This window comes from Desmodus rotundus, chromosome X (genome assembly GCF_022682495.2).
Source record: "Desmodus rotundus isolate HL8 chromosome X, HLdesRot8A.1, whole genome shotgun sequence".
Taxonomy (NCBI): Eukaryota; Metazoa; Chordata; class Mammalia; order Chiroptera; family Phyllostomidae; genus Desmodus; species Desmodus rotundus.
In genome coordinates this window covers 55,051,339-55,123,427 of record NC_071400.1, presented here as the reverse complement: position 1 = coordinate 55,123,427, position 72,089 = coordinate 55,051,339, and positions in this window count along the sequence as shown.

The window sequence follows — 72,089 nt, the reverse complement described above, 5'->3', positions numbered from 1 at the left end:
TCTTTTCGAAGAAATTCAACCAATTCTGTGAATGTCTTGAGAACCAGTGTTTTGAACTGTGCATCCGTTAGGTTGGCTATCTCTTCCTCGCTTAGTTGTATTATTTCTGGATCTTTGAAGTGTTCTGTCATTTGGGCCATTTTTTTTTTTTTGTCTTGGCGCATCTGTTACTGTAAGGGGTGGGCCTTAGTTGTTCCCTGGGTACAGTAATGCTGGTCGCTGTGCTGTGAGGCTGTACCTGGGGGAGGGGCCGAGAGGGCACAATGGTGCCCACTCCACTCCACCGGCTTTCAATCATTCACTCCGCTACCCACAATCAAACTGTGCCCCTGTGGTACTGGTTCCTGAGTGGGTGGGCTTGTGCATACCCTAGGCCCCTGTGGGTGTGTCCAAGGACCTCTCCTGTGAGGCTGGGAGTCTCTCCTACTGCTGCGCCAACCTCGAAGGGCGTTTTCAATCAGAGGTTTGCCTGGGTTGTGTGGTCTGCTTCACTTCCTGCTGTTTGTCTGGTTTATCTGTGCGCAAATGTGGGGCTGTGGCGTGCTACCTGCTGCTCTGCCTGCCCCATTCTCCGCCACTCTGAGTCTGGCCCTCTAGGTTTATCTGTGCGCGAATGTGGGGCCGCAGTGTCTTCTAGTGGTCAGACTGCCTGCCCCCTTGGTCCCACACTCTGCCAGTCTGGGTCCCGCCACGGTAACGGGAGTCCTCTCAGCCCGGGCTGCCTGTCTCCGCCCCTCCTACAGGTCTGGGTGAATGTTTTTTTATTTCCTTCGTGTCAGTCTTCCTTGCCATTCGCTTTTCTGTCACTTCTGTTTGTGCGAGGAGGCGCATTGTGTCTAACTACGCTGCCATCTTGGATCTTCTATTTCCTTTTTCATGTTGATATAGTTTGCAGTGAGTTCATTGTCGTTTCCCTGTAGTTTCTGGTAGTTCTCTGTGAGCTCAGAGAGCTCAGTGAGCTTCCTGATAACCATTGCTTTGATCTCAGTATCTGATAGTTGACTTGCCTCTTTTTCAGTTAGCATTCTTTCTGAGGCTTCCTCTTTTCCTTTCATTTGGGGATTGTTTCTTTGTCTTCCCATTGTTTGTGAGACTCTTCTTGTTAGCCTCTGCTTCTTAAATTGATCTATTCTGACTCCCTGGGTTTATGGTATGAACTTCTATGGTAGAATGCCAGTGGCATTCAGTGGTGCTGTCTCCTTAATATCCTGTGCTCACTGCTCTTGAGCTGACATTTATGGGTGTAACATGGTCTAACTCTGGTCTTTTCAGCACTCCAGGTTTTATTGTCTTACCTGTGGGAAAAAGTGAATGTGGGGAAAAAAGAAAAAAAAAGAACAGAAGGAGGGAAAAAGGGAACAGAAATGAAAGGAAGGAAGAAGGAATAAAGAAAGATCGGAAGAAAGATAAGGAGGAATTTTAACAAAAATTAAAACAACAGAATAAATCAAAGAAGGCAGGAAGAAGGAATAAAAAAGGTAAAGGATGGAAAGAAGAAGGAATAAAAAAAAAGAAAGAAGGACAGAAAGGAAGAAGGAATTCAGGGGGAAAGGAGGAAAGAAGAATAGAAAAGAAAAAAAAAATAGTCTTCTGCTGGCTTTAAACTGGTCAGGTTAGTTCTGCTGGTCGTCCTGTCTGTGGAACAGGAGGGGGTGGTTGGAAGGATTGGTTTCACTTTTCTCCCTTCCAGAGCCACACTCTTTGCTGTTGTTCAGCCTCCAGTCCAGTTCCTCAGGGTCCTTCTGCTCCCCACTAGGCCTGTAGTTCACCAATTGTGCTGTCCTTGATTTACACCAATTAGGGGCAACTTACACTCCCCCTTCTTGCTCTTTGCTGTCTTAGATGCTAGGGGATCTCGGTGCTGCTATGGGGTGGTTCAAGCCCCTACTGGGTGGAGTCTTTCCAGGGAATGCAGTCTCCCCTAGCCTGCAGCTCCCCTCTGCTGGGTGTTCTGCCTTCCTCCTAGTGAGCCAGTAGGCCCTGCAGGGCTCTGTGTGCAGGGGCTAGGTAGGAATTGTAGGTGTGGTCCCTGGCAGGCAGTCAGGCCGTTGTTCATTGATCAGCCGATCTGCTGCTTTGGGCCTGGGTTGCTCGATGTGGCTGGTCTGCAGCTCTGGGCCTGAGTTGCACTGGGCCAGCCAGTCTAGCTGACTTGGGACCGAGTCTCTTGTGGCCAGTCAATCCAGCAGCTTTGGGCGTGAGTCCTGTGGCCCTTGGGTCTGCTGCTTTGGGCCTGTGGGTGGGGCAGCTAGCCTCTGCTCCGGTGTGCACCCACAGGAGGTTTCAGATGTGGGCCCCCAGACCGCTAATCTGTGTGTGCACAACCGGGCTTCAGGTGAGCGCCGGGGCTGCTTATCCGGTGTTCATCGTCCAGAGGCTGAGTGGGGAGGGGCGCCAGAGGCCGTGGCTGCTGTGGAGAGTTCTCTAACTTGCCCCTGAGTGCCTCTATTTTCTTTTTCTTTTTTGAGAAATTCTTCCTATTCAAGCCCCCCCCTGGTCCAAACAAGTACCTGGCTGCTCTCACAGCTAAGCCTGGCTCTCTCCCAAGAATCCTGCAGCAGACCCTGTGCCCGGGCTGGGGCTTCAGCTGCCCTGGTCCCTGCGCAGGTCCTGGGGACCTTATTGTCCTTAAGCACTCTTCTTACCGTCAGATCTGTCAATGTCCTCTATCTTTAGTCTCCGATCTTCATATATGCTGGAATACTGTTGGCTGTTCATTTTGCTCCTCAGATCAGCTAGGTATTTCACTGGTTTTGAGGGGAAGTGGACTCTGCTCCCACCTATCTCGCCTCCATCTTCTCGCATTTTTCTTTATTTCACATAATACATCCTTCATTGCTGCTTAACTCTTTTTTATGCTGTTGAATACCCAATGATTTCCTGGAGCATCCTGATAACCACTGTTTTCAACTGTGCATCTGATAGGTTGTCTATCTCTTTGTCGCTTAGTTGTATTTTTCTGGAGCTTTGAACTGTTGTTTCCTTTGGGCCTTTTATTTATTTATTTATGTATGTATGTATGTATGTATTTATTTATTTATTGTCTGGCTGTGCCTGTTATGTAATCAGGGCCGGAGCCTTAGGTGTTCACCAGTGCAGGGCAACAGATGTGCTGCTTTGTGATGCTGTATGTGGGGGAGTGGTCCAAAAGGAAACAGTGCCACTTGCTCTGCTCTATGCCAGTTTTCATTCACATTCCCCTGCTACCACAATCAAATCAGTCCCTTGTGGTGTTCATTCTCAGGTGGGTGGGTTTGTGTACATTCTAGGACCATGTGGGTCTTTCCATTGAACTCTCCTGTATTGCTGGGAGTTTCTCCCACTGCCACCTCAACCCCCACAGGTGTTTTCGGTCAGATATTTTGACGCTTTTTTTCCCTCCATTGGAACCATGGGTAGCATGGTATGTCTCACTCCCTAGTTGTTCCTCCTGGTTTATCTGAATGCCAATGTGGTACTGCCCAGTCTGCAAGCCACCACCTCGCCAGGTCATCCAGCACCATCTTACCCAAGCCAGTCCGCCAGCTGCTGCCTTTCTGTGAGTCCTCTCCACTTGGCTGTCATCTCCACACCTAAAAGTCTGGATGAATGTTCCTTTCTTTAACTCTTTGGTCGTCAGACTTCCATACAGTTCAATTTTCTGTCACTTCTTGGTTTTGTTTGTTTTTTCTTTTAATTTTATTGTTGTCCTTGTCATTGTGCAAGGAAGCACAGTGTGTCTATCTACACCTCCATCTTTGCCAGCACATGGAGAGACCCCATTTTCTTTTCTTCTTTTTTTCATTTTCTTTTTTTTTCTTAGTTAAACATTTTTAAAATAGCTGTTCAATTACAGTTGTCTGCATTTTCTCCCCACCCCACCACCCCACCCAACCAAACTCACATCCCTGCAAGCCTCCACCCTCCCCCTTGTTTTTGTCCATGTGTCCTTTACAGTAGTTGCTGAACACCCCATTCCCCACTATCACTTCCCCACTGCCCTCTGGCTATTGTTAGATTGCTCTTAACTTCAATGTTGCTGATTATATTTGGTTTGATTTTTTCTTCTGTTGATTATGTTCCAGTTAAAGGTGAGATCATATGGTATTTTTCCCTCACCGCCTGGCTTATTTCACTTAGCATAATGCTCTCCAGTTCCATCCATGCTGTTGCAAAGGGTATAAGCTCCTTCTTTCTCCCTGCTGCGTAGAATTCCATTGTGTAAATATACCATTGTTTTTGGATCCACTCGTTTGCTGATGGGCACTTAGGTTGCTTCCAGTACTTGGCTATTGTAAATTGTGCTGCTATGAACATTGGGGTGCACAGGTTCTTTTGGATTGGGGTTCCAGTGTTCTTAGGGTATAATCACAGCTGTAGAATTGCTGGGTCAAAAGGCAGTTCCATTTTTAGTTTTCTGAGGAAATTCCATACTGTTTTCAACAGTGGCTTCACCAGTCTGCATTCCCACGAACAATGTACTAGGGTTCTTTTTCTCTACATCCTCTCCAAAATTTGCTTCTTGATTTGTTTATGTTGGCCACTCTGACTGGTGTGAGATGGTACCTCATTGTGGTTTTAATTTGCATCTCTCTGATGGCTAGTGATGCGGAACCTCTTTCCATATATCTCCGGGCCCTCTGTATGTCTTCCTTGGAGAAGTGTCTGTTCGAATCCTTTGCCCATTTTTTACGTGGGTTGTTTGTCTTCCTGAAGTGCAGTCATGTGAGTTCTTTATATATTTTGGATATAAGGCCCTTGTATGAGGTATCATTGGCAAACATGTTTTCCCATCCTGTTGGTTCTCTTTGTATTTTAGTGATGTTTTCTTTAGCCATGCAGAAGGTTTTTATTTTGATGAGGTCCCATTTGTTTATTCTTTCCTTTATATCCCTTGCTTTAGGGGACATGTCTGTGAGGATGTTGCTGCATGGAATGTCTGAGATTTTCCTGCCTATGTTTTCCTCTAGGACTTTTATGGTGTTATGACTTATATTTAAGTCTTTTATTCATCTTGAATTTATTTCTGTGTATGGTGTAAGTTGGTGAATGAGTTTCATTTTTTTGCACGTAGCTGTCCAGATCTCCCAAAACCATTTGTTGAGGAGGCTATTTTTGCTCCATTTTATGCTGCTGCCTCCTTTGTCAAATATTAACTGACTGTAAAGTCTTGGGTTTATTTCTGGGCTCTCTGTTCTGTTCCATTGGTTATGTGCCTGTTTTTATGCCATTCCCAGGTTGTTTCGATTACAGTATCCTTGTCATACAGTTTGATACCAGGTATTGTGATCCCTCCTGCTTTGTTCTTCTTTCTTAAAATTGCTGCAGGTATTCAGGGTCGTTTATGGTTCCATATAAATTTCTGAAATGTTTGTTCTATATCTGTGAAATATGTCATGGGTACTCTAACAGGGATTGCATTGAATCTGTAAATTATTTTGGGTAGTATGGCCATTTTGATGATGTTAATCCTTCCAATCTATGAGTATGGTACATGCTTCCATTTGTTTGTGTCTTCCTTAATTTCCTCTACAGTGTTGTGGAGTTTTCCGAGTACAGGTCTTCTACCTCCTTGGTTAGGTTTATTCCTAGGTACTTTATTTTTCTTGTTCCTATATCAAATGGGATTTTTTTCCTGATTTCTGTTTCTGCAGTTTCGTTGTTGGTATACAGGAATGCCTTTGATTTCTGAGTATTGACTTTGTATCCAGCTGTTTTGCCAAATTCATTTATTAGGTGGTGTAGTTTTTTGGTGGTGTCTATAGCGTTTTCCATGTACACTATCATGGCATCTACAAACAGTAACAGTGTCGTTTCCTCCTTTCCAATTTGGCTGCTTTTTATTTCTTTTTCTTGTCTGATTGCTGTGGCTAGGACGTCCAGTACTAAGTTCAATAGGAGTGGTGAGAGAGGGCATCCTTGTCTTGTTCTTGATCTTAGTGGGAAAGCTCTAAGTTTTTTTCCATTGAGTATGATGTTGGCTGTAAGTCTCTCATATATGGCCTTTATTATGTTGAGGACTGCTCCCTCTATTCTCACTTTGCTGAATGATATTATCATAACTGGATGTACTACCTTTTCACATGCTTTTTCAGCATCTATTGATATGATCAAGTGGTTTTTGTCTTTGCTTTTGTTTATGTGGTGTATTATGATTATTGTTTTGTGAATATTGTACCATGTTTGCATCCTTGGGAGGTATCCCTCTTGATCACGGTGTATGAACTTTTTAATGTATTGCTGGACCTGGTTTGATTATACTTTGTTGAGGATTTTAGCATCTATGTTCATCAGAAAAATTGGCCTGAAGTTTTCTTCTTTGTTATGTCTTTTCCTGGTTTTGGGTTAAGGATGATATTGGCTTCATAAGATGAGTTTGGGAGTTATCCATCTTCTTGAATTTTTTGAAATAATCTATGGAGGATGGGGGTTAGCTCTTCCTTAAATGCTTTGTAGAATTCTCCTGTGAAATCATCTGGTCCAGGGCTTTTGTGTGTCTGAAACTTTTTGATCACTGTATCAATTTCATCAGAAGTTATTGGTCAGTCCACACTTTCCGCTTCTTCATTGAGATTTGGAATGTTATATTTATCTAGAAATTTGTCCATTTCATCTAGCTTTTCACATTTCTTGGCATATAGGTCTTCATAGTAATTTCTTACAATCCTTTGTATTTTGGTGGTATCGGTTGTAGTGTCTCCTCTTTCATTTCTGATTGTGTTTATTTGGGACCTCTTTCTTTTTTTCTTGATGAGACTTTTTAAGGGATTTTCTATTTTGTTTATGTTTTCAAAGTACCAGCTCCTGGCTTCATTGACCCTTAGAATTGTGCTTTTAGTCTCTATGTCATTTAATTCTGCTCTTATCATGGTTATTTCTTTCCTTGTATTTGCTCTTGGTTGCCTTTTTTGTTGTTCCTTGAGTTCTCGTAGCTATAGGGTTTGGCTGTGTATATGAAATGTTCCTATTCTTTTCAGGTAGTCCTGTATCGCTATAAACTTCCCTCTCAGGAATGCCTTTGCTGTGTCCCATAGGTTTTGGATTTTTGTGAGCTCATTTTTGTTTGTTTCCAGAAACTTTTTGATTTCTTCCCTAATCTCATTATTCACTCATTCATTATTTAACAGCATGTTATTCAATCTCTATGTTTTTGAATGTTTTGGGTTTTTTCCTTGAGATTTGTTTCTAGTTTCAGTCCCTTATAGTCAAAGAAAATGCTTGATATGATTTCAATTTTCTTGAATTTGTTGAAACTTGTTTTGTGTCCTATCCGATGATCTATCTTTGAAAATGTTCCATGCACATTTGAAAATAATGTATACTTTGCTTCTTTGGCATGAAAGTCTCTATATATGTCATTTAAGTCCATTTCATCTAGGGCATTGTCAAGTGCCACACTATCTTTGTTGATATTTTGTTTGGAAGACCTGTCCATCTTTGACAGTGGGGCATTAAAATCCCCTACTATAATTGTGTTGCTGTCAATATCTTTCTTGAAGTCCTCCAAGATCTTCTTTATGTATTTGGGTGCTCCTATGTTGGGAGCATATGTATTTAGAACGTTCATGTCTTCTGGGTTGATTCTTCCTTTGAGTATTATTAAGTGACCATCTGCGTCTATCGTTATGTCCCTTTTTGTGAAGTCTATTTTGTCTGGTATGAGTATTGCTACACCTGCTTTTATTTTCCGTCCGTTTGCTTGGGAAATTTGTTTCCAACCCTTCACTTTCAGTCTGTGTAGGTCTTCTGTCCTGCGGTGGATCTCTTGTTGGCAGCATATGTGAGGGTCATGCTTTCTTACGCATTCAACTATTGTATATCTTTTGATTGGAACATTTAATCCATTTACATTTAAGGTTATTGATAGTACTTATTAATTGTCGATGTTATTTATTTTATTTTATTTTTTTACCTATGTTCCCTCTTTCTTTTTCTTTGCCTTCCTTTCCTTATAGCAGTCTCTTTGGCATCTCTTGCAGAGCTGCTTTGGTGAAGGTATATTCTTGTACAGTTCTTTTGTCTGCGAAACTTCTTATTTGGCCTTCTATCTTGATTGAGAGCCTTGCTGGGTAAAGGAGTCTTGGTTACAGGCCTCTGGTTCTCATTACTTGGAATGTTTTCTGCCATTCTCTTCTGGCTTGGAGTGTTTCCATTGAGAAGGCAGTTGATAACCTTACTGGGGCTCTCTTGTATGTTACTTCCTGTTTTTCCCCTGCCGCCTTTAAGATTCTTTCTTTGTGCTGGAATTTTGCCATTTTAGTTATGATGTGTCTTCAAGTAGGCCTCTTTGGGTTCCTCTTCATTGGGGCTCTCTGTGATACCTGGATTTGAGTGACTTTTTCTCTCATTAAATTAGGGAAGTTTTCCATCATTACTTTTTCAAACAGGTTTTCTATACCTTCCTCTTCCTCTTGTCCTACTGGTATCCGTATTATACGGATATTATTACGTTTCATGCTCTCCTGCATTTCCTTTAATCCCTCTTCATTTTTTCTGAGCCTCTTTTCCTTTTCTTGCTCATTGTGGGTGTTTTTTGTCAAGTTGTCCACCAGCTTGCTGATATGATCCTCTTCTTCCTCAAGCCTGCTTTTGATTCCTTCTACTGTGTTCTTCAGTTCTGAAATTGTATTCTTCATTTCCTCTTGGTCCTTGTTGATAGTTTCTATTTCCTTTTTCATTTTGATATAGTTTGCAGTGAGTTCATTGTAGTTTCCCTGTAGTTTCTGGTAGTTCTACGTGAGCTCATTATGCTTCCTTATAACCAATGCTTTAACTCAGTATCTGATATTTGACTTCCCTCTTTTGCATTTAGCATTTTTTCTGAGACTTCTGCCTTTCCTTTTATTTGGGGATTGTTTATTTGTCTTCCCAGTGTTTGTGAGACTCTTCCTGTTTGCCTGTGATTCTTAAGTTGCTCTGTTCTGTCCCGCTGGGTTTATGGTGTGAACTTCGGTGCTTGAATACCTGTGCGATTCAGTGGTAGAGTCTCCTTGATCTTCTGATCTTACTGATCTTGTGTTGTAGTTTATATTGTCTCTGTGTATGTCTTGGTTCTTGTTGAGACTTTCTTTGTTGGGTCTTTCCCACCATCTGGTTATCTGAGGGTCAGTCTGTTCCTTACCTCTTGTTTTCCATTGTGCAGGTGTGGGCAGTTTGTGTTGGAGCTCATTCTTCTGAATATAAAGGTTTTGAGGCTTTTTGCTTTCTCCTGTTCAATTGTTTGTTCTTAGTAATTTCTTCACTATTTAGTTGTATTTCCAGATAAGTCCTGGTTGAGATAGTGTTACTTCCACTCCCTCCTTCACCTCTCGTCTTAGCTTTTGATATTTCCTTTGTTGGTGGGTTTCCTCTTCCAGGAGTAATCCTGGTGTTCACAGCTCTACCTACTCTTTTTTATGGTAGGTTGTAGGGGGGATGCATAATGGTTTAAGAGAGCAGGTTTATATTATATGATATTTAAAGTACCAGCCCTTAGAGAAGAGATAGGAGATTCTTTAGATATAAATAGTGTTAACCGTGATGATTCACCACCCTAGCCAGTTTTTAGAAAGGGTGGAAAGAAGATGAGTTTCTTGTTGTGGGGGGGAAGAATTGTGAGTTGGATCTTGAAAGCTGTGAGCTTGTGGGAGGTCATATTATGAGGTAAAGTGAGAGTAAAGGGTACAAAATAGGTGTAATGTGTTCTAGAATAGATTTAACCACACAGTAATAAAGTTCAGGAAACAGTGAAGTGGTCTGAGATCTGGGAGAAGTTCTGTGTAGTATATCCAGATGTATGGAAGAGCTGTTATTTACAATAGTAATGGAGCAACAATCATATGACAGAATCTATGTGGTCTAGTTATCTAGAATAGGCAGTATAGGTCCTAGAGTTGTGTGTTAATGGAGCCCAAGTGAAATGAGAGATATTTAAATAACTGTACACTGTGAAAGAGAGAACAAGAGGAAACTAGTGAAACAATGCCAATTAACCTTTTAAGTGAAGAAGACTAAAGAGAAAGAAGGGAGAATCAAAAATATTAATAAAATGAGTGATGTAAAGTTAATGAAATAAAAACATAATACAAATATTCAATATGTTGCAAGTTCTCTGGAGTAGCAAAGTGAAATTTCTTTCATTGTCTCAGCTGTTGGGATGCCCCGTCTTTGGGTCCAACTTTGGTCTTTTCAGAGTCCCTGGTTTTATTATCTCACTTGTAGGGATTTAAAAATAATGATGGAACGAAGAAGAGATATAAAGGGAGAGAAAGAAGGAGTTAAACAAGAAAGAAGGAAAGAGAGGAAAAAGGTAAAAGGTACTGAAAGAATCAAAAATAGGAGGAGCAAAGATGGCTGCCAGATAGGTGGGAGCAGAGTCATCTTCCCTCTGCACCTCGATGAGACACCTACCCAATCTACTGATGAACAAAGCACACAGCCAAAAGTAGCCCAGCGTTTATGAAGATAGGAGACCAAAAAGTACAGAGGACACTGAGAAAACAGAGGGTTAGGGGATTGCTTCAGGACAAAAAGGTCCCTGGGGCCAGGGCGGGCACAAGAGCGGCTGCAGTCCCAGGCCCTCCGCTGCTGAGCCTTGGAGAGAGCCAGGTTAATGGCTCCTCCCCCTGCCAAACAAGGCTATAGCAACTCTGTGAGAGACCTGGTTGCTTTAAGTGGCAGGGAGGGAAATAAGGACAAAGTGGTAATCCAAGGGAGACTGGGCACTGGCTGGGGAGAGATGAAATTTGGGCCATGTGTGACCCAACCCAGACAGTCCCCAGTCTAGCTGGAGAGGTGGGCCACGTGAGGGGAGAGGCCCTTCCTTGTACAGAGTGAGCCACAAGATTGAGCAGGAGGATTTTCCTAAAAAGAAAAAGACCCTCGGGGACACTTTGGGGGTCCCTGAAGCAACAGCTCCACTCTCCTCTACACCCAGCCACCCGCCTGTCCAGGGAGTTTGTGAATGGACCAGGGAGTGTCCACACCTAATCTCGGAGGGAGCTGAGACTACAGGAACCAAGCGGGGGATTGTGTCCAGTGACCAGGAGTGTGCCCAGCGATCGGGGAGTGTACGCACCCATTGGAGTCTGCACGTACCCACCAGAGAGTGTCCGCACCTCATCTCGGAGGGAACTGAAAACACAGGGAACAGAGAAAGTGCAAATCAAGGAGACTCTGCATGCACACACATAGCCCAGAGGAGGCTTACCATAAAAAAGAGTGGGTAGAAGCTGGGAGAACCAGGATAGCTCCTGGAAGAGGAAACCCACCAAGAAAGGAAACACCAACAGCTAAGACCAGGAGAAGGTGAAGGAGGGAGTGGAAATGACACTAAGTGAACCCAGCACCTATCTGAAAATACAAATAAATACTGAAAAATTTACTAAGAACAAACGACTGAACAAGAGCAAGAGAAAAGTCTCAAAACCTTGTACACACAGAAGAACTAGCTTCTACACAACCTGCCCACACCTGCACAACAGAAAACAAGAGGTGGGGGACAGACTGACCCAAAGATAACCAGCTGGTGGGAAAGACCCACTAAAGAAAGACCAAAAACCAAAGACATGCACAGAGCCAACATGAACCACAGCCCAAGATCAGTAAGATCGGGAATTCAAGGAGACTGTACCACTGAATCTCACAAATATTCTACCACAGAGGTTTACACCATAAACCCAGGTGAACAGAACAGAGCAACTTAAGAAGCAGAGACTAACAGGAAGAGTCTCACAAACAATGGGATCACAAATAAAAAATCCCCAAATGAAAGGGAAGGAGAAAGTCTTAGAAACAATGCTAAGTGAAAAACAAGGATGTCAATTATCAGATATTGAGTACAAAGAATGGCTTATATGGAAGCTTAATGAACTCACGCAGAATTAAGAAGAACTAGAGGGAAACTACAATGAACTCACTGCAAACTATGTCACCATGAAAAAGGAAATAGAAACTCTAAACAGGGGCCAAGAGGAAATAAAGAATACAATTTCTGAAATAAATAATATAGTAGAAACCATAAAAGTAGGGTCAATGAAGCAGTGGATCAGATCAGCAAACTGGAAGCCAAGGTAGAAAAAAACACCCAGAATGAGCAAGAAAAGGAAAAGAAGATCAGAAAGAATGAAGAGGGGTTAAGGGAAATGCAGAAGAACATGAAACGTAATAATATAAATATAATAGGGATATCAGAAGAGGAAGAGGAAGGGATAGAAAACCAGTGTGAAAGAATAATGATGGAAAACTTCCCTAATTTAATGAGAGAAAAAGTCACACAAATCCAGGTATCACAGAGAGTCCCCATCAAGAGGAACCCAAAAGGCCCATTTGAAGACACATCATAAATAAAATGGCAAAATTCCAAGACAAAGAAAGAATTTTAGAGGCAACAAGGGAGAAATAGGAAGTAACATACAAGAGAGCCCCAATAAGGTTCTCAACTGCCTTCTCAATGGAAAAACTCAAAGCCATAAGAGAATGGAAAAAAATATTCCAAGTAATGAGAAACAGAGGCATGCAACCAAGACTCCTTTACCCAGCAAGGCTCTCAATCAAGATAGAAGGCCAAACAAGGATTTTCGCAGGCAAAAGAAAAGTACAAGAATATACCTTCACGAAAACAGCTCTGAAAGAGATGCTACACGGAGTGTTTTAAGGAAATGAAGGAAATGAGAGAGAGAGAGAGAGAGGAACATAGGTACAAAAAATCAGCAATTAATAAGTACCTATCAATAATAACCTTAAATATTTAATGCATTAAATGCTCCAATCAAAAGACATAGAATAGCTGAATGGGTAAGAAAGCATGACCCACACATATGCTGCCTACAAGAGACCCATCTCAGGACAAAAGACTTACACAGACTGAAAGTGTAGGGCTGGAAACAAATTTTCCAAGCAAATGGACAAGAAAAAAGCAGGGGTAGCAAGACTCATATCAGAAAAAATAGACTTCCAAAGAAGGGCCATAAAGAGAGACTCAGAAGGTCACTTCATAATACTCAAAGGAAGAATCCACCAAGAAGATATAAACATTGTAAATATATATGCACCCAACATAGGAGCACCCAAGAACACAAAGAAGATCTTGGAGGACTTCAAGAAAGATATTGAAAGCAACACAATTATAGTAGGGGATTTTAACATTCCACTATCAAAAATGGACAGCTCTTCCAAACAAAATATCTACAAGGATATTGTGTCACTTAACAATACCCTAGAGGAAATGGACTTAACTGATATATATAGAGCTTTTCATCCCAAAGAAGTAAAATACACATTCTTTTCAAGTGTACATGGAACTTTTTCAAAGATAGACCACATGATAAGACACAAAGCAAGCCTCAACAAATTCAAGAAAATTGAAATCATACCAAACATTTCCTCTGACCACAAGGGACTGAAACTAGAAACCAACCCCATAGGAAAAAAACCCAAACACTCAAAAACATGGGGACTGAATAGCATGCTATTAAACAATGAATGGGTCAAGAACGAGATTAGGGAAGAAATCAAAAACATTCTGGAAACAAATCAAAATGAACTCAAAACAACCCAAAACCTATGGGACACAGCAAATGCAGTCCTGAGAGGAAAGTTTATAGCAATACACGCATACCTTAAAAGATAGAAATATTTCAAACAAACAACCTAACACTACGCCTACAAGAACTGGAGGAACAACAACAAAGACAGCCCTGAGCAAGCAGAAGGAAGGAAATAATCAAGATCAGGACAGAGTTAAATGACATAGAGACTAAAAGCACAATTCTAAGGATTAAAGAATCCAGGAGCTGGTTCCTTGAAAAGATAAAAAAAATCGACAAGCCTTTAAGTAGGCTCATCAGGAAAAAAAGAGAGAGGATACCAGTAAATACAATTACAAATGAAAGAGGAGAGATTACAAATGACACCACAGAAATACAAGGGATTGTAAGAAATTACTACGAAGAATTGTATACCAAGAAATTTGAAAACCTAGGTGAAATGGACACATTTCTAGAAAAATATAATCTTCCGAAATTGAATGACGAAGAAGCAGAAAACCTGAAAAGACCAATAACAGCAGACGAAATAAAAGCAGTCATCAAAAAAATCCCAACATACAAAAGCCCTGGACCAGATGGTTTCACAGGAGAATTCTACAAAGCATTTATGGAAAGGACAACCCCTATCCTTCACAGACTATTCAAAAAAATCCAAACTGATGGGAGACTCCCAAACTCTTTTTATGAAGCCAGCATCATCCTAATACCAAAACCAGACATAGACACAATGAAGAAAGAAAATTTCAGGCCAATATCGCTGATGAGCAAAGACGCTAAAATTCTCTACAAGATGTTGGCAAAATGCATCAAGAAATACATTAAAAAGATCATCCACCATGAACAAGTGGGTTTCACCCCAGGGATGCAAGGATGGTACAATATTCACAAATCAATAAACATAATACATCACATCAACAACAGCAAAGACATAAATCACATGATCATATCAATACATGCGGAAAAAGCATTTGATAAGATACAGCACCCATTTGTGATAAAAACACTCAGCAAAGTGGGAATAGAGGAAGCATTCCTCAACATAATAAATGCCATATATGAGAGACCTACAGCCAACATCATACTCAATGGACAAAATTTAGAGCTTTCCCACTAAGATCAGGAACAACACAAGGATGCCCTCTCTCACCACTCCTATTCAACATAGGATTGGAAATCCAAGCCACAACAATCAAGAAGAAAAAGAAATACAAGGCATTCAAATTTGAAAGAAGGAAATGAAACTGTCTCTGTTTGCAGATGACATGATAGTGTACATGGAAAGTCTTATAGACTCCACCAAAAAACTACTCAACCTAATAAATGAATTTGGCAAAACAGCTGGATACAAAGTCAATACTCAGAAATCAAAGGCATTCCTGTATACCAACAACGAAACTGAAGAAACAGAAATCAGGAAAAAAAAATCCCACTTGATATAGCAACAAGAAAAATAAAGTACCTCAGAATAAACCTAACCAAGGAGGTAAAAACCTGTACTCAGAAAACTACACAACACGGAAGAAAGAAATTAAGGAAGACACAAACAAATGGAAGCATGTACCATGCTCATGGAGTGGAAGAATTAACATTATCAAAATTGCCATACTACCCAAAGCAATTTAGAGATTCAATGCAATCCCTATTAGAGTACCCATGACATATTTCACAGGTATAGAACAAACATTTCAGAAATTTATCTGGAACATAAGTGACCCCAAATAGCTGCAGCAATTTTGAGAAAGAAGAACAAAGCAGGAGGGATCACAATACCTGATATCAAACTGTAATACAAGGCCACTGTAATTAAAACAGCCTGGTACTGGTATAAAAACACACACATAGACCAATGGAACAGAACAGAGAGCCAAGAAATAAACTCAGTTCTATACGGTCAATTAATATCTGACAAAGGAGGCAGGAGCATAAAATGGAACAAAAACAGCCTCTTCAACAGATGGTGTTGGGAGATCTGGACAGCTACGTGCAAAAAAATGAAACTCGATCACCAACTTATTCCATACACAAAAATAAACTCAAGATGGATAAAAGACTTAAATATAAATCGGAACCCCATAAAAGTCCTAGAGGAAAACATTGACAGGAAGATATCAGACATTCCACGCAGCAACATCCTCACAGACATGTCCCCTAAAGCAAGGGAGATAAAGGAAAGAATAAACAAATGGGACCTCATAAAAATAAAAAGCTTCTGAATGGCTAAAGAAAACAGCACCAAATTACAAAGAGAATCAACAGTATGGGAAAACATATTTGCCAATGATACCTCAGACAAGGGCCTGATCTCCAAAATATATAAAGAACTCACCCGACTCCACTCCAGGAAGACAAACAATCCAATTAAAAAATGGGCAAAGGACTTGAACAGACACTTCTCCAAGGAAGACATACAGAGGGCCCAGAGACATATGAGAAGATGCTCAGCATCACTATCAATCAGAGAGATGTGAAGTAAAACCACAATGAGATACCATCTCACACCAGTCAGAGTGGCCAACATAAACAAATCAAGAAGCAAATGTTGGAGAGGATGTAGAGAAAAGGAGCCCTAGTGCACTGTTTTTGGGAATGTGGACTGGTGAGGCCACTGTGGAAAACAGTATGGAATTTCCTCAGAAAACTAAAAATGGAACTGCCCTTTGACCCAGCAATTCCGCTGCTGGGATTATACCCTAAGAACACTGAAACACCAATCCAAAAGAATCTGTGCACCCCAATGTTCATAGCAGCACAATTTACAATAGCCAAGTACTGGAAGCAACCGAAGTGCCCATCAGCAAACGAGTGGATCCAAAAACTATGGTATATTTACACAATGGAATTCTACGCAGCAGAGAGAAAGAAGGAGCTTATACCCTTTGCAACAGCAGGGATGAAACTGGAGAGCATTATGCTAAGTGAAATAAGCCAGGAAGTGAGGGACAAATACCATATGATCTCACCTTTAACTGGAACATAAGCAATAGAAGGAAAAAGCAAACAAAATATAACCAGAGACATTGAAGTTAAGAACAATCTAACAATGGGCAGGAGGGAGTTGGGAGGGGAGAGTGATGAGAGGGGATTACAGTAACTACTATAAAGGGCACATGGACCAAATCAATGCGTAGATGGAAATTGGGGAGGGAGAGGGTTTCAGCTGGGGTGGGGTGGAGGGATGGGGAGGAAAGGCCCATAACTGTAATTGAATAACAAAAAAAATTTAAGAGAAATTACATAGTTATTTTCACCAAAAAAAAAAAATAATAATCCTATGGACACCACCAAAAATCTACTCGACCTAATAAATGAATTTTGCAAAAGAGCTGGATACATAGTCACTACTCAGAAATCAAAGGCATTGTTTTACAGCAACAATGAGACATCAGAAACGGAAAGCAGGAATAAGATCCCATTTGGTATAGCAACAGGAAATGTAAAGTACCTAGGACGAAACCTAACCAAGGAGGTAAAAGTCCTGTACTCAGAAAATTACACAACATTGAAGAAGAAATTAAGGAAGACACAAACAAATGGAAGCATGTACCATGCTCATGGAGTGGAAGAATTAACATCATCAAAATGGCCATACTACCCAAAGCAATTTATAGACTAAATGCAATCTCTAGAAAAATATCTATGATGTATTTAACAGATACAGATCACAGATTTCAGTAATTTATATGGAACCATAAATGACCAGGAATAGCTGCAACCATTTTGAGAAATAAGAACAAACCTGGAGGGATCACAATACCTGATATCAAACTGTATTACAAGGCCACTGTAATCAAAACAGCCTGGTTCTGGCATAAAAACAGGCACATAGACCAATGGAACAGAACAGAGAGCCCAGAAATAAACTCAAGTCTTTAAGGTCAATTAATATGTGACAAAGGAGGCAGCAGCATAAAATCGAGCAAAAGTAGCCTCTTCAACGAAAGTTGTTGGAAGATCTGGACAGCTACGTGCTAAAAAAATGAAACTCAATTACCAAGTTACACCATACACAGAAATAAATTCAAGGTGGGTAAAAGACTTAAATATAAGTCGTAACACCGTAAAAGTCCTAGAGGAAAACATTGGCTTGGAAATCTCAGACATTCCATGCCACAACATCCTCACAGACACGTCTCCTAGAGTAAGGGATATAAAGGAAAGAATAAACAAATGGGACCTTGTTCAAATAAAAAGCTTCCACAGGGCTAAAGAAAATAGCATTAAAATGAAAAGATACCTAACAGTATGGGAAAACATATTTGCCTATGATACCTCAGACAAGGATGTGATCTCCAAAATATAGAAAGAACTCACACGACTCCACTCAAGGAAGACAAACAACCCATTTAAAAAAATTGGCAAAGGACTTGAACAGACACTTCTCCATGGAGGACATGCAGAGGGCTCAGAGACATATGAAAAGATGCTCAGCATCACTAGCCATCAGGGAGATGCAAATTAAAACCACAGTGAGTTACCATCTCACACCAGTCAGAGTGGCCAACATAAACAAATCAGAAAACAAATGGAGAGGATGCAGAGAAAAGGGAACCCTAGTATATTGTTGGTGGGAATGCAGACCTGTGAGGCCACTGTAGAAAATAATATGGAATCTCCTCAGAAAACTAAAAATGGAACTACCTTTTTACCCAGCAATTCCACTGCTGGCATTATACCCTGAGAGCCCTCAAACACCAATCCAAAAGAACCTATGCACCGCAATGTTCATAGCAACACAATTTACAGTAGCAAAGTACTGGAAGCCACCTAAGTGCCCATCAGCAAATGAGTGGATCCAAAAACAATGGTAAATTTACACAGTGTAGTTCTATGCAGCAGAGATAAAGGAGGAGCTTATACCCTTTGCAACAGCATGGATGGAACTGGAGATCATTATGCTAAGTGACATAAGCCAGGCAGTGAGGGGCAAATGCCATATAGTCTCACCTTTACCTGGAACCTAATCAACAGAAGAAAAAAGCAAACAAAATATGACCAGAGACATTGAAGTTAAGAACAATCTAACAATAGTCATGGGGGAGTGGGGAGCGGACAGTGGAGAGAGGGTTTACAGGAACTACTATAAAGGACACATGGACAAATTCAAGGGGGAGGGTGGAGGTGGGGAGGGAGGTGGGTTCAGCGGGTGTGGGGTAGAGGGATGGGGAGAAAAGGCATACAACTGTATTTGAATAACAATAAAAATTTTTTTTAAAAAGTTCATACCTCACTATCACAGGCACACATTGTTCAAGGTCCTGGTTCTGTCTGTCCTACTTGATTCCACAGAACTTAATTGTTTCTTGGTCTACCACATCAAGACACATGAAAATGGTAGGGCAGGTCTCAGTTCTGGGCTTTTTTTGTTTGTTTGTTTGTTTTTTTGGTCTTTTTTCCACTTGGTAGCATGTGTCATCCTATTTTAGATATCTTGTTAATAATTGTTAAGTGGACATATGAGGCTCCCAGATTCCATCTGTATTTGTCAGTGTCTGTAATTCCAGTGCTAAATCTAATTAATGCTTTATCTACCAGTTCTCTGCTGCTGCTATTATAGCTGTGCTTGTGACAACTGGCATTTTCACCATTTTCTCTTCGCCTCTGCACATCTGTTCCTTGTGTTGTCTTTTGGGTTCATGTTTTGTTGTGTTCCCATCTTTTGCCTGTTTATCATCTCTCAGTGCTGCCCTGCCCCCAAAAGTTGGGCTGTATGTCTCATGATCCTCCTGAGAAACTCCACCCTTGCTTACATCACCAGAAGGTCACACCGACACTGCTAACATTGCTTTCTATTCTGAATGACAGCCCTGACCACCCCTTCATGTTTCCCTGCCCAAGTGTCACTGACTGAGTAGTGTAGCCTCCTGGCCTATTTTCCTCTTACACTGGACATTTCAGATTTGCAAACTGCTGACTTCCATGAAGCTCTGTTTCCTACCACAATTTAGCTCTGTTTGTTGTACTCAGCATTTCATCTTTTCAGTGGCTTTAGCCAGGAAGGAATAGCAGCTTCTAGGCAGCATGCCATGAGAAAGACTGTTACCTCCGGAGCAGCACTTTTTCTGCTTCTCATTTTCAAATGTTCCTGCTTTAAATCTTTCTTCAGTGGTGATGGACAAATACCATATGATCTCACCTTTAACTGGAACATAATCAACAAAAGAAAAAAACAAACAAAATATAACCAGAGACATTGTAGTTAAGAACAATCTAACAATAGCCAGAGGGCAGTGGGGAGGGGACAGTGGGGTGAGGGGTTTACAAGAGCTACTATAAAGGACACATGGACAAAATCAAGGGGGAGGGTGGTGGCGGGGGAGGGAGGTGGGTTCTCTTCCCCACCATGGCATGCAGGTTCCATTAAGGTCTCCTTTTCAGTCTCTACCTATAACAGAAATGAGGTGGTACCTACATACGTTCCACAAAAGGAAAGTTTGCTAAGCTGTATAAAGATAATCATGACTGCTGAATTAGAAAAACAAAAACAAAAACAAAAATACTAATGAAGACCAAAGAGGAATATCTAATGGTTTCTAATAACACTGACCTAGATGGAGTTAATTTTTAAATGTAGTCATGGACTATATCACCCAGAAACTAATGTGAAACTGTGAAATGAAATGCAATGCTTCTAACACAAGACAACCAAGTATTCAATAAAACTAACTTTAGAGTCCCTTGTAATGTGAACTTTCTGTACTGTGTTTACTGGAAATCTTCTAGTGGGAAAATTTTACTTTTTACTTCCTCAAGTTGAGTTTTTAGTCCAAATAAGTGTTAGATTTTTATTCAAAATCAGATTTTGTATTTTTACTTTTCATTGAATTTATTGGGGTGACATTGGTTAATAAAATTATATAGGTTTCAGGTGTACAATTCTATAATACATCATCTGTATATTGTATTGTTTGTTCATCACTGCAAGTCAAGTTTCCTTCCTTTACCATTTATCCCCATTTTATCCTCTTTTACTTCCCCCATCCACCTTTCCCTCTGATAATCACCGTGCTGTTGTTTGTGTCTATGAGGGTTTTTTTCCCCCCCTTTGAACACACACTGGCAGCTTAAAATTAATATGTTAAATACAGAGGAACCTCACTTTACAAAACATGTATATTCCTGAAAAGCCTTGTGTAGATACAATTTTGGAAAATCTAGTCACATTTTAAGAACATCAAGGGAACAGACTGTTTAAAAGAACTCTGCATTTAGTGAACTTTTTTTTTGATAAAATGAATACTCTCCCCCTAATATATAATTTTATAGGAGAACATTAAAAGAATGAACATTATGGTTTTAATTATTGGTTGGTTGATTGATAAGCAACCACTCATAAGAATGCTTTAACAAGCCCATGTGTAGCCTGAAGAACATCTATTCAATTGAACCCATCAACAGCAGAGCTTGATGTACAGCTTTCTCTTTAGGGTTTAGACTACTTAGTCACCCTTCTTAAGAGCCTCAAGTCACTTTTGACTGAAGAAAAATTCTTAACTGAAAGCTTTTAAGTGGCCAGAAGTCTTTTATCTTGAGTAAAAAGAATCTAGTCAGGAATGCGACATGGCTTTTGAAACACCCATATGAGCACGTGTATAGGTGTACACACACATACACATAGCCATCAGCACTTCTCTAGATGGAGAAATGTGATAGCTGGGTTTCTAAGAAACAGGGGATAGGATAATTAATTTATTTTTTTATTCCACAAAATATTTGTTAAATTTTTACTAAAAACCAGGCACTGTAGTTACAGGAAGCCCTCTGTCACCTTGGGTTCCACATCCATGGATTCCATCAACTGTGTATCAAAATAATTTGAAAAAAAGTTACATTGTTGCTGACATGTACAGTATGTCCTCACTTAATGTCATTAATAGGTTCTGTGACTTTAAGCATATAAGGGAACCAATTTTACCATTGGCTAATTGATATAAACAAGAGTTAAGTTCCTACATCAGCTCATCAATATTATAATAAAACAGTGTTGAATGAAACAAGGATCTGCTATGCTATATAGTTAGGCCTGTGATGGTTGCTTATGTACTGAACATGTACAAACTTTTTTCTTGTTATTATCCCCTTAACAATATAGTATAACAACTATTTACATAGCATCTACAGTGTATTAAGTATTAAAAGTAATCTAGAGATGATTTAAAGGGATGATGTGTGTAGTTTACATGCCAAGTACTGCACATTTTTATGTGAAGAACTTGAGCATCTGTGGATCTTTATATCCACAGGGGTTTCCTGGAACCAATCCTCCACTGATATTGAGGATGAGTGTATTTGTATTTCCTGCCATCTGTAGGGAGAGCAACATTAGGTAGGTAATAGAACTCTGAGCTGGGAGAAGAATGAAATAATAATGGTGGCAGGTCAGCATTATCCTTCTCCCACCATGTTAGATCAATGACCACCACAGCTCACAGAATATTAAGGTTGAAAAAAAGTTTTGAAATACCCATACAAAAGTTTCCACTGTACAGCAGAGCAAACTGAAGCACAGGTCAGAGAAATGACTTGGTCAATGTTACATGGTGAGAAAGTAATAAGAGTCAAAGCAAAAACTCCTAATAAATAGTATTTATCTTATTGGGCTATTAAGAGGGTTAAATTAAATATATTTCTAAAGTGATTAGAATATTGCTTGGTACTTTATACACATGATACTAATATTTGTTAATACCAACACCAACAACATACCATGATGCATTTCAAGTGAATCTAATCTCACCTATTTTGTTCTTTATGATACCTTCAGAGATGCAAGGAGGGCTTCAGAAACTTGGCTCAGAGAAGGCATCCCCCTCATTTTTGTAGAGTCAAACTTGCCTTATGGAAGGGTAAAATAAATGGTGTTAGGATTAGAATCTGGAAGCTTGGAAGGCCTCAGGTAGGAAAACCATATCTACACATCCTGGATTATGCAGGTCATTCTTGATTTCACTTTCTATTGTGTTTTAAACAGATTTGCTCTTTTCAAATCACATGTACTTTTTAAAGATTTAATTTATTTATTTTTAGAGAGAATGTAAGGAAGGGGGAAAGAAAGGGACAGAAACATCACTGTGTGGTTGCCTCTAGTTCACCCCCTACTGGGGACCTGGCCCACAACCCAGGCATGTGCCCTGATTGGGATCAAACCAGTGACCCTTTGGTTCTCAAGCTGGCTCTCAATCCACTGAACCACACCATCCAGGGCTGTTTTTTGTTTTTGTTTTGTTTTTTAAATAGATTCTCTTCAAGTGCTGCTCACCTTGAGTGCCATGAATACTTCACATTTCTTGTTTGTTTGACATTGGGGCAGCATTCTACTGTTCTGATTATCCCCTCCTGCTTAAAGAATGGTTTCTGTGAATCCACATTCTTTATATTTTTCTCCCATGTTTCTGTTAAGACCCTCCCTGTCTTTGCCTGTCTGTCTGTCTCTCTCTCCTTCTCTCTCTTTCCCTTTCTCTCCATTTCCCCCTCCCCAACCCACCTCCCCATGGAAAATTTCAAATGTACACAAAAATAGAATAATATAGTTCCTCCCTGGTGGTTATGCCACCAACTCAATATACAGTTAGATTCATTTGCTTTGTTTTGTTTTTGATTTTTATAGGTTATTTTTTAAAGTTTAATTTTGTCTTATGACTACATAAAATATTTCTGTAGTTCCAATATAAAATCTATAAAACAAGGCTTATTCAAAGAAGTGTGGCTTCTATTCATGTCCTCTCCACCATGTTCCCTCTTTCTCTCTACAGGTAACCATTTAACTTTTAGTTTTTGGTTCATGATTCCACTTAAAATTATATTATGTATGCCCTGGGAGATATGGCTCAGTTGACTGAGTGCCAGTTTGTGAACCAAAGAGTCACTGGTTCAATTCACAGTTGGGGTACATGCCTGGATTGTGGGCTGGGTCCCCAGTGGGGGGTGCACAAGAGGCAACTACACATTGATATTTCTCTCCCTCTTTCTCTCCCTTCCTACCTGCTCTCTGAAAATAAATAAAATCTTTAAAAATAAAAATACCTTATGTATTCAGATTTTACTAACATGTTTACACTTGTATTTATTTCTCTTTCCCTGAATTCCTCTATATACAATACTGAAATCAAGTCATATTGAATTATTTGGAGTGGCTCTATGTGTGTGTATGTGTATACTTCCCTTGTCTAATTTCTTGCCTTTAACCCATCATTATTCCTGCTTTACATTGGATTCCCTCAGGTAGAGCCCTCCATACTGTAATTCAACCATAGTGAATTATTTGAAGGGATTCAATATACTATACTTCCCATGGCCTCTGAGCCTTCTTAAATGATGTTCTTTCACACAAAATCCTGATTGGAATGAGTTCAAAGGAGAATGAAAGGAAAGGCTACAGGGAGAAGACATTGTCATACATTGCTAGTGTGATGCATGTAGTACACCCACTACAAAATTTCTTACCAAATTTCAATACTCTATTCATCAGTTCCATATGCCACATATACAGAATATATATAAATATATATATATATATATATTCTGTATATATATATATAATATATATAATGTATGTATATATATATTATATATATAATGTGTGTGTATCTTAACTTCTATATTTAACATCCAAAAAATATAATAGGATGCAGCTGAAAAAAATACTGACTATGATCTTTATGCAGGTATATTGGAAGATCTCTAGGATATACTTCATGGATGGGGCAGGGAGCGTTAATAAAACCTACTTATGAAAGAAGGAAGAAGAATTGGAATTGCAAGGAGAGGAATTGGAGAGGGTACTGGCAACTCCTTTGAGAAATTTTGCTGCAAAACAAATGTGAGATTGTTTTCACAAAAGGAAAGTTCAACCCTGACTGGCATGGCTCAGTAGATTGTCATTTTCAAAGTGAAAGGTCACTGGTTTGATTCCCGGTCGGGCACATGCCTGGGTTGTGGGTCAGGTCCCTGTTTGGGGGTGTGCAGGAGGCAACCAATCAAAGTTATTCTCACTCATCAATATTTCTCTCCCTCTCTTTCTCCCTCCCTTCCCTTCTCCCTAAAAATAAATAAATAAAATCATTTTTTAAAAAAGGAAAGTTAAAATTTTCATCAAATTCAGTATTTAATTCCCTCTATAATGCTTGGTATCTTGTCTTATTTAATATATTTTCATAATTATATAGTATAAATAAAATGTGTTTTTTAACAATTCCCTTTTTGATGTCCATGATGCCCTCTACTTTAACCCACTGTACTATGCAAATATCACTTCCTGTATGTGCCTTAGCATGAAAAAGGTAGAAAACACTGACTTACAGAGTGGTGTTCAAGCAGCACTGTTCATGTACGGGTAATGTAACTCACTGTAGGGTCTTTGGAAGGTCATTTGGCACATTCCAAGTGCCAGAGGTCATTTGCATAATGGTCCCTGGACTTTCTAGAAAGAACTGTAGACAGGACTTGGAGACCAAAGTTAGGTCTCAGAGTTATTCTGATCCTCAAGGCAAATAAGGGAGATGAGACTAGCACAATCTTTAGAAAATGGTGCCCCAAGAAGACAGTACTAGCCATTATAATTTAGGAGTTGTGGGCAAACTCAAAGGTTTTGAGATTTTATTTAAAAAATCTTATATAAAGATCTTATATAAATAGGTACATTTCAACATTTTTCTATGAGAATATATTATTTAAGCCAAACTCACAGTTTTTCCTAATTGAGCTTAGGTGTGTCCTAGCTTAATGAGATTTGGTCCCACTCTATGAATGAAGGATTTGACGGGGTGAGGTTAAAAACAGATCTCTGAATGGGGATCTAGGAGCAATGAAGTAAACATCCCAATTTATGTTTTAATACTGAAAATATGGAATATAAATCATTATTCTTTGGCCTTTGAAAGAAATTAACACCACCAAACAATATGCAGGGCATGTTTATAGGATAAATTGATGGTACAATATATTATATGAAAGTGAATTACCTGTTCAGAAGTGCATATACAAGTAGAAGTAGCCAATAGTCCTTGTGCCTACCTCAACTTCTGGCATTGTGAGGGCATGATTTTTGTTTGTTTTGTTCACTGATATATTCTGTGTGTTAGAACAGCTCTGGACACAGAGTAGATACTCAATGCATATTTGTGAAAGGAAGGAAGGAATAAAGAAAGAGTTTATGCTTGAAGAGCTACTTGTAATTCCTGATCGAGACTTTTTAAAAGATCATCTCTTAAAATTCTGGATAGTCATTGTTGATGAAAAAGTTTCTACAAAATATAAAATCATTGTTTACAATTCAAAATGTAAGGTAGTTGAAACTATATAAAGAATTCAATGGCTCTTTTATTTCATTGACATATGTCATTCAAAATTTTTGATGGTAATATGTGCATTTTTGTATCCAATTGAATATTTTCATATGAAGTTATTAAAAGTAATGCAGAATATGTTAGAGTGATCATCGAACAATTCATTCTTAGAGCAAACAATATGCAGCTACCTTGTACACCACTAAAAGGTCATGCTAGCTACAAATAGACAGAAATGTCCAATATATGTCAGGTCAGAGATTGGAGCCAATGCTTGGAGATGTGCCAGCCAGAAGACTCTACCTGGATGGTGCTCTGCTCCCAGGCACTGTCACTCTGAATGCAGGAATAGGGGTGGCAGTCCATCTCATTACATACTGTGTCTGATCCTGCAGACCAGTTGGAAAATAGACCTATGAGAGATGCTACTTGGGCTATGATGAAAATTAGGCCTATGACACTTGCTACAGGTATAATACATAGATACAGATTGTCACTTAAAATAGAGTGTCTGCTGAAAGTCATTAACATTTAAAGATTGTAGAGCCACACTGTTCAGAAGAAATATAACATGAAACACACATATATTTTATTTAGTTATTTTAAAAATATTTTATTTATTTATTTATTTAGAGAGAGGGGAAGGGAGGTAGAAAGAGAGGCAGAGAAACATTGAAGCCCAAGTACAACAAGAGAGCCCACACAAATGGAAGAAAAGACAACACTAGAGAATCTAGACAAGGAGATTAAAGAGACAAATCCACTGAGTCCCACAGAACCTCTACCACAGAAGTAAATGCCAGAGGACAGCTCACAAAGCAGAGCATCCAAAATCACAGAAACAAATAAAAAGCGTCAACTGAAATGGGGAGACAAAGAAAGAATGCTATCTCAAAAAAAAAAAAAAAAAAAAAATAGAAGAATCCCCAGTACATGAGTTGGGTGAAATGGAGGTAAGTGAACAATCAGACATAGAATTCAAAAGAGTGGTTATAAGGGTGCTCAGGGAATTCAGGGACAACTACAGGGAACTGACTGGGAACTACAACAACATGAAAAAGGAAACAAAACTATAAACAAGAACCAGGAAGAAATGAAGAATACAATATCTGAAATAAAAAAAAAAAAGTACACTAGAAGGAATTACAAACAGGCTGAATGAAGAAGAGGACTGAATTAGTGAGCTGAAAGACAAGGTAGAAGAAACACCCAAGTAAAGGAGCAGCAAGAAAAAAGACTAGAAAAAAAAAAAGAAGATAGCTTAAGGGAACTAACTACAAGATAACATGAAACACAGCAACAATCGAATCATAGGAATGCCAGAAGGGGAAGAAAAGGAACAAGGGATAGAAACCCTATTTGAAAAAATAGTGACAGAAAATTTTGCTAACCTGGAGAGGGGCAAGCCACACAACTACAGGAAGCACAGAGGGTCCCAATCAAGATGAACCTAAAGAGGCCCACTCCAAAACACATATATATATGTGTGATCTTTCATATATATATATGATCTTTCATTGATGCGGACTCTGGCCTGTGGGGTCTGTGTGTTGTGGCTGTGATGAACTAATTCACATGGACTACAGAAGTCCTGTGGAGAAAAAGGGATGGCATGGCCACTCTCTAAGTGAGAAAGAGGTCCTGGATCCCTGCCTGGACAGGCTTTTATTGCTTTTCTGGGTACATTACATCTAGGGCAGTCCTCATTTACTATGCACAGGTTTGCTGTAGGTGATTACCTTTTACAGATAACAAAGGAAAGAATGTTGCTAATTACTTCAAAGAGAAGGATGTTGCAGATCAAGGGGAAAAGTGTTTGAAGTGGTTACACTCCTTGCTCAGGAGGTTTAGCACAGATTTTAAGAAGTTACTTTAAAGATATGCAGTAAACATTTACTGCCTCAATTCAGGGTGAGGGAGTTTTAGCAAAAAGCAAGCCTCATAGCAGCCTAGGTACAATGTGGGCCTGATTCCCCATGGAAAACCAATCCGTGGGCTCTGGTCCTGTCTGCCAACTCACTCCCCACTGGTTTTCTGAGTCAGGGGCTGTGTTACATTCCCTATGCCATGCAGAATGGTTCCCTATATTTCCCCCCTTGTTTTTTGTTAGGACTGCTATAGATCCCACAAAGCTGGCTACTTGTTGATCTCTCACATGACCCTGGGAAAATAATTTGCAAATTCAGCAGAGTACACAGAGCATTATTATAATCAGTAAGCAACCAGTAGCTCCAAAGACTGATGCTCTCAGGTTAAGTTCATCAAACCAGGCTTTTGGGTTTAGCCAGATGAGATTGTCACAGAGAGTTTGAAAAACCTCTTACTTAGTCAAGCATTGAATATCCTGCAGCTGCTTATGTAATTCTAGCTGCAATTTATCAATTTGTCCTTTTAAATTGGTAGAAGTCCCTCTTAGGTGATGTTGAATATCACTTCAGGAGCACTGGCTAGAATTCCACTTCACAGGGGTGACACACAACTTGGAGAATCCTAGATCAGAAGAGTCCAATAGGGAGGAGGTGGGTCCCTTCCAGGGAAGCCTTTTCCATGATATGGCTTCAACCTCTTCACTGGCAGCTCCAAAGAAAGGTCCTTCTGGAGAGGAACATAAGCATACTCTTTTCCCCAAGTTAATAGTTCAACTTGGCCTTCCTATAAGACCAAGGGATGTGGGACTGCAGGCCTGTTTTGCACAAAGTGTTTGTCTATGGGTGACTTTAAATTATCATCACAATTCAAAAAATTGTACATATATATTGCCAGCATGGTTAAATTCCTTGGGGATGTTTCCTGACTTTCCTTTTTTTGTTTATTTAATAATGTTTTAAAGGTCTGGTGAGCTCTTTCAACAATTGCTTGACCTGTAGGATTATAGGGAATACCTGTTTATGCCAATTTCCCCATTTTTTTAAGAAAGCCTGAGTGGTTTGTGCAATCTATCCCAGGCCATTATTAATTTTGATCTCCTGTGGATGGCCTAAGTGGCTGAAGGCCTCCAGCTCTAACATTCTTTGCTGATTCCCCAGTGAGGGAAGAGGTCTGTGGAGCACCTGGGTAAATGTCTGCTTAGAAAGACAGTCCCCCTGCTGTTTCTGTAAGCTGCAATGAATTTGAGCAGTGAGTTAATTACTCTACTGTTCTCAGGACCTGGTAGTTCCTAGGTCTAGAACTTGTAGTGTTTCAAAGACTTAGATGCTTACTATTCCTCTTATTTCTTTTCCACTTCCACTTCCCATGCCACATATAAATGTGGTATAAATTTTTTCCTTTATTTCTTCTTACCCTTCTCCTTCACAATCCTACACTTTCCTTCACTTTCTTAATTCCTTCCTTATAGACTATCTATGACTTACTTGAACTTTCTACAACATACATAATCCACAGAATATTCCAAAATAAGCATAATAAGTCTTTTAATACTTAAGCCTGATTAGATTGCCAAATGTTTGACTTAAGGAGTATATTATGAAATGAATAGGGTGATAGTGAGTAATATCTGTTTGCCAAATTATTTGAGGTTGCTACCCTCTGGGGTTAACACCGAGAGCAGGGTGACTTGCATTCCCCAGAGTGAGGACGTCCCTGCCCCAGGTATTAAGTGGGGCAGGAAGGAGGTAAGGCTGAATTTGTCTAACTTGCCTATTTGGACCAAAACATTTAAGAGACCACACACTTTTTTGGGGTTGAGAAATGCTCCTATTACAGTTATAGAAATGTAAACAAAATAGAAATCCCTTTTTCAAAACTAAGCATGCTGGGGCCTCCCAAAGCACGGTGGCTGTTCTCCCTTATCTCAGGGATGACCTGGCTGGAACTCCCCTTTGAAATGTGTTGTCTGTGCCAGTTGTAAGTCTGCTGCTAGGCACCTGCTGAGGTGAGGCACTGTGTGGAACTGCAGCCCCGGGGAGGGGGACCCAACGGATCAGGACTGCACCCAGCACTGGGCGTGGAAAAAGGTTGCTCCCGCCTGCACTGGGAGGAGGGGAGGTGAGAGGGACCAAGTCCCCCTCTGCCGCTGCCCATCCTTGGCAGAAAGACCTGTCCCCACTGTGCTGCGAGCGTAAACACACCATTGCCCTGGCTGGGCTCACTGGGAGAGCCGTGATATTTGCTGCACCTAGGGTGAACCACAGGAAGGGCCTGGCAGGCCCGCACTGGTCCCTTCTCTTTTTGTCTAAGCTTTCCTGATTATGAGGGCTTCTCTGCCCTGCTTTTTCCCATATTTCCCAATTTAAAGATCCCTTATCTGGGAGACATCCAACAGCCTTAAAAAGCTGCTGAAATAGCTGAAAATATTGCTCCTGTTCCTTAGAGAGCTAGTTCCCCATGGTAGAGGATTTGTAAAAAACTTTAAAGAAGTTTTCTTTTAACAAATAAAAGAGTCTTTTCTGAAATTCCTCCCACCTCAAGCGTGGTGATTACAGAACCAGTTTGTTTTGCTTTTCACTCAGTCTGCACCTTAAATCCTACTTCTTGCTATTGAGGAGAGCTTAGTGGGTCGAAATGTGACATTGGTGAAAGACAGTCAGGGAGAGGGTTACTGGACTTTCTGAGTACCCTAACCCTGCTTATGGGTCTCAAGTTCTCCCCCAGAGTTAGGACTGCGAGGTGGGGGGGCTGGAAGCACTAGGTGACCAATCTTTATAGTGTGCTTTCCTGGATGAGCCAGAAGTTAGATTAAGTCATTTTGGAGGTCCCTATAAGGCCCCTGCATATCTCAGGAATCGATCCCAGACACACGTGCAAGGTTCCAACTCATGTGGGAACACCCAATTTCTCAGGCCGAGTGGAGGAAATGCCTTTTGTCTTCAGAGCTTGGCGAATGTCAAAAGCTCTCATACAAAACCTGTGACTAACACTAAATTCATCTGGAAAGTGATCTTCGGAGTCTGGTCGAAACCAAAACACTCATTCACTATCCGCTTTTCCTTATGCAGGTGGACGGAGGGAAAAGGCAAAATTGAAAGGACTGAAAGAGGTGGCTTGAAAGAAAGAATTTGCTGAGATGCTTGTAAAATAGCCCTGTAATTAGTTGCTGTTTTTAAAGATGATTGAAGGGAAAGTCTTCACTCTTTCTCCCAAGCCTAGACCAGCCTAAGTACAAAGCAGGCCTGATTCCCCATGGAATACCGATCCATGGGCTTGGGTCCTGTATACTGACTCGCTCCCCACTGAATTTTCTGAGTCAGGGCTGGACTACATTCCCCACATCATGTGGAATGGTTCCCTATATTTCATATATATACATATAATCTTTCATATATATAATCTTTCATATATATATAATCTTTCATATATATATAATCTTTCAACCCACAGTAGCAAAATACAGTCTTTTAAAATGCACGTGGAAAATTTTCAGAGATAGACCAAATGTTAGAACACAAACAAGCTTCAAGAAACTCAAGAAAATTGAAATCATATCAAACATTTTATCAGACCATAACAGCTTGAAACTAGCAACCAACCGCAAGGGAAAAAATAAAAAACATTCAAATTCATATATTGAATAGCATGCTAATCAACAATGAATGGGTTAACAGTGATATCAAGAAGAAATAAAAAAGTTCCTGGAAAAATTAAAATGAATATAAAACAGTCCAAAATCTATGGAATACAGTGAAAGCAGTGGTAAGAGGGCAGTTCATAGTGATACAGGCATACCTAAAAAAGAGGACATATTACCAATAAAAAATGTGACCCTACACTTTCGAGAACTGGAGGAACAACAATGAGCAAAGCCCAGAGTGAGTAGAAGGAAGGAAATAACGAAGATCAGAGCAGAATCAAATAACATACAGACTAAAAGAACAATTTAGCCCTGACTGGTGTGCCTCAGTTTATTGAGCACTGGCCTGTGGACCAAAAGGTTGTTAGTTCGATTCCGAGTTAAGGCAGATGCCTGGGTTGTGGGCCATGTCCCCAGTAGGGGGCCAGAAAGAGGCAACCAAACACTGTTTCTCTCACACATCATGTTTGTCTCCCTCACTTTCTCCCACTTTTCCCCTTTGTCTAAAAATAAATAAATAAAACCTATAAAAATATTAATTCAAAGGATCAACAAATTGAGGACCTAGTTCTTTGAAAAGATAAACAAAATGAACACAGCTTTAAGCAGACTCATCAAGAGAAAAACAGAGAGAGGACCCAAATTAAAAAAAAAAAAAACAGAAATGAAAGGAGAGACTACAACTGACACCACAGGAATACAAAGGATTGTTAGAAATTACTATGAACAACTATATTACAAGAAATTTGAAAACCTGGATGAAATGGACAAATTTCTAGAAACATATAATCTTCCAAAACTGAATCAAGAAGAAGCAGAAAGCCTGAGCAGACTGATAACATATGGTGATATTCAAGCAATATTAAGAAAACTCCCAGCACACAAATGCCATGGACTGGATGGCTTCAGAGGAGAATTTTACAAAAAAATTTAAGGAAAAGCTAACCCCTATCCTTCTGAGATTATTCCAAAAAATCCAAGAAGAGCAAAGACACCCAAACTCTTTTTTACAAAGCCAGCATCATCCTAATTCCAAAACCAGATAAAGACACAACAAAGAAAGAATACTAAAAGCCAGTATTGCTTATGAATATAGACACTAAAATCCTGAAGAAAATATTGGCAAACCCCATCCAGCAATACATTAAAGAGATCGTACACCATGATCTAGTGGGATTCATTTCAGGGTTGCAAGGAATGTACAGTATTAAGAAATCAATAAATGTAATGCATCACATGAACAAGAGGAAAGACAAAAATCACATGATCATAGCAATAGATGTGAAAAAAACATTTGATAGGGTACAGTACCCATTAATGATAAAAATACTTGGCAAAGTGGGAGTAGACGGAGCATACCTCAACATAATAAAGGCCATATATGAGAAACCAGAAGCCAACATCATACTCAGAAGACAAAAGTGAAAGCTTTCCCACTAAGATCAGGAACAAGACAAGGGTGTCTGCTTTCACCACTTCTATTTAACATAGTGTTGGAAGTTCTAGCCACAGTGATCATATAAGAAAAAGAAATAAAAGGCATCCAAATTGGAAAGGAGGAAGTAAAGGTGTCACTTTTGCAGATGACATCATAGTGTACATAGACAACCCTATAGACTCCATCAAAAAATTATTCTACATAATGAGTGAATTTGGCAAAACCACGGGATTCAAAGTCAATATTCAGAAATTAAAAGCAATTTTGTATACCAGCAACAAAATATCAGAACCAGAAATCAGGGAAAATATCCCATTTGCTAATGCAACAAGAAAAATACTTAGGCATAAACCTTACATGCCTGGGTTGTAAGGTTTACCTGTACTCAGAAAGGAGGTAAAAGACCTGTACTCAGAAAACTACACAACACTGAAGAAAGAAATTAAGGAAGACACAAATAAATGGAAGCATGTACCATGTTCATGGATTGGAAGAATTAACACCATCAAAATGTCCATACAACACAAAGCAATTTATAGATTCAATGCAATCCCTATTAAAATACAAATGACATATTTCACAGATAAAGGACAAACATTTCAGACAAGATCAAGGGCATTCACAGTGGTATGGCTATAGACTAGAACAAACATTTCAAAAATTTATGTGGATCCCTGACTGGAGTGGCTGAGTGATTTGAGTGCAAGCCTGCAAACCAAGGGGTTACCAGTTTGATTCCCAGTGAGGGCACTTGCCCGGGTTGGGCTCTGGGTTTCCAGTGTGCAGCATGCAAGAGGCAACACCTCATTGATGTTCCTCCCCCCTCTCTCTCGCTACCTTCCCCTTTGTCTAAACATTAACAAATAAAATATTAAAAAATTTTATATAGAACCATAAATGACCCTGAACAGCCTCAGCAATTTTGAGAAAGAAGAACAAAGTAGGAATGATCACAATACCTGGTATCAAAATATATAAGTCCACTGTGGTAAAACCAGTCTGATACAGCATAAGAGCAGACACATAGAGCAAAGGAACAGAAGAGAGAGCCCAGAAAAAAAGCCCATGTCTCTATGGTCAATTAATATTCTACAAAAGTGGCAGGAGCATAAAAGGGAGTAAAAATTGTTCTTTTGAAAAATGGTGTTGGGAGATCTGGACAGCTACATGAAAAACATGAAACTCAACCACAAACTTACACTATACACCAAAATAAACTCAAGATGGATAAAAGTCTTACATTTGTCATGACACAATAAAAGTCCTAGGGTTGAACATAGACAGGAAAATCTCAGATGTTCCATGCAGAAATAATTTCACTGATATGTCAACTAGAGCAAGGAACATAAAGGAAAGAATAAACAAATGGGACTTCTTCAAAATAAAAAGCTTCTGCACGTCTAAAGAAAAGATCAGCGAAATGGAAAGAGAACCAACTGTATGGAAAAATATATTTGCCAATGATACCACAGGCAAGGGTCTCATCCCAAAAATATATAAATAACACACATGAACCCACATCAGAAAGACACAAAATCCAACTAAAAAACAGCATTGAAATGAAAAGAGAACCAACCATATGGGAAAAGATATTTGCCAATGATACCTCAGACAAGGGTTGTGTCTCCAAAATACATAAAGAACTCACATGACTCCACTCCAGGAAGACAAACAAACCGATTAAAAAATGGGCAAGACACCTGAACAGGCACTTCTCAAGGAAGACATACAAAGGGCAAAGAGACATATGAGAAGATGCTCAGCATCACTAGCCATCAGAGAGATGCAAATTAAAACCACATTAATGTGCCACCTCCCACCAGTCAGAGTGGCCAACATAAACAAATCAACAGACAAATGTTGGAGAGGATGCAGAGAAAAGGGAACCCTAGTGCACTGTTGGTGGGAATGCAGACTGGTGAGGCCACTGTGGAAAACAGTATGGAATTTCCTCAGAAAACTAAAAATGGAACTGCCCTTTGACCCAGCAATTCCGCTGCTGGGATTATACCCTAAGAACACTGAAACACCAATCCAAAAGAACCTGTGCACCCCAATGTTCATAGCAGCACAATTTACAATAGCCAAGTGCTGGAAGCAACCTAAGTGCCCATCAGTAAATGAATGGATCAAAAAACCATGGTATATTTACACGATGGAATACTACACAGCAGAAAGAAGGAGCTTATACCCTTTGCAACAGCATGGATGGAACTGGAGAGCATTATTCTAAGTGAAATAAGCCAAGCAATGAAAGACAAATACCATATCATCTCAACTATAAGTGGAACCTAATCAACAAAAGAAAAAAAGCAAGCAAAATGTAACCAGAGACATTGAAATTAAGAACTAACTGACAATAATCAGATAGGAGTTGGGAGAGAATAATGGGGGGTGGAGTGTGAAGAGGTTTCAGGAATATGTATAAAGGACACATGGACACAACCAAAGGGTTGTAGGATCAAGGGTTGGAAATGGGGATGGCTGGGGTTGGGGGGAGTGGGAAATGGAATGGACATAGCTGTACTTGAACAACAATAAAAAATGTGAAAAAAAAGAAAGTGAACCAAGTAATAACAGAAACTGTTACTAAGGAAGTGAAGTCATTCACAACAAAAATGAATAATCAAGTTCACCAGCAGAGAAGCAAAACCTTAACACTAATTCTGATAGAATTAACACCAAGAAAATAGGGGAGGGGTGGGGGGATGGGGAGAAAAGGCATACAAGTGTAATTGAATAACAATAAAAATTGAAAAAAAAAAAGAAAATGGGCTGTTGTGCATTAGGAGGAACAAGAGCCTGTCCCCCACCACTTGATGGCCACTTGTGCACTGGTGTAATTACCTAGCCAAAAGCCTAGAAAAGGTGCACAAAGACCCCTTCACCTAGCCTAGTGTCTCCTTAATTGATTGCGAATGCAATGGAACTAACCCGAATTCAATGGGCACTTAAGAGGTAGCTTCTGGTTCAGCTGGGGTGGGATGGAGGGATGGGGAGAAAAGGCATACAACTGTAATTGAATAACAATAAAAGTTAAAAAAGAGGTAGCTTCTGAAAAGAACATTAAGTAGCACTACTATATTACCATCTCCTTGGTCTAGGAATCCAGATTTTCCCTGATTTGAGCTTCACTATTTAATATTTCATGTCTTTCAATTTGGGTGAACATGGGGGCAGATCCTAAATGCTAATTAGCTTGTTTAATGAAATCCAGGAGCTCAGTGCACAGGAAATTCATATTAACAGATATTTGTATGTATTTACATAATCACCGTGACTCACTAGTTTAACAAGGAGATTACTGAAATTATTTGTTACTGTTTTGACCTCCTTTTGTATTTCTGCATAATATAATTGTGGCAATGACAGTATATATTGACTAACTCGCCAGGGAACATATACCTTATATCAAAACTTCCCAATAAATGCTCAGCATTACTAATGAAGAACTCAGTAATATACTTGAACAACAAAAAGTCAAAAAAAAAATGGGCAAAGATCTAAACAGACACTTATACAAGGAGGACATACAGAAGGCCCAGAGATATGAGAGGATGTTCAATGTCACTAGCCATCAGAGATATGGAAATTAAAATCACAATGAGATACCACTTCACACTGGTCAGAGTGGTTATCATAAACAAATTGAGGATTGAATGTGGGAGGTAGTGTGGTAGGATGGGGGAGAGGTGTAGGGCGAAGATGGGGACAACTGGAGTTGCACAACAGTAAAAAAAGGAAACATCCATGTGTGAGTAAAACATTGGTCACACCCCCAAGAGGGGATTTTACCTGCTGCCTAGGCATGTGCCCTGACCAGGAATCGAACTGGTGACCTTTCAGTTTGCTAGACAATGCTCAACTCACCAAGCAACACCAATCAGGGTTACATATATAATTTTAGATAATCTAGTCAGAAATAACATAGAAATAAGTGAAATTAATTTTAATATTACATTTAATTTAAAGCAATATATTTGAAATGTATTAACATGTAGTCAATACAAAGTTATTGAGATATTTGATATTCCTTTTCTTCATGTTATATACTGAAATCTGGCATGTATTTTACACTTACAGCACATCTCAATTTATGTGCTAAAATTTCAATAGATAAAGTCAAAGAAGTTTCACCAAATGACGAAAACTTAACAGAAAAATATGTTACACTGCTTCAGCTTTTAAATTTAAATTAACTAAAATTAAAATCCCTAAAATAAAACAAAAATTCAGTTTCTCAGTTGCATTAGCCACATTTCAAGTACTTGATAGCCACAGTGGTTAGCAGTGGCTATCAAGTGCTTACCATCAGAGATCTATAACATTTGCATCATGTTGGTCAATGTGGCTCTAGTGGTATGGTACTTATAGTTACAAACAAGGTATAAATGTTATCTGGAAGATAAGTACATTATGCAATATTTTCCAGCTATTAATATAATCACTTAAAATTGAATTAAAAAATACTCTTCTCAAAAATATATTTCCCAGACTAAATTTTCCATGCCTTTAATGCTGACTTTTATTTTTTACAATTCACCTTTGGAAAATCTCCAAAATTATAAAATATCTAAAAGATCCAAACTGTAGTAGTAAACTTGTACCACAAGAGGACCTGCAAAGACAAGTTTGCTCAAATTTCAGCTATGCTAATGTTATTAAAGTGAAGTTTAATTAAGAAAACATGTCACTGTCAATATTAATATTCTCACATCTGCCTTTATTAAAATCTAAAAAAGTAATCCATTTTAATATAATTTTAAAATAGCCCGTGGTATGGGGACCTGAGACTACAAAACTACTATTTCAACAGGAATTAGGAGACAGTATACGTGTTTAAGAACACGGGTGTGAAGTCATACAGGCTACAGTAAAGTTCTGGTTTGCTTCCACACCAGCATTATAGTACCCACATTCTATAATCTTTTGAGGATTAAATGAGGTATCTTATAAAGTTCTTATCATAGTGTAAATACCAAGTACTCAAATATGTTATTTATTATTACGGTTATTAGTTTTCACCAGGTCTTAATCCTCTAAGGATTTAGAACACTTCTTTGGTAGAGAAGGAAAATTGCTTTAAGCCTACCATGCTTTGTAATGTTGCTTCTGTATAAGTAGTTACAGGAAGACTTACATATAGTAGTGTATCAAAACAGGAAATAACTATGTTATGTGTGTAATGGGTCCAGTTCTGCCTGGCTACTGCCCACAGTTCCTCTTCCCAGACTTAGACTGGAATCAAATTCCTTGACTCTTTCCAAGTATCTGTTTCTGTCATAGGACCAACTTCCCTGGTTACTAACTGTAGAGTTCATGCTCCCATATCTATCAGAGCCACACTCTTTTGAAGTTAGACCCTTGATATCATTTTCCCAGCTGTGAACTTGACCTTACTTCTTGGCTTTTCCACTTTAGCCTGCTTCAGATGAACAACTTTGCCTGTTCAATCTGGCATCTTCCTACTGAACCTTATCTCCTTCAGCAATACACTCACTTGTCATCTGTGAACAAGAATTTGCCATGAAAGACCAAAAGAGCTCTGAGTACAGAATGTCCATTGAGTCACTTTAAGTCAGTTACAAAGGTATTTGTTTAATCAAATAATATGTGCCTTCAAAATTGGTCATGTGTGCATTTGGATTGAAATAATCTATTAAATGTATACTATTTAATGTAAACATGCACATCTTTATAATGATAGCATCTCCTCTATACCAATATCCTGTATTTTTAATTGTAATTATAGGGAAGACAGCTAGTATCATTCCCTGTGACTTTAAGTAACTTCCCCATTGTCACAAGGCTATTATGTGGAGCGCCAAGACTATAATCCAAACTTTATGACTTCAAATCTTGTACTTGTTCCTTTAAACTAGAATACTACCATCATCCCTCCTCTTCCCATGCCAAAAAATGACATGGGTGAGTTGGATAACTCCAAAAGTCTTCTTTAAGTTTTGAGCCTCTAGGTCCAGTGGTCAGGGACTAAGACTTGTTTTCCTGGGAGCAATGATAGGAATCAAATTTTCCCTGGTTTTGATTTTTATATAAATGGAACAATTCTATCCACATCTGTTCTTCTGAGATTGGTTTATTTCACCTAATATTGATGCATGTGACTGAAGTTTATTCATTTTTACTACTGCAAAGTATTCCATGGTGTGAAAATACCACAATATTGTGATTCATTTAATTGTTGGTGGACATTTCAAGAAATGCTGCTGGAAACAGTTTTGTACATGTCTTCTAGTACCTATGTGCAAAAGTTTCTCTCAGGGGTATTGACACTGATAGTCATTAGGTCCATACTAGTATTGGGTATAGGCCGACATTCATTCTGGTTGGTTGGAACCCATAACTCACTTGTTGTTAAATGGTTTTAATATTACCGCCAAATATATCTAGGAGTAAATTTGTTGGATAATAGAATATGTGACTATTTAACTAGATAATGCTAAACTATTTTATAAAGTGATTATAGCAATTTTATAATTACTATCACTAGTTGGTCATATGCAAACTCTTATCACCAGTTTATGAGAATTCCATTTGTTCCGCTTAGTCATCATCTTAGTACCAGCAAAAAGTTTATTTTTGGTCATTCTGATAGGAGAGGAATGGTATGTTATTGTGATTTTAATTTGCATTACCCTGGTTACTAATGTCATTGAATGTCTTCTATTGCCCATTCTCTTTTTCAGTTCTGTGAAATGGCTGTGCATGTCATTTGCTTATTTTTCCTACAGATTTGTAGAAGCTTCTTAAATTTCTGGATACCAATCCTTTGTTAGTTATATTTATTGGGACTATAATATCTTATCCTATTTTATTTTACCAATCACTTTACAGTATAGTTGTTGTTGTTGTTGTTGTTTTTTTTTTTGTCAGACATTCTTAATTTAAAAGTCAAATTTATTAATCTTTTCTTTCATGGTTTGAGCTTTTATATTTTACGTCTTGTTTAATAAATCTTTCCTCATCTGGAATTCATAAATATATTTTTCTATGCTATATCTACAAGTTTTAAAGTTAAGCCTTTACATTTAAGTTCCTGAAGCATCTGAAACACTCACTGAGTTTCTTGTTCTTCTAGCACAGAAGCGGCAGGAAGACACCTGTGTGACTCAGAAGCTTCAGAAACTCAAGTTTTTTAGATAATAATAGATATCACAAGAGATGTGTTTTTGCTCCAGGGCCAGATTTCACACCCCTCTTTTGCCTTGGCATTTTAGAAGGTCCTTGGAATGTAGGCTATAACCTTAAGGAAATAGGAGGACCTTAAACTGATTGAAACTATGTTTTTGCCATCTAGTGAAATACAGCTAAAAATAAAAATTAATTTGCACTGTAGAAAAACAAAGACAGTGATATTTCTTGTGCATTGACATTGTGGACTGAGATTCATACCTGGTATATAATCATGAATAAGGTCAGTTATCAGTTAATAATAACAATCTACTTGTGCTGGTGGCAGAGTAGAAAGCATCTTTCTTAGAAGGAAGACAGAAAGAGATTAGGAAGAGAGAGGGAGAGAGAGAAAGGGAGAGAGGTGTGTATATATATTGTATAAATCTTTTTTTCAAAAATTAGAATAGTAGTTTTCTCTAGAGAAACATGCATCCTACTAGCAATATATGGCACTGTTTCCCTACAGCCTGCCCCTTTATTTTTTCTTGAACTCTTTCCAATCAGGATTTTGTGTGAAACCCCCCCCCCCAGCATTTAAGAGGTTCTCACAGGCAATAAGAAGCATAGTATACTGATGCTCTTCAAATAATTCAATATGGTTGAAGTATAGTATGGGAGACAGGGAATCCAATGTAAGGCAGGCATACAGATTGGTTAAAGGCAAGAAATTTTCAAGAGATGTACATACACAGAGCAACTTCAAATCATTCAATATGACTTGAGGGTAGTATGTGGGGGAGTTTTTTGGGAGGGAGGGGAGTAGTCTGTATTTTGTTTCCCATTGCCCTCTTGATGGCCAGAATGACTCCTAATTTTGCTTTTTCCATCAGCAGAATGATCTTGGAGCAAGGGCTGGAGGCAGGTTTAGAGAACAAAGGCCATTCAATCTTTTATGCTGACAGTCCAGGAGGGCAGATCTGTGGAGCAAGCAGAAAGGCTAGGAGCTTGGTATATCCAAGATGGGAACTCTGTGAACAGTTTAACTTTTTTGGAATGCTTTTCTTCTGTGCCATGGGAATAGTCACATGAAGAGTACAGTTTTAAATCTTTCCCTGGCTGCTGTGGCTCAGTGGGTTGAGCACTAGCCCGAGAACCAAAGGGTCGCTGGTTTGATTCCCAGTCAGGTCACATGCCTAGGTTGTGGGCCAGGTCCCCAGTAGGGGGCATGTGAGAGGAAACTACACACTGATATTTCTCTCCCTCTCCTTCTCCCTCCCTTCCCCTCTCTATAAATAAATAAATAAATAAATAAATAAATAAATAAATAAATAAAATCTTTAAATAGGAATATAAATCTTTTCCCTGCTTTGTTGCAATCTCTTTACTTGCAACAGCCTAGTAAAGACTCATCTGCCATCAGCTTGGGTGGTGGAGGTGTGTGGACAAAGTTTCACAAGGAAGTGTGTCTTGCCCACATTGATTCTGCTGCTAATGCCCACATGCAGGGACCAACATGCTATGTTTAGGCAACTGTGTTCAATTGTTTCTGGAGGGGACTGGCATCCAGGAAAGGTGGCTCATGGCTAAATTGAGAATAGCCAGGAGCACCTGAGAGCTGGGAGGTTCAGGAGTCCAGGTGAGATAATCCCTTACTCAGTAGTATATGCTAGAAGATGACCCTGCAGCAGGTAAGACTGCCTTAGGATTGATAAAAATTATCTTTTATTTTCCCAGAAAACCTATGTGATAGGTATTATTCTTCCCAATTTATGTATTAGAAAATAACAATTTCTTTTTATAAGTATATTTAATTGAGTATGCAGTTGTCTGAATTTTCCCCTTTTGTCACCCTCTGCCTGGTATCCCCCTTCCCTCTAGCAATCCCCCTCTTAGTTCTGACACATTATTTTAACAATAGAAAAATAACAAATTCTTTTTTATCTCTGCCTTAATCTTTATTATTTTCTTTTTTCTTCTCGGTTTGGGTTTACCTCTTCTTTTCAGTGTAAGATTAGGTTATTAATTTGAGATCTTTCTTCTTTTTTAATGTATACATTTACAACTATAATTGCATTCTTAGCACTACTTTAAATGAATCCCTTACATTTTGGAATGTTGTATTTTTGTTTTCATATGTCTCAAAGTATTTTTTAAATTAATTTATTTATTTTTATTCAGTTACAATTGTCTGCATTTTCTCCCCATCCCTCCACCCCACCCCAGCCAGTTCCACCTCCCTCCCCCACCTCTACCCTCATCAAAATAAAAAGCTTCTGCAGGGCTAAAGAAAACAGCATTAAAATACAAAGAGAACCAACAGTATGGGAAAACATATTTGCCAATGATACCTCAGACAAGGGCCTGATCTCCAAAATATATAAAGAACTCACACGACTCTACTCTAGGAAGACAACCAACCCAATTAAAAAGTGGGCAAAGGACTTGAACAGACACTTCTCCAAGGAAGACATACAGAGGGCCCAGAGACATATGAAAAGATGCTCAGCATCACTAGCCACCAGAGAGATGAAAATTAAAACCACAATGAGGTACCATCTCACACCAGTCAGAGTGGCCAACATAAACAAATCCACAAACAAATGTTGGAGAGGATGCGGAGAAAAGGGAACCCTAGTGCACTGTTGGTGGGAATGCAGACTGGTGAGGCCACTGTGGAAAACAATATGGAATTTCCTCAGAAAACTAAAATGGAACTGCCGTTTCACCCAGCAATTCCGCTGCTGGGATTATACCCTAATAACTCTGAAACACCAATCCAAAAGAACCTGTGCACCCCAATGTTCATAGCAGCACAATTTACAATAGCCAAGTGCTGGAAGCAACCTAAATGCCCATGAGTAAATGAGTGGATCCAAAACTATGGTACATTTACACAATGGAATTCTACGCAGCAGAGAGAAAGAAGGAGCTTATACCCTTTGCAATGGCATGGATGGAACTGGAGAGCATTATGCTAAGTGAAATAAGCCAGGAAGTGAGGGACAAATACCATATGATCTCACCTTTAACTGGAACATAATCAACATAAGAAAAAAGCAAAAAAAATATAACCATAGACATTGAAATTAAGAACATTGTAACAATAGCCAGAGGGGAGTGGGGAGGGGATAGTGGGGAGAGGGATCTATAGGAGCTACTATAAAGGACATAAGGAAAAAACAATTTCTTATTTCTGTTGTAAATAATAATAATTATTATTATTCTTTGTGTCCTTACTCTATGCCAGGCCCTCTGCAATTTTCTTTATCTATATTATTATTATTATTATTATTATTATTATTATTATTTTATTATTAAAAGATTACTGCAAAGAAATATTTTTCCAAAATTTACAGATAAAAACTGGAGGCTCAGAGAGTAAATAATATACTCAGGGTCATGGAATTATCCCTTAGCTAAAACTGGGACTAGAATCCAGGATTGCAGAACCCAGAGCCATACTGATCCCTTCGATATATCATGGAGGCAATTAGGAATGAGCTTCCTTGTTTCCCCTCTCTTGACTTTTCTGCACTTAAGTATATTCTTATCTTCCTCTGATTTCTGTACTTCCTTCTCTCTAGGTTATGTTATCTAAGTATCATTTGAACTCCATCTCTTCTTCCCCCTTGAGATCTTTCTCCAGCAATTATCTCTCCTCTCCTAACCTTCCAACTATGAGAAAGAACTCTGCCACTCCATCTTTTCTCTCTTTCAGGCTAGTATTCTTCACAGAGAAGTTTCTTTTCACTGTATCCACGTTCTAGTCATTTGTCAATTTACTTCAATGAAGCTCACACAAAGGTTATCATGGACCTCTTTATTACCAAACCCAATGGCCTGTTTTCATCTCCATTCTTCTGAATGTTTCTGAAGCTTTTGCACTATGCAATTGGCTATCTCATAGTTCTTGAAATTCTATCCTTCTCCAGAATCCATGACACCAATCTTTTGTTCTTCTACTTTTCTTAACATTCTTCATCAGTCTCATTTTGTGGCTCTTGTTCCTTCTCTGTCCACCTCTTACACTTGGGTTTCATTAGGGTTTTATCCTCTATGCTAATCTCATCTCTCCTGAAATGAATTTATTCCATCCCATGGGTCTTACTTTCATACCTAAATTAGACTTTCTTTAGGAGATTCAGAACTGTGTTAGCTATTGAAATTGCTCTAAAGCCTAATTTAAAAAGAACCCTCATCTGTGGAACCTTCTTATTCTCTCAACTTGATGTACTTTCTCATTTTTTGAACCTCCACAGGATTTTCTCTCACCTCTTAGCTGACACTCTTTACATCAAACTTTGTTTGCTAGCTGTTTGTGTGCTTGCCTTATTCTTTCTAGTAGATTGTAAGTTCCTTGAAAGACAGAACTTTGTCTTTTTTATCACTGCATTTTTTAGAATTGAATACAGTGCCATGTCCATGATAGTGGATCAACACTTATTGAATGTAACAATCTATTTTTACAATAAGATGAACTCTGATTCCATCTTCTAAAATTTACCCAAGTTAAGGCCTTTTTTTTGAGCCATGTACCACTACTAGACAGTGACAGGGCTCTTCTCCTTATCAAGCTGTTGCAGATTGAGGGTTGAAGTTGGATCTCTGCAGTGGATGCTATGAAACATTCTTCCTCAGTTTGGGCAGAGCAAATCTACAAACTCTCTTAACACTGTTTCCATATTTGCACTAAAGGAGATCAAGTTCAAAAAAGAGGCCAGCCTGACTAAGGCAGGCCAAATTTCCATATGGTAGACACTGAGTTCTGAGCCACAGATCTGAGTCCAAACAGCAGCAGCTGGAGGGATTCTGTGCCACTATCAGGGAAACCTCTAACTATATCTATCTTGCTTGTTGCTTGCCTACTTGCAGGACCCATGCTAACCTTCACACATGTTCCTCTGCTTTCTGCCCAAACACATGGCCATTGGCCTATTGCCCCAAACATTGGCCTGTTTGCTGGCACTAAGAAAGCCCTTATCACTCCTTAAAATATAGGTTGTAGTTACTTGTCCTCCAATACAAAAACCTTGTAATTCTTGCTTTCCTTGTTACTATTCTTTACTTGTTATTTTGTGTGAAAATAACATATTTAATTTTAATATGTATTTGCTTAATACCCACGCAATATGTATGTCTTGACCTAGATTGTTTATATTACACTAATTCCTAGAGGATAGGGATGAATGTGTTTAGCTCAACTTGATGATTTCCTATCTCAGCATCATTTGAAATGTGCACTTAATGAGCGAAAATATCTCTGATGATAATTTAACACAATCTGTTGGTCTTGGATCTGAATATATCAGTCTTTAAAATCTATGTTGATTTATTAGCAGTGCAAATATAGCCTATTTCTCATGATCTCAATAAAATTGGTATGTTTGAAACAATAACTGATAGAAATCTTTCATCATATTGAAAACTTAGAATGTGTTGAGGGTGGTGTACTTAGTCAAAAATAAATAACTGCAATGTAACAAGACAGAATATATGTGCCTTCGTCATGGCAGTGGCAACTTGGTCTCTCAAAAGAAGCAGGAGTTATGTCTGGCAGGGTTTTAGGAAAAGACTTTTGAAGGACTTTAGATAAGATAAAATAAGTTTTGTGATTTAGATTGGGGTTCTGTTGGCTGAACTATGGAAGATGAATCAGAAGAAGACAAGAATTAAAACAGGGATACTAATGAGAAAAAAAATTTAAAAAAGCAATCCCTGATATCTGACCTGATAGTCAAAACCTGCTGGACATAAACAATCTCACAGAACACTGACATGAGGGAATATTATTCTGAGAACATAATAAAGTGAAACAAAACCAGGTCACTTCAGAATTTTGTCTAAGCCCAGGTAAAAACAAGGTCACTGTGCCACCCACAAAATACCAAACATCCTCCTCTTTTTGCTAAAACGTGTGGCCCATACTTCTTTATTAATTATGGCTTTAATCCCACTCTAGTCTGTCCACCATATACATAAGATTTATAGAAATACCCAGGAGAACCAAGATGGCGGCATAGGTAGACAAACTGCGCCTCCTCGCACAACCAGAACTGACAGAGAATCAAACGGCAAGGGGGACCGGCACCAAGGAAATAGAAAATAAACATTCATCCAGACCGGTAGGAGGGGTGGAGACGGGCACCGGGGTGGAGAGGACTCGCATGGCTGTGGTGGGACTGAGACTGGCAGAGTGTGGGACAAATGGCGCAGGGAGTCCAAGCACTAGCAGACCCTGCGGCCCCACATTCACACAGATAAACCCAGAGGGCCGGACTCAGAGTGGCGGAGAACAGGGCAGGCAGAGCGGCTTGTAGCACCCCTCGGCACCACATTTGCGCACAGATAAACCAGACGAACGGCAGGGAGCAAAGCAGACCTCGCAACCCAGGGCTCCAGAACAGGGGAAATAAAGCCTCAAACCTCTGATTGAAAACGCCCCTGAGGGTTGGGGCGGCAGCAGGAGAGACTCCCAGCCTCACAGGAGAGGTTGTTGGAGAGACCCACAGGGGCCTAGAGTGTGCACAGGCCCACCCACTCGGGAACCAGCACCAGAGGGGCCCAGTTTGATTGTGGGTAGCAGAGTGAAAGATTGAAATCCGGAGGAAAGTGAGGTGGGCATCATTGCTCCCACTCAGCCCCTCCCCCACTTACAGCTTCACAGCTTAGCGACCAGCGCAACCCCACCCCGGTGAACACCTAAGGCTCCGCCCCTTAAAGTAACAGACTCGCCAAGACAAAAAAAAAAAAAAAAATGGCCCAAATGACAGAACACTTCAAAGCTCCAGAAAAAATACAACTAAGCGAGGAAGAGATAGCCAACCTATCGGATGCACAGTTCAAAACACTGGTTATCAAGACGCTCACAGAATTGGTTGAATTTCTTTGAAAAGAAGATGAAAAAATGAAGCCAATGCTAAGAGAAACAAAGGAAAATGTACACTGAACCAATAGTGAGGCAAAGGAAACTGGTACTCAAATCAATGGTGTGGACCAGAAGGAAGAAACATCCAACCAGAAAAGAATGAAGAAACAAGAATTTGGAAAAATGAGGAGAGGCTAAGGAACCTCCAGGACACCTTGAAACGTTCCAACATCCGAATTATAGGGGTGCCAGAAGGAGAAGAGGAAGAACAAAAAATTGAAAACTTATTTGAACAAATCATGAAGGAGAACTTCCCTAATCTGGCAAAGGAAATAGACTTCCGGGAAGTCCAGGAAGCTCAGAGAGTCCCAAAGAAGCTGGACCCAAGGAGGAACACACCAAGGCACATCCTAATTACATTACCCAAGATTAAACGCAAGGACCTACATCCAAGATTACTGTATCCAGCAAAGCTATCACTTAGAATGGAAGGGAAGATAAAGTGCTTTTCAGATAAGGTCAAGTTAAAGAAGTTCATCATCACCAAGCCCTTATTATATGAAATGTTAAAGGGAGTTACCTAAGAAAAAGAAGATCAAAATAGGAACAGTAAAAATGACAGCAAACTCACAGTTATTAACGGCCACACCTAAAACAAAAACGAGAGCAAACTAGGCAAACAACTAGAAAAGGAACTGAACCATAGAGTTGGAGATCACATGAGGGTTGTCAATAGGGGAGTGGGAGAGGGAGGGGGGGGGAAAGGTACAGAGAATAAGTAGCATAGATAATAGGTGGAAAATAGACAGGGGGAGGGTAAGAATAGTGTAGGAAATGTAGAAGCCAAAGAACTTATAAGTATGACCCATGGACATGAACTATAGGGGGAGAATGTGGGAGGGAGGGGGTGGGCAGGATGGAGTGGAGTGGGGGGAGAATGGGACAACTGTAATAGCATAATCAATAAATATATTAAAAATAGTAATAATAATAAAGAAATACCCAAACATAAAATTACCCCTGTTTTCCGACAGCATCCAAGCCAGAGTGAATACGTACTTATTTAGATCAAATAAATCCAAATCCCATAATAGGTTATTTTAACACACTTTTACTGGAATAACCCATGGTTCCCCGTGGTGTTCTGCCCCACTGCAATGAGTAATAAACCCAACTTATTCAACTACCAGTGTGTCCCTGATAATCTTTGGCTAGAGGACATTGACACAAGTAAGAGTGTTACAGGTATATACACAAGCTGTGGCGAAGGTATGGTATATTACCAGTAACTCTAACATGATGTGGACACCAGCCCACAGTGACCGTGGAGTTATGGATGAGATGAGACAAATTCAGACAGACTACAGAAATCCTGTGGAGGAAAATGGATGACATGGCCTCTCTCACAGTGAAAAAGAGGGCTGGTCCCATCCCTTGCCAGCACAGGATTTTATTGGGTTTAATTTACATAGGAATACAGGGATATATGTAAAGCTCATGAATCATTCTCAGGCAGTTATGATAAAATAATAGACAACATTCAAAGAACTCTTGAGGGCTTTTTCTGAGTCAGGGTTAGATAGCAAGAGAGCCATAAAACTTTGGGGCACAAACTCATTTCATGCTTGGACCTTTATCATTTTTTTAAAAAATTATTCTTTTATTGTTGTTCAATTACAGTTGTCTGCATTTTCTCCCCACCCTCCAATCCTCCCAGCCAAATTGACCACCCTCCCACACGTCCACCCTCCTGGTTCCTTTTGTCCATGTGTCCCTTATAGTAGTGCCTGAAAACCCATTTCCCTGCTATCACCTCCTCACTCCCCTCTGACTATTGTTAGATTGTTCTAAATTTCAATGTCTCTGGTTATATTTTGTTTCCTTTTTCTTTTGTTGATTATGTTCCAGGTAAAGGTGAGATTGTATGGTATTAGTCCTTAATCACCTGGCTTATATAACTTAACATGATGCTCTCCAGTTCTATCCATGCCATTGCAAATGGTATAAGCTCCTTCTGTCTCTCTGCTGCCTAGAATTTCATTTTGTAAATGTACTATAGCTTTTTTGTGTCTGTGTGTGTGTGTGTCGTTCTTTTTTTTTTATTGTTATTCAATTACAGTTGTATGCCTTTTCTCCCCATCCCTCCACCCCACCCCAGGTGAACCCACCTCCCTCTCCCCCCTCCACCCTCCCCCTTGGTTTTGTCCATGTGTCCTTTATAGTAGTTCCTGTAATCCCCTCTACCCACTGTCCCCGCCCCCACACCCCACGCCCGCCCTGTCTATTGTTAGATTGTTCTTAACTTCAATGTCTCTGGTTATATTTTGTTTGCTTTTTTCTTCTATTGCTTATGTTCCAGTTAAAGGTGAGATCATATGGTATTTGTCCCTCACTTCCTGGCTTATTTCACTTAGCATAATGCTCTCCAGTTTCATCCATGCTGTTGCAAAGGGTATAAGCTCCTTCTTTCTCTCTGCTGCGTAGAATTCCATTGTGTAAATATACCATAGTTTTTGGATCCACTCGTTTGCTGATGGGCACTTCGGTTGCTTCCAGTACTTGGCTATTGTAAATTGTGCTGCTATGAACATTGGGGTGCACAGATTCTTTTGGATTGGTGTTTCAGTGTTCTTAGGGTATAATCCCAGCAGCGGAATTGCTGGGTCAAAAGGCAGTTCCATTTTCAGTTTTCTGAGAAAATTCCATACTGTTTTCCACAATGGCCTCAACAGTCTGAATTCCCAACAACAATGTATTAGGGTTTGCTTTTCTCCGCAGCCTCTCCAACATTTGTTGATATGTTTATGTTGGCCACTCTGACTGGTGGGAGGTGGCACATTAATGTGGTTTTAATTTGCATCTCTCTGATGGCTAGTGATGCTGAGCATCTTTTCATATGTCTCTGGGCCCTCTGTATGTCTTCCTTGGAGAAGTGTCTGTTCAAGTCCTTTGCCCAATTTTTAATTGGGTGTTTGTCTTCCTAGAGTGGAGTTGTGTGAGTTCTTTATATATTGTGGAGATCAGCCCTTTGAGGTATCATTGGCAAATATGTTTTCCCATACTGTTGGTTCTCTTTTCATTTTAATGTTGTTTTCTTTAGCCCTGCAGAAGCATTTTATTTTGACAAGGTTCCATTTTATTCTTTCCTTTTTGTCCCTTGCTTTGGAGGACGTGTCTGTGAGGATGTTGCTGCGTGGAATGTCTGATATCTTCCTGTCAATGTTTTCCTCTAGGACTTTTATGGTGTTTCGACTTATATTTAAGTCTTTTATCCACCTTGAGTTTATTTTTGTGTATGGTGTAAGTTGGTGATCGAGTTTCAATTTTTTGCATGTAGCTGTCCAGATCTCCCAACACCATCTGTTGAAGAAGCTATTTTTGATCCATTTTATGCTCCTGCCTCCTTTGTCAGATATGAATTGACTGTAAAGACTTGGGTTTATTTCTGGGCTCTCTGTTCTGCTCCATTGGTCTATGTGCCTGCTTTTATACCAGTCACAGGCTGTTTCAATTACAGTATCCTTGTAATAAAGTTTGATATCAGGTATTGTGATCCCTCCTGCTTGGTTCTTATTTCTCAAAATTGCTGCAGGAACTTGGGGTTGTTTATGGATCAATATAAATTTCTGAAGAGTTTGTTGTATATCTGTGAAATATGTCATGGGTACTTTAAGAGAGAGTGCATTGAATCTATAAATCACTTTGGGTAGTATGGCCATTTTGGTGATGTTAATTCTTCCAATCCATGAGCATGGTACATGCTTCCATTTGTTTGTGTCTTCCTTAATTTCTTTCTTCAGTGTTGTGTAGTTTTCTGAGTACAGGTCTTTTACCTCCTTGGTTAGGTTTATTCCTAGGTACTTTATTTTTCTTGTTGCTATATCAAATGGGATTTTTTTCCTGATTTCTCTTTCTGTTGTTTTGTTGTTGGTGTACCGGAATACCTTGGATTTCTGAGTATTGACTTTGTATCCAGCTGTTTTGCCAAATTCATTTATTAGGTTGAGTAGGTTTTTGTGGAGTCTATAGGATTTTCCATGTACACTATCATGTCTTCTGAAAACAATGACAGTTTCATTTCCTCCTTTCCAATTTGATGCCTTTTATTGCTTTTTCTTGTCTGATTGCTGTGGCTAGGACTTCCAATACTATGTTGAATAGGAGTGGTGAGAGAGGACATCCTTGTCTTGTTCCTGATCTTAGTGGGAAAGCTCTAAGTTTTTGTTCATTGAGTATGCTGTTGGCTGTAGGTCTCTCATATATGGCCTTTATTATGTTGAGGAATGCTCCCTTTATTCCCACTTTGTTCAGGGTTTTTATAATAACTGGGTGCTGTACCTTATCAAGTGCTTTTTTCGCATCTATTGATATGATCAAGTGGTTTCTGTCTTTGCTTTTTTTTTTTTATGTGGTGTAGTATGTTTATTGGTTTGTGAATATTCTACCATCCTTGCATCCCTGGGATGTGTCCCACTTGATCATGGTGTGTGATCTTGTTAATATATTGCTGGATGTGGTTTGCCAATATTTTGTTGAGGATTTTAGCATCTAAGTTCATCAGCGATATTGGCCTGAAATGTTCTTTCTTTGTTATGTCTTCATCTGGTTTTGGGATTAGGATGATGTTGGCTTCATAACACGAGTTTGGGAGTCTTCCTTCTTCTTTAATTTTTTGAAATAATCTCTGGAGGATGGGGTTTAGCTCCAGCTTAAATGCTCTGTAGAATTTTCCTGTGAAACCATTTGGTGCAGGGCTTTTGTGTGTTGGAAGCATTTTGATTACTGTTTCAATTTCATCAGGTGTTATTTGTCGGTTCAGATTTTCTGCTTCTTCTTCACTGAGTTTTGAAGGTTATATTTCTCTAGATATTTGTCCATTTCATCTAGGTTTTCAAAATTTTTTGCATATACTTCTTCATAGTAATTTCTTATAGTCCTTTGTATTTCTGTGGTATCAGTGGTAATCTCTCCTGTTTCATTTCAGATTGTGTGTATTTCGGTCCTCGCACTTTTTTTTTCTTGATGAGCCTGTTTAAAGGCTTGCCAATTTTGTTTATCCTTTCATAATTGCTACTCCTGGATTCATTGTTCCTTAGAATTGTGCTTTTAGTTTCTATGTCATTTAATTCTGCTCTGATCTTGGTCATTTCCATCCTTCTACTTGCTCTGAGTTGTCTTTGATGTTGTTCCTCAAGTTCCTGTAGGTGTAAGGTTAGGTTATTTATTTGAAATGTTTCTATTCTTTTTAGGTAGGCACTTACCACTATGAACTTCCTTCTCAGGACTGTGTTTACTGTGTCCCATAGGTTTTGGATTGTTGTGAGTTCATTTTTGTTTATTTCCAGAAACTTTTTCATATCTTCCCTAATCTCATTTTTCACCCCTTCATTGTTTAATAGCATGCTATTCAATCTCCATATTTTTGAGTGTTTTGGGGTTTTTTCCTTGAGATTTTTTTCTAGTTTCAGTCCCTTATGGTGAAAGGAAATGTTTGATATGATTTCAGTTTTCTTGTATTTTTTGAGGTTTGTTTTGTGTCCTATCATGTGGTCTATCTTTGAAAATGTTCCATGTGCATTTGAAAATAATGTCTACTTTGCTTCTTTGGGAAGACAGGCTCTACATATATCCATTAAGTCCATTTCATCTAGGGCCTTGTTTAATGCTACAATATCTTTCTTGATATTTTGTTTTGAAGACATGTCCATTTTTAAAACTGGGGTGTTAAAGTCCCCTACTATAATTGTGTTGCTGTCAATATTTTTCTTGAATTCCTCCAGATTTCCTTGATGTATTTGGGTGCTCCTATGGTGGGAGCATATATATTTACACTGTTTATGTCTTCTTGGTGGATTCTTCCTTTGAGTATTATGAAGTGACCATCTAGGTCTCTCTTTATGGCCCTTTTTGTGAAGTCTATTTTGTCTGACATGAGTATTGCTACCCCTGATTTTTTCCCTGTCTATTTGCTTGGAAAATTTATTTCCAGCCCTTGACTTTCAGTGTGTGAAGGTCTTTTGTCCTGCGGTGGGTCTCTTGTAGGCAACATATGTGTGGGTCATGATTTCTTATCCATTCAGCTATTCTATCTGTTTTGATTTGAACATTTAACCATTTACGTTTAAGGTTATTACTGGTACGTACTTATTCATTGTTGATTCTTTGTTACTGTCTTCTTCTCTGTTTCTCTCTTTTCTTTCCTTTTCTTACAGCAGCCCTTTTAGCATCTCTTGCAGTGCTGGTTTGGTGGACATGTACTCTTTAGGATTCTTTTGTGTGGGAAACTCCTTATTTGGCCTTCTGTCTTGATTGAGAGCCATTCTGGGTAAAGTAGTCCTGGTTGCAGGCCTCTGGTTCTCATTACTTAGAATATTTGTTGCCATTCTCTTCTGGCTTGGAGTGTTTCCATTGAGAAGTCAGTTGCTAACCTTATCAGGGCTCCCTTGTATGTTACTTCCTGTTTCTCCCTTGTTGCCTTTTAGATTCTTTCTTTGTCTTGGAATTTTGCCATTTTAAATATGATCTGTCTTGCAGTGGGCCTCTTTGGGTTCTTCTTGATTGGGACTCTCTGTGATTCCTGATTTTGTGTGACTTTTTCTCTCCTCAGATTAGGGAAATTTTCCATCATTACTTTTTCAAACAGGTTTTCTATCCCTTGCTCTTCCTCTTCTCCTTCTGGTATCCCTATTTTACAGACATTATTACATTTCGTGTTGTCCTGCATTTCCCTTAACCCCTTTTCATTCTTTCTGAGCCTCTTTTCCTTTTCATGCTCATTCTGGGTGTTTTTTTGTTGTTGTTTTTTTTGTTTTTGTTTTTGTTTTTTTACCTTCTCCTCCAGTTTGCTGATCCAATCCTCTGCTTCTTCGATCCTGCTTTTGATTCCTTCTACTGTGCTCTTCAGTTCCAAAATTGTATTCTTCATTTCCTCTTGGCTCTTGTTGATAGTTTCGATTTCCTTTTTCATGTTGATATAGTTTTCAGTGAGTTCATTGTAGTTTCCTTGTACTTTTTAGTAATTCTGTGTGAGCTCATTAATCTTCTTTTTAACCAATTTCTTGAACTCCCTATCTGATAGTTGACTTCCCTCTTTTTCGTTTAGTATTGTTTCTGAGACTTCCCCCTTTCCTCCTTATTTGGGGCTTTTTTCTTTATCTTCCCATGTTTTGTGAGACTCTTCTTGTTAGCCTCTTCTTCTTAAGTTTCTGTTTTCTGACCTCCTGGGTTTTTGGTGTAAACTTCTTTGATAGAATACCTGTAGATTTAATGGTACAGTCTCCTTGATCTTCCGATCTTTCTTATCTTGGCCTGTGGTTTATGTTGTCTCTGTGTATGTCCTTGGGTTTTGGTTCTTGTTGCATCTTTCTTTGGTGGGTGTTTCCCACCGACTTGTTATCTGAGTGTCAATCTGTCCCCCAACTCTTGTTTTCTGTTTTGCATGTGTGGACAGGTTGTGTTGGATGTGATTCTTCCGCGTGTACAAAGTTTTGAGGCTTTTCTCTTGCTCTTATTCAGTTGTTTGTTCTTATTAATTTCTTCACTATTTGTTTGTATTTTCAGATGGGTCCTGGTTTGACTTAGTGTGGCTTCCCATCCCTCCTTCACCTTCTTCTCTTCTTATCTGTTGGTGTTTCCTTTGTTGGTGGCTTTCCTCTTTCAGAAGGTTTCCTGATGTTCCCAGTTTCTACCCAGTCTTTTTTTATGATAGGTCTTCTCTGGGCTATGGGTGTGCATGTACATCCTACCTTGATTCACACTGTCCCTAGTGGCTGTGGTCTCAGTTCCCCCCAAAATTAGTTGCAGACACTCCCTGGTGGGTGGGCACACTACTGGTCCCTGGGCACCTTCCCCTGGGTGGTGCCTGTAGTCTCAGCTCCCTCTGAGATGTGGTGTGGGCACTCCCAGGTGGATGGGCACACTTTGTGGTCACTGGGCACCCTCCCCTGGGTGTTGCCTGTAGACTCAGCTCCCTCTGAGATGAGGTGCAGGCTCTCCCTGGTGGATGGGCATACTTCCTGGTCACTGGGCACACTCCCTAGTTGCTGGACATATTCCTGGTGTCTGGACACCCTCCCCTGGGTGGTGCCTGTAGTCTAAGCTCCCTCCCAGATGAGGTGTGCACAGTCCCGCAATGGGTGGTGGCGTGGGGAGGACACTGGAGCTGTTGCTGCAGGGGAAATCCCCAAAGCGCCCCAGAGGGTCTTTGTTTTTTCTGGGAAAAATCCTCCTGCTCAATTCTGTGGCTCCCTCCATACAAGGAAGGGTCTGTCCTCTCACACAGCCCACCTGTCCAGCTAGAATGGGGGCTGTCTGGGTCAGGATCACACATGGCCCAACTTTTAACTCTCCTCAGCCAGCGCCCGGGGTCTCCCTGGGTTTACCACTTTGTCCTTATTCCCTTCCCTGTGACTTCAGGCAACCAGGTCTCTCACAGTATTGCGCAGGCCTTGTTTGGCAGGGGAGGGGGCCGTTAACCTGGCTTTCTCCCAGGAGTCCTGAGGCAGGCCCGGCAGGCGTGGGCCTGGGGTTGTAGTAGCCATGGTCCCGGGGACCTTTTTGTCCTGAAGCAATGCCCTTACCTTCTGTTTTCTCAGTGTCCTCTGTACTTTTTGGTCTCCTATCTTCATAAACGCTGGGCTGCTTTTGGCTGTTCACTTTGTTCCTCAGTAAAATGGGTAGGTGTTTCACCCAGGTTCAGAGGGAAGTTAAGTCCGCTCCCGCCTATCTTTCCACCATCTTCTCTCTCCTATGTCTTTTTCTTGTCTGATTGCTTTGGCTAGGACTTCCAATACTATGTTGAATAGGAGTGGTGAGAGAGGGCATCCTTGTCTTGTTCCTGATCTTAGTGGGAAAGCTCTAAGTTTTTGTCCTTTGAGTATGATGTTGGCTGTAGGTCTCTCATATATGGCCTTTATTATGTTGAGGAATGCTTCCTCTATTGCCACTTTGCTGAGTGCTTTTATCATAACTGGGTGCTGTACCTTATCAGATGCTTTTTCCACATCTATTTATGTGATCACGTGGTTTTTGTCTTTGCTTTTGTTTATGTGGTGTATTACGTTTATTGATTTGTGAATATTGTACCATCCTTGCATCCCTGCGATGACTCCCATTTGATCATGGTGTCTGATCTTTTTAATGTATTGCTGGATGTGGTTTGCCAATATTATATTGAGGATTTTAGCATCTATGTTCATCAGCGATATTGGCCTGAAATTTTGTTTCTTCATTGTGTCTTTAACTGGTTTTGGGATTAGGATTATCTTGGCTTCATAAAACAAGTTTGGGAGTCTTCCATCTTCTTGAATTTTTTGAAATAATCTATGGAGGATGGTGGTCATGTCTTCCTTAAGTGCTCTGTAGAATTGTCCTGTGAAACCGTCTGGTCCAGGACTTCTGTGTGTCTGAAGCATTTTGATTACTGTTTCAATTTCATCAAGTACTATTAGTCTATTCAGTCTTTCTGCTTATTCTTCATTGAGTTTTGGAAGGTTTTATTTTTTCTAGGTATTTGTCCATTTCATCTAGGTTTTCACAGTTCTTAGTATATATTACTTCATAGTAATTTCTTACAATCCTTTGTGTTTTGGTGGTATCAGTTGTAGTCTCTCCTCTTTCATTTCTGATTGTGTTTATTTGGGTCCTCTCTTTTTCTTGATGAACCTGTTTAACAGCTTGTCAATTTTGATTATCTTTTCAAAGAACCACCTTTTGGATTCATTGATCCTTAAAATAGTGCTTTTAGTCTCTATGTCATTTAATTCTGCTCTGATCTTGGTTATTTCTTTCCTTGTATTTGCTCTGGGTTGTCTTTGTTGTTATTCCTCGAGTTCTTGTAGGTGTAGGGTTAGACTGTTTATTTGAAATATTTCTATTCTTTTTAGGTAGGCCTGTATTGCTATGAACTTCTCTCTCAGGACTGCCTTTGCTGTGTCCTATAGGTTTTGGATTGTTTTGAGTTCATTTTCATTTGTTTCCAGAAAGTTTATGATTTATTCCCTAATCTCATTCTTCACCCATTTGTTGTTTAATAGCATGCTACTCAATCTCCATTTTGTTTAATGTTTTGGGTTTTGTTCCTTGAGATTTGTTTCTAGTTTCAGTCCCTTTTGGTGAGAGAAAATGTTTGATAGGATTTCAATTTTCTTGAACTTGTTGAGGCTTGTTTTGTGTCCTATCATGTGGTCTATGTTTGAAAATGTTCCATGCCCATTTGATAAGAATGTGTACTTTGCTTCTTTGGGAAAAAAGGCTCTACATATATCAGTTAAGTCCTTTTCATCTAGGGCATTGTTATATTCCACAATATCTTTGTTGATATTTTGTTTGGAAGATCTGTCCATCTTTGACGGTGAGGTGTTAAAACCCCCACTATAATATTGTTGCTGTCAATATCTTTCTTGAAGTCCTCCAAGATTTTCTTTATGTATTTGAGTGCTCCTATGTTGGGAGCATATATATTTACAGTGTTCATGTCTTCTTGGTGGATTCTTCCTTTGAGTATTATGAAGTGACCGTGTGTGTCTCTCTTTATGGCCCTTTTTGTGAAGTCTATTTTGTCTCATGTGAGTATTGCTACCCCTGCTTTTTTTTTTTTTTCCTCTCCATTTGCTTGGAAAATTTGTTTCCAGCTCTTCATTTTTAGTCTGTGTAGGTCTTCTATACTGAGATGGATCTCTTGTAGGCAGCATATGTGTGGGTCATGCTTTCTAATCCATTCATCTATTCTGTCTTTTGATCGGAGCATTTAACCATTTACATTTAAGGTTATTATTGATAGGTACGTATTCATTGCTGATTCTTTGTACCTATGTTCTTATCTTTCTCTCTCTTTTCCTTCCTTTCCTTAGAGCAGTCCCTTTACCATCCCTTGCAGAGGTAGTTTGTTCCAGGTGTATTCTTTTAGACATCTTTTGTCTGGGAAACTCCTTATTTGGCCTTCTGTCTGGATTGAGAGCTGTGCTGGGTAATATAGTCTTGGTTACAGGCCTCTGGTTCTCATTACTTGGAATATTTTTTTTGCCATTCTCTTCTGGCTTGGAGTGTTTCCATTGAGAAGTCAGTTGCTAACCTTATCAGGGTTCCCTTGTATGTTACTTCCTGTTTCTCCCTTGTTGCCTTTAAGATTCTTTCTTTGTCTTGGAATTTTGTCATTTTATATATGATGTGTCTTGCAGTGGGCCTCTTTGTGTTCCTGTTGATTGGGACTCTCTGTGATGCCTGGATTTGTGTGCCTTTTTCTCTCATCAAATTAGGTAAATTTTCTATCATTACTTTTTCAAACAGGTTTTCTATCCCTTGCTCTTCCTCTTCCCTTTCTGGTATTCCTATTATATGGATATTATTACGTTTCTTGTTGTCTTGCATTTCCCTTAACCCCTCTTCATTCTTTCTGAGCCTCTTTTCCTTTTGTTGCTCATTCTGGGTATTTTTTTCTACCGTGTCCTCCAATTTGCTGATCTGATCCTCTGCTTCATCGAGCCTGCTTTTGATTCCTTCTACTGTGTTCTTCAGTCCAGAAATTGTATTCTTCATTTCCTCTTAACCTTTGTTGATAGTTTATATTTCCTTTTTCATGTTCATATAGTTTGGAGTAAGCTCATTGTATTTTCACTGTAGTTTTTGGAAAAACTGTGTCAGGTCATCAAGCTTCTTTAGAACCAATTCTGATGGTTGACTTGTCTCTTTTTTATTCAGCATTCTTTCTGATACTTCCTCTTTTCCTTTCATTTGGGGCTTGTTTCTTTGTCTTCTCATTGTTTGTGAGACTCTTCCTGTTAGCCTCTGCTTCTTAAGTTGCTCTGTTCTGTCCCCCTGGGCTTATGGTTTAAGCTTCTGTGGTCAAATACCTGTGAGATTCAGTGGTACAGTCTCCTTGATCTTCCAATCTTACTGATCTTGGGCTGTGGTTCATGTTGGCTCTGTGTCTTTGGGTTTTGGTTCTTGTTGCATCTTTCTTTGGTGGATCTTTCCCACCAGCTTGTTATCTGAGTGTCAGTCTGTACTCCTCCTCTTTTTTTCTGTTGTGCAGGTGTGGGCAGGTTGTGTTGGAGATGGTTCTTCCATATGTGCCAGGTTTTGAGGCTTTTCTCCTGCTCTTTTTCAGTTGTTTGTTCTTAGTAATTTCTTCACTATTTAGTCATATTTTCAGATAGGTCCTGGGTTGAATGAGTATGAGTTCCACTGCCTCCTTCACCTTCTTCTGTTCTTATCTGTTGGTGTTAACTTTGTTGGTGGGTTTCCTCTTCCAGGAGGTATCCTGGTGTTCACTGCTTCTACCTACTCTTTTTTAAGGTAGGTTATATTAGGAAGGCAAAATATTTTAATAGAGCAGGAGTGTATTATATGATATTTATATTACCAGCCCTTAGATAAGAGATAGGAGATCCTTTGTGTTAACATGGATTAATATAGGAGATCCTATATATATATAGTGTTAACCATGATATTTCAGCTACCTAGCCACTTTTTAGAATGCGTGGAAAGATGATAAGAGTCTTGTGGTGGGCAGGGAGGAGGAATGTATGTTGGATCTGGAAAGCTGTGAGCTTGTGGGAGGTCATATTATGAGGTAAAGTGAGAGTAAAGGGTAGAAAATAGGTGTAATGTGTGAGAGAATAAATGTAACCACACCAGTAATAATGTTCTGGAAACAGTGAAGTGGTCTGAGATCTGGGAGAAGTTCTGTGTAGTATTTACAGACTTATGGAACAGCTATTATTTACAATAGTAATGGAGCAACAATCATATGACAGAATCTATGTTATCCGGATAACTAGAATAGGGAGTATAGGTCCTAGAGTAGTGTGCTAATGCAAACCAAGTTAAGTGAAAAACAGTTAATTAACAATACACTGTGAAAGAGAGCACAAGGGGAAACCAGTTAAACAATGCAAAGTAACCAGTCAAGTGAAGAAGACTAAGAGAAAGAAGAGAGATACAAAAATACTAATAAAATGTGTGATGTAAGAATAGTAAAAAATATATATATATACAATATGTTGCAAGTTCTCTAGAGTAGCAAAGTGAAATTTGTTTCACTGTGTTAGCTGTTGGGATGCCCCCTCCTTGGATCCAACTTTGGTCTTTTCACAGTTCCAGGTTTTATTGTCTCACTTGTGGGGATTAAAAAAAAAAAAAAAAAACTGAAGGAAGAAGAGATATAAAGGGAGAGATAGAAGGAGTAGAACAAGAAAGAAGGAAAGAGAGCAAGAAAGTGTAAAAGAAAGAGAAAATAATAATAAAAATAATAATAAAGCACTACTAAAAAAATACACACACACACAAAAACCCCAAAAAGAAAATAAAAGCCTGGTGGCCAAGTCAGTTTTGCTGGTCTTTTTGGCTGTAGCCAACACATTCAGCCTAGCTTAGCTCTTCTCCTTCCTGACCAGCACTCGGGCAGCCTCTGGCCCAGCTCTCCAGTGGTCTGGGGACCCACAGGTCAGTCACTTACCCTCCTCTGGGCTATGAGTGTGAGCGAGGGGCCTTCCTTGATTTGCACTCTCCCTGGTTAGTGTCTGAGGTCTCAGGTCCACCTGAGGTGTGCAAACTCCTGGTCTCTGCCTGTGGTCTTGGGTGCACTCTCCCCCTGGTACTTAGGATTTGGGCTCAATACCCCCCACATACCTGTGGGAGTGCTGGGCGGCTGGGTGGAAAGGATATTGGAGCTGTTGCTGTAGTAGAATTCCCCAAAGTGCCCCCAAGGGTCTTTTTCTTTTTGAGAAAATACTCCTGCTCAAGCCTGCCACTCCATACAAGGAAGGATTTGTCCTCTCTCTCAGCCCACCTCTCAGCTAGACCTGGGACTCTCTGGGTCAGGGCCCCACACGGCCCAACTCTCAACTCTCCCTGGTGGGCGCCTACAGTCTGTGGGTTTACCACTTTGTCCTTATTCCCCTCCCTGCGACCTTAAGCAACTAGGTCTCCCTAGGTGCTGCTCAAACCTTGTTTGGCAGGGGAGGGAGCCCTTAACCCGGCTCTCTCCCAGGAGTCCTGCGGCAGGCCCTGCTGGAGTGGGCCTGGGACTGCAGTCACCCTGTTCTCCACACTGGTCCCATGGACATTTTTGTCCTGAAGCAATCCCCTTACCGTCTGTTTTTTCAGTGTCCTCTATACTTTTTGGTCTCCTATCTTCATAAATGCTGGGGTACTGTTGGCTGTTTGCTTTGTTTCTTAGTATATCAGGTAGGTGTTTCACACATGCACAGGGGGAAGTGGACTCTGCTCCCACCTATTTTGCCACCATCTTTCCTTCTCCGGACCCTTATCATTTAAATTGAGGGTATTAGCAAAGTAGGTTTCATAGGATTTTATGCATTCTTTCTTAGGCCTGATAGCCCTAGGGAACCTGCCCTTTCCAGCACAGGGCTGCACCCACCTCCAGCATTGTTTCAGGCTTAAGTCAGGCAGGGGAAGTAAGGCAGCCAAGAGATTAGGAGACTCCTTGCAGACAGAATGAGGACTCAGACTATGTCAAAGTCAAGGGGCAAGGGCCCATCACCCCCTTTTTCTACAGCCCCCGAAGTCATTCCCTGAGGGCCCCTTCATGACCGTGCCTCTCTTAGGTCACCCCTCCTTTGAGGAATCTTACCCGTCATTGGCTAACTGGTCATCCACCTGGGGCCAAGCAGGGTGAAGTGAAAGGGGGCAGAGGCAGCATCCCTGCCAGGGAAGATGAGCTTTGTCTCCTAAGTGGCTTATGGTCCCAAAGTCTTTTTACTCAGCCTTAGCCAGGAGGGATTATAGCTTCTGAAACTAGGCAGGGCAGTTCCCAATACTAACAGTGTTTGGCACATACATAGACAATAAATACGTATTGCATGAATGAATAACAGGATAAAGAACTTTCCAGAAAATATAGAAGGGGTTGGAATCAGGGGAGCAAATGGTAAAAGATTGTTGTTAACCAGAGAAGTTACATGTCTTCCTCTGTAGTGAATTCAGAGACACCATCCCATTTAACTCTAGGGCCTTTCCCTAGAATCACTTGAGCTTTTCTGCCATCCCATCATGGATAATGTCATCTAGCTCAAAACTGAGAAAAATATTATCACCATAGATTTCTTTAAGTAACAGAAACATCATCATTTAGAGAACGTTTGTGAATTGATTAATGTCAAATGTTAATGACTGTTTTAATGTTTCACTTGTGCAACATTTCTTATCAATGGAGGTGCCATGATTTTGTAATTTTGTGAAGAACTTTATGACTATCTCGAATGGCCACTGATAGACTGGATTGCCTCAGAATGTACTGATTTCCCACCCTGGCTGGTGTGGCTCAGTGGATTGAGCACGGCCTGTGAACCAAAGGGTTGCTGGTTCTATTCCCAAACAGGGCACATGCCTCGGTTGCAGACCAGGTCCCCAGTAGAAGGTGCGTGAGAGGCAACCATACATTGATGTTTCTCTCTCTCTCTCTCTTTCTCCCTCCCTTCCCCCTGTCTAAAAAAATAAATAAATAAAGTATTTTGTTTTTAAAGAATGCACTGATTTCCCCATCACTGCAGGGGTGTTCATGCAGAGGCTAGCTTAGGATAAAATAGTTGGAATCCAGGCATCACATAAGAGTTAAATTAGATGAATTTGAAACATCCATTGTTACTCAGAGCTTCTAAGATTCTGCTAATGCATGTCCAAATAGTACCATTTCCCATTTTAAAAGCAATTGTGTTTTCAGGGTTGTCATCTCAAATTTTAGTTTGTTTGTCTTAAAACGTTTGATATCAGAAAACAAATTGAAGACTTTGACAACCATGTCATATGCAAAGGAGTTTATGTAATGACAAATACTCTAAGTAGTCTTTCCTAAGACTGTGGGGCAAGGGAGGGAAGGAGAGAAGGGGAGAGGCGGGGGAGAGAGAGAGAATTTCCTTTGCTTTCTACTAACAACTTAGTATTCCATCAATACCGAGAAACACTAGACTGATTGGGGATTTTTACTTTTTACAAAGAAAGAGTTACTGCCAAGAACCTATTTATATTTGTCCAGTGACACATAAAACTGGATGGTCTATCAAGGACCGTCAGGTTTATAGTTTCAGGAGCCTGCTTTGTGAATTCCACTGGATATTTTTACCAATGCAAACTGACTGGCCTTCCAGAAAAGCCTCCTAGTTTCTAGGTGTCTAGTGAGGAGGACAGTATGAGGCTGAGGTGGCCAAATAAATAAAATGTGCATAGACTGAGGGAAGGTGGTTGGAAGAACTATACTGTGGAGACCTTCCTGCCTGCAAATCTGGTAGTCTCCATCTAACCCTAACTCAGAAGACAATATTTTTCAAAAGCTATAATCTTGGATAAAATATAGAAGAATGTCTTGATAGAAAATCAAGAGTCTTATGATGTTGTCTGTGTCTCAGATAAAAAGTCAGTATGATGACGCTTCACCAACCCAGTGCCCTCCTTAACATTGCCATGTCTTCCTCCTGGATTCTTTAAAGCTGCTTGGGTAAGTCCAGATCCTATAATGAACTGAACTACTAATACTTTTTCCTCTCTAGTGATCTTAGACTTTGTGACTGTTGTTACATCATACAATCATGCAGGATTAAATAATATTTATTGAGTGTTTATATATAGTACACACTCTACAATCTATCCTCACACTAACTAGGCAAAGCTGATAACATTGTTGCTGTTTTACAGATGAGTGAACTGGTGCTCAGGTTAAGTGACTTGCCCAAGGACACACAGATATTAAATAGAAAATCTAAGATTTCATTCCTGGTCTGTTTAGCTCCAAAGCCAGTGTTTTCACTCCATTATTTGTTTATTAGTTAATTAATGACAGTTCCAACTACTGTGATTTTATATTTAAATCACCCCATTTGATTTTATTCCTTTGGTTAAATTGACTACATAATTGTCCAACATGGTATAAGCCTACTGAGTATGAAATATATATATTCACATTCTTAATTGAAATATATAGTTTTACTGTAAAGATATTTTTTCAAGCTAACATTATTTTTTGCCTCTGGTTAAATTTTAAGCTTGTGATAAAATATAATCAACATTAGCATTGGCTGATTGGTCCTAGGGTTTTAGATTTTCAACAGCTCAAAACTCCTGAACTTGAACTCCTGAACATTTTTCCTCTCCCTATCACTTTGTCCCCTCCAGGGCCTCCTTATATGGGTTCCAGGTTGGACACTGAACAACTTTAGGGAGTACCATTCATGTCATAGTTTGTGAATGACATTGCTTTCCTTTCTCCTCCACTTCTTTTCTGAACATACTTATTTTGTTTAGGTTGTGTGTGTGCACACTTGTGTGTAAGCACGCACACAAGAAAAGAGGATCATCTGACAGAAAAATTAATTAAAGAACAAGTGACGATGCTTACAGCATTAATTAGGAATTGTACTGTCAAATAACGTAGGAAGTCTGGCACCTGAAAGTCTAAACTCTGACACTAAATCTACCTCAGACCTAAAAATAAACAAAGTGGCAAAACAAATTATGAATTCTCTTAGATATTCTGTTCTTGAAAACTCAGACACTGATATATCAGTCAGGTCAGCAACTTGTTTCTGGTGTTGAGTGACATGTTTTGAAATGTTAACTGTCACAAGAGAGGGAGAGATAAGAAAATGCTGACTAAGGCTTCTCCTTGACCTAAAATACAAATAGATTCCCAGTAATAAATGACTTCCCGATCTGAAGAGCTGCAAGTCTTCCTTCTGGAAAGCATTTTAGATTAGTTCTATAGGACAGAATCAAGAAGTTAATCAACCATGAACCTAACTAGTTTTCACCACTCGAGACTTTGAAGGGAAGTAATTGGATTACCTAAAGGTATACTGTTTTCTGTCCAAAGATGGGGCACAATGGCAGTGGTAAAGGCCATGTGGACACAGCTAATGCAAAGCAAATGACACTACAGGAAATTCAGATAAAATAAAAGAAGAAAATTATGTGTCATTTGGATGAGACAGGTTTTCTCCATGTGGGTGTAGAAATGTCAGGACACTGAAGACATCCATTTTGAATGTCTTCCTTTAAGAGTCTGTGTTGGCAATACCTGATATCAAACTGTATTACAAGGCCACTGTAATCAAAACAGCCTGGTACTGGCATAAAAACAGGCACATAGACCAATGGAACAGAACAGAGAGCCCAGAAATAAACTCAAGCCTTTATGGTCAATTAATATTTGACAAAGGAGGCAGGAGCATAAAAGGGAGCAAAAACAGCCTCTTCAACAGATGGTGTTGGGAGATCTGGACAGCTACATGCAAAAAAATGAAACTCGATCACCAACTTACACCATACACGGAAATAAATTCAAGGTGGTTAAAGGAATTAAATATAAGTCGTAACACCATAAAAATCCTAGAGGAAAACATTGGCAGGAAAATCTGAGACATTCCACGCAGCAACATCCTCACAGACATGTCCCCTAAAACAAGGGATATAAAGGAAAGAATAAACAAATTGGACCTCATCAAAATAAAAAGCTTCTGCATGGCTAAAGAAAAGAGCACCAAATTACAAAGAGAATCAACAGTATGGGAAAACACATTTGCTAATGATACCTCAGACAAGGGCCTGATCTCCAAAATATATAAAGAACTCACACGACTCCACTCCAGGAAGACAAACAACCCAATTAAAAAATGGGCAAAGGACTTGAATAGACACTTCTCCAAGGAACACATACAGAGGGCCCAGAGACGTATGAAAAGATGCTCAGAATCACTAGCCATCAGAGAGATGCAAATTAAAACCACAATGAGGTATCATCTCACACCAGTCAGAGTGGCCAACATAAACAAATCCACAAACAAATGTTGGAGAGGATTCGGAGAAAAGGGAACCCTAGTGCACTGTTGGTGGGAATGCAGACTGGTGAGGCCACTGTGGAAAACAGTATGGAATTTCCTCAGAAAACTAAATATGGAACTGCCCTTTGACCCAGCAATTCCGCTGCTGGGTTTATACCCTAAAAACCCTGAAACACCAATCCAAAAGAACCTGTGCACCCCAATGTTCATAGCAGCACAATTTACAATAGCCAAGTACTGGAAGCAACCTAAGTGCCCATCAGCAAACGAGTGGATCCAAAAACTATGGTATATTTACACAATGGAATTCTACACAGCAGAGAGAAGGAAGGAGCTTATACCCTTTGCAACAGCATGGATGGAACTGGAAAGCATTATGTTAAGTGAAATAAGCCAGGCGGTGAGGGAAAAATACCACATGATCTCACCTTTAACTGGAACATAATAAATAGAAAAAAAGAAAGGAAACAAAATATAGCCAGAGACATTGAAGTTAAGTACAATCTAACAATGGATAGGGGGGAGTGGGGAGGGGACAGTGAGGAGAGGGGATTACAGGAACTACTATAAAGGACACATGGACAAAATGAAGGGGGAGGGTGGAGGTGGGGGAGGGAGGGGGGTGTGGATGGGGTGGGGTGGAGGGATGGGGAGAAAAGGTACACAACTGTAATAGAATAACAATAAAAATTTAAAAAAAAAAGAGTCTGTGTTGGTTTGTTAGGGCTGCCATACACTCAGTCCATAATAGAGTCCATATAGAATTCTTAGATGCAATGATGTCTTCAAATATGAAAAAGATTGAAGAAAGATATATTGCACCTACAATTAAAATCATATTTAGGTATCACTTTTGGAAAGTCACCTATACTCAACATACGAGGAAAGGCCCACTCCTAGCATTTGCAGAGCCTGAAACAAGAGTACAAATGGGTATTTTATATTTATAAAAAAGAGTATATCATTTTATGTAAACTGAAGTTAAAAAAATTTAAATTATACTAACAGGCTATTAAATGAAATACATTCTATTCTCCCACTTTGACAAATCTGCCTTCATAACAATATTGAAGGCAGTATCCAATTTATACTCCTCAGACTGCTCAATACTCTGCACCTGAAGATGATGGTACACTTCTCTTCCCAATCCAGGTAAGCCCCACCTCAGGACAGGTCTCCCTCAGAAGCATGTGGATAGTCCAGGCCATGTGTTCAAGCACCTTATAAATGGCCATGCTTTAGGATCCCTTAGGTCTAGGTGTGCATATGCGTTGGTATTGTGGGTCCTAGGAGCACAGACCTCAATAAGATACCTGAGTAGGCCTCAGAAGCAGGCTGAGGACACTTGGAAAGTGAATTCTTAGGTCCTGGGTACCTAAATTGATATCTAAAAGGGCCAATAATGGGATTCGGGTGAGTGCTTTCTCTTAGCTCTGTGAACACTTCAGCTGTTGGGAAGGGGCATAGGCAGAGAGGAGCCAGAACAGAATTAGTTGTGTAACCAGGGTGGTGTAATAGACAAGGAACTATGAAAAACAGGCCAGAACTCTGCTACTCTTCAACTGTGAGACCAAGGTCTTCACTCTTTGAACCCTCTAAGATGATTTAAGGACATCCCAATTAAATGGAATGTGATGCCAAGACTAGGCAGGGACCAGGGACATTTGTGTCACCCTGTGATGAGGAAACCAAACATAATCAAGCAAGAACAGATGAATCAAAAAATGATCTTCAAGCAGTAAGCCACACTGAGAAGACTACCATTGGTCCTGCTGAGATCGTGAAAGCTAGCAAGAGGAGCACAGGTTGTCTCCAAAGTCTTGGTCTATGAGACTGGATCAACCCTGACTTCTGCCAGAGACACCCACTGGAACTCATCCCAGGTCCTGCTGGGTTCTCATAACAGAAATTTGGGGTATGAATGCAGCTGGAAAAATAGAGAGAACTAAGGAGAAAGAATTTAGCAGTGTGGCACCATCCAGTTCTGGCAAAGGGAGACAGGCACTAGGTATTACAGACAACTTTGCTGCTCTCAAGGTGTGCTCAGGAGTGGATTGCAGGTTGATAATTCTCCAGCCCTTATCCCACACAGGAGCAATAGCCCAGCAACTAGGACAGTCCCTTTGTTTTCATTTATACTGGAAAAGTAACATTCAGAAACTTGGGTTTCCAAGCTACCTTCTAGTGGGCTATGCACACCAGTCACTTGGCAGAGAGATATTTCTTTTTTTTTTAATATTTAAAAATGTCATTCTTTTCTTTTTTTAATTACTTTATTGTTGTTCAGTTAAAGATGTCTGCATTTTCCCCCAACCCTCCCCTCTCCCCCAACCCCAGCCAAACCCATTTCCCTCCCCTGCTTCAAACCTCCCCCCTTGGTTTTGGCCATGTGTCATTTATAGTACTTCCTGAAACCCATCTCCCCACAGTCCCCTCTGCCCTCCCCTCTGGCTATTATTAGACTGTTCTTAATTTCAATGTCTATGGTTATATTTCGTTTACTTTTTTCTTTTGTTGATTATGTTCTACTTAAAGGTGAGATCAAATGGCATTTGTCCCTCACCACCTGCCTTATTTCACTTAGCATAATGCTCTCCAGTTCCATCCATGCTGTTGCAAAGGGTATAACCTCCTTCTTTCTCTCTGCTGCAGAGAATTCCACTGTGTAAATGTACCGTAGTTTTTGGATCCACTCGTTTGCTGATGGGCACTTCGGTTGCTTCCAGTACTTGGCTATTGTAAATTGTGCTGCTATAAACATTGGGGTGCATAGGTTCTTTAGGATTGGTGTTTCAGGGTTCTTCGGGTATAATCACAGCAGTGGAAATGCTGGGTCAAAGGGCAGTTCCATTTTTAGTTTTCTGAGGAAATTCCATACTGTTTTGCACACTGGCCTCACCAGTCTGCATTCCCACCGACAGTGCACTAGGGTTCCCTTTTCTCCGCATCCTCTCCAACATTTGTTTGTGGATTTGTTTATGTTGGCCACTGTGACTGGTGTGAGATGGTATCTCATTGTGGTTTTAATTTGCATCTCTCTGATGGCTAGTGATGCTGAGCATCTTTTCATATATCTCTGGGCCCTCTGAATGTCCTCCTTGGAGAAGTGTCTGTTCAAATCTTTTGCTCATTTTTAAAATGGATTTTTTGTTTTCCTGGAGTAGAGTCATGTGAGTTCTTTATATATTTTGAGATCAAACCCTTGACTGAGGTATCATTGGCAAGTATGTTTTCCCACATAGTTGATTGTGTTTTTCATTTTAATGCTGTTTTCTTTAGCCATGCAGAAGCTTTTTATTTTGATGAGGTCCAATTTGTTTATTCTTTTCTTTATGTCCCTTGCTTAGGGGACATATCCTTGAAGGTGTTCTTTTTTGGAATGTCTGATATTTTCCTCCTGAGGTTTTCCTCTAGGACTTTTATGGTGTCCTAACAGATATTAAGTCCTTTATCCACATTAAATTTATATATTTGTATGAGGTAACTTGGTGATCAGGTTTCATTTTTTTGCATGGAGCTGTCCAGATCTCGCAACACCATTTGTAGAGGAGGCTATTTTTGCTCCATTTTTTGCTCCTGCGCCCTTTGTCAAATATTAATTGACCATAGAGACTTCAGTTTATTTCTGGGCTCTCTGTTTTGTTCCATTGGTGTACATGTCTGTTCTTATGCCAGTACCAGGCTGTTTTAATTACATTAGCCTTGTAATGCAGTTTAATATCAGGTATTGTGATCCCTCCTGCTTGGTTCTTCTTTCGCAAAATTGCTGCTACAATTTGGGGTTGTTTATGGCTCCACAAAAATTTCTGAAATGTTTGTTCTATATCTGTGAAATATGTCATGGGTATTTTAATAAGGGTTGCATTAAATCTATAAATTGCTTTGGGTAGTATGGCCATTTTGTTGATGTTAATTCTTCCAATCCATGAGCATGGTACATGCTTCCATTTGTTTGTGTCTTCCTTAATTTCTTTCTTCAGTGTTGTGTAGTTTTCTGAGAACAGGTCTTTTACCTCCTTGGTTAGGTTTATTCCTAGGTACTTTATTTTTCTTGTTGCTATATCAAATTGGATTTTTTCCTGATTTCAGTTTCTGATATTTCATTGTTGGTGTACAAAAATGCCTTTGATTTCTGAGTATTGACTTTGTATATGGCTGCTTTGCCTAATGCACTTATTAAGTCCAGTATTTTTTTGGTGGAGTCTGTAGGATTTTCTGTGTACATTAACATGTCATCTGCAAACAATGACAGTTTTACTTCCTCCTTATCAATTGGATGCCTTTTATTTCTTTTTTCTAGTCTGATTGCTTTGGCTAGGAATTCCAGTACTATGTTGAATAGTAGTGGTGAAAACAGACATCCTCGTCTTGTTCCTGATCTTAGTGGAAAGTTCAAAGTTTTGTCCATTGAGTATGATGTTGACTGTAGGACTTTGTTTCATATATGGCCTTTATTATGTTGAGGAATGCTCCCTCTATTACCACTTTGCTGAGTGTTTTTATCATATCTGGGTGCTGTACTTTATCAAATACTTTTTCTGCATCTATTTATATGATCAACTGATTTTTGTCTTTCATTTTGTTTTTGTGGTGTATCATGTTTATTGATTTGCGAATATTGTACCATCCTTGCATACCTGGGGTGAATCCAACTTCATCATGGTGTATGATCTTTTTTACATATTGCTGGATGTGGTTTGCCAATATTTTGTTGAGGATTTTAGCGTCTATGTTCATCAGCAATATTGGCCTGAAGTTTTCTTTTTTTGTTATGTCTTTATCTGGTTTTGGAAGTAGGATGATGTTGGCTTCATAAAATGAATATGGGAGTCTTCCATCTTCTTGAATTCTGTAAATAATCTGTAGAGGGTGGGGTTAGTTCTCCATTACATGCTTATAAAATTCTCCTGTGAAACCATCTGTTCCAGGGCTTTTGTGTGTTGGAAGCTCTTTGATTACTATTTCAATTTCATCAGGTGTTATTTGTCTATTCTGGGTTTCTGCTTCTTCACTGAATTTTGGAAGATTATATTTTTCTACAAATTTTTCCATTTCACCTAGGTTTTCAAATTTCTTGGCATATAGTTCTTCATAGTAATTTCTTACAATCCTTTGTGTTTCTGTGGTATCAGTTGTAATCCCTCCTCTTTCATTTCCAATTGTGTCTATTTGGATCCTCTCTCTTTTTTTCTTCATGAGTATGCTTAAAGGCTTGTCAATTCTGTTTATCTTTGCAAAGAACCAGCTCCTGGATTCGTTGATCCTTAGAATTGTGCTTTTAGTCTCTATGTCATTTAACTCTACTCCGATCTTGGTTATTTCCTTCCTTCTGCTTGCTCTGGGTTGTGTTTCTTGTTGTTCCTTAAGTTCTTATAGGCATTGGGTTAGGTTGTTTGTTTTAAATGTTTCTATCTTTTTTTTGTAGGCATCTATCACTATGAACTTCCCTCTCAAGACTGCCTTTGCTGTGTCCCATAAGTTTTGAATTGTTGTGAGTTCATTTTCATTTGTTTTCAGAAACTTTTTTTTATTTCTTAGTTGATCTTATTCTTGACCCATTTACTGCTTAATAGCATGCTATACACTCTCCTTGAGTTGAGTGTTTTGGGTGTTTTTTCCTTGAGGTTGGTTTCTATGTTCAGTCCCTTGTGGTTGGAGAAAATGCTTGATATGATTTGATTTTTCGTGAATTTGTTGAGGCTTGTTTTGTGTCCTATCATGTGGTCTATCTATGAAAATGTTCCTTGCACATTTGAGAGGAATGTTGGTTTTGCTTCTTTGGGATGAAATGCTCACTATATATCAGTCAAGTCCATTTCATCTAGGGCATTGTTCAATGCCACAATATCTTTATTGATATTTTGTTTGAAAGATCTGTCCATTTTTGACAGTAGAGTGTTAAAATCTCCAATGTAATTGTGTTGCTGTCAATATCTTTCTTGAAGTTCTCCCAGCTTTTCTTTAAGTAGTGGGGTCATCCTACATTGAGTGCATATATATTTAAATGTTTATGTCTTCTTGCTGGATTCTTCCCTTGAGGATTATGAAGTGACCTACTGGTTCTCTTTTTTGTCTGTTTTTTTTTTTTTTTTGAAGTCTATTTTGTCTGATATGAGTATTGCTACCCGGGCTTTTTTTCCCTGTCCATTTGTTTTGAATGTTTGTCTCTAGCCCTTCACTTTCAGTCTGTGTAGGTCTTTTGTTCTGAGGTGGGTCTCCTGTAATCACTGTATGTGTGGGTGATGTTTTCTTATCCATTCTGCTATTCTATGTCTTTTGATTGGGGAATTTAATTCATTTACATTTAAGGTTATTATTTACAGGTACTTATTCATTGTCATTTTTTCATACCCATGTTCCTCTTTCTTTCAGTCTTTTTTCTTCCTGTTCTTAAAGCAAACCCTTTACCATCTTTTGCAGAGATAGTTTGGAGGAGGTATATTCTTTGAGGCTTCTTTTGTCTGCAAAGCTCCTTATTTGGCCTTCAATTTTAATTGAGAGCCTTGCTGGATATAGTAGTCTTGGTTGCAGGCCTCTGGTTTTCATTACTTGGAATATATCTTGGC